Source organism: Spinacia oleracea, chromosome 4, assembly GCF_020520425.1.
Source record: "Spinacia oleracea cultivar Varoflay chromosome 4, BTI_SOV_V1, whole genome shotgun sequence".
In the NCBI taxonomy this organism is placed as follows: Eukaryota; Viridiplantae; Streptophyta; class Magnoliopsida; order Caryophyllales; family Amaranthaceae; genus Spinacia; species Spinacia oleracea.
In genome coordinates, this window is record NC_079490.1 from 156,650,534 (window position 1) to 156,722,622 (window position 72,089).

The 72,089-nt window shown below is 37.0% G+C and overlaps 1 protein-coding gene and 1 long non-coding RNA gene across 2 annotated transcripts; both read left to right on the plus strand.

The window, feature by feature from the left end:
- Positions 1–8,679: 8,679 nt before the first annotated feature.
- LOC110792119 (histone deacetylase 19) lies at positions 8,680–21,061 on the plus strand. Its single transcript, XM_021996928.2, has 8 exons — positions 8,680–8,884; positions 10,925–11,483; positions 13,080–13,520; positions 13,715–13,945; positions 14,272–14,342; positions 14,426–14,486; positions 20,531–20,608; positions 20,686–21,061. Exons 2-8 carry the CDS (start codon positions 10,956–10,958, stop codon positions 20,788–20,790), a joined length of 1,515 nt encoding a protein of 504 aa, XP_021852620.1. The 5' UTR covers positions 8,680–8,884; positions 10,925–10,955; the 3' UTR covers positions 20,791–21,061.
- Positions 21,062–32,862: 11,801 nt separating this feature from the next.
- On the plus strand, positions 32,863–36,712 carry LOC110792118 (uncharacterized). The gene is made up of 3 exons (XR_008918437.1): positions 32,863–33,041; positions 33,146–33,202; positions 36,408–36,712. It is a non-coding gene; the product is annotated as an uncharacterized lncRNA (long non-coding RNA).
- Positions 36,713–72,089: the final 35,377 nt, after the last annotated feature.

The following is a 72,089-nucleotide window of genomic DNA, read 5'->3' on the forward strand; positions in this document are numbered from 1 at the left end:
TATTTGAAGAAAATGGTGCCTCCCACGGAGATTTTCAAGACGGACTTTGAAGTTAAAGCTTCAAGATGAAGTCGGGCCATACTAGATCACATTTATCTTATGCATGTTTTAAGTTATTTATTGCTTTTAAATATGTCTTAAAATGCATGAGATCAAAGCTTGATTATGTTGCATGATTAAGGATTTTAGTTCACTTAAAATCTAACCAACATAGTAAGAGCTTTAAGTTCCAAACTTAAAAATTGAGTTAAAAGGTGCCATGCCAAAATATACACTTGCTTGGATATCCTTTACATCAATCTAGTAATAGTTTTCGCTCAGCGAGGTGTTACTTATTGGTCCTAAAGGGGCAAGGTACACAAATAATTGTGAGTACACGTTAGTTTTGGTGAAACTCAACGATATAAGTAAGGAGTCCTTTTATGTCGTGGCAAAATCGATAGGTTTACCTAATAAGTTCTTAGACATACCTATCAACCAAGAGTAGTTTCTAGACTATTAGCAAAAGGCTTTTGCTTACCTAAAATGTTTTAGAATTGAGTCGACAAACTGTGCTTAATTCTTCAATGGTTTTAGGGTCTTGGAATCGTTTTATTCACACCTGCCGGAACATTAAATTCGAATAAAATGCTAATAACTTGTTTGAATTGCATGATTGCTTTAATTTTCAAGTTATTATTCATGATAAATGTTTAGACTTTGCATGCTTCAATGTATATTTTAATTATTGTTTATAATTGAATATCTTGCACTGCAATAAATCCTTTTAGAAAGGTAACAGTAAATTTCCTCGATTGATAGTGAATCCAAGAACGATTCACGGAAATGAGAGAAAGTGAGCAATTTAAAATGTACGTTTCTTATATCGACTTTTATGGTTGTTTTCGAGTATCAAAGTCGAATGGCAAACCGATTGGTGCTTGTGAATTCAAAATACAATGTAGTTTTGAGATCATAAAGCATTGAGTTTAAACGCTCAGCTTTACCAATGGTTAACAACCTAAAATCCTTTTTCCATTCAATTCTCGAATGAGTCTAGTTCCTAGACATTCGAATAGATCGATGCTTAGAGAACTTTAGAAGCTTCTGGTAAGATCATCTAGTTGAAACAGAATATTCAACATAAATGGTAAGAACTTTGATAAAATGACATTGGACATGTCTAACAAAGTATAAAAGTCAACACTAGAGAATTCAATTCTTAAGACTATAAGAAAGGGTACAAGCAATAGGAAAACAAAGGAACAAATGAAAGGAATTTACGATTCCAGGTTCTACCTATAAGTTTATGTTTAAAGAGAAGTGACCTAGCAATCAAACTTCCTTGGTATCATATACCGCTTGAGGTTCTTACTTCGGTAATAACTCAAATAATGGAAGCTAGGCTACACTAATGGCCTACAAGTGAAAAATGAAGCATGGCAATGCTACATTAGTTGTAGGGTCATCTAGTTTGTTTTAAGTCCTTCAAGGCTGGAACTTAATGGCTATTTTGTTCCATAATCAGCATACCTAAATTTCTGTTTCAAACACAGAAAGACTCATATTCAAGAAAACAAAAACAATGTTTGTTTGTTTATTTGAATGAAACGGTCAATTACGGGTTGAGTCAATATGCTTCATTAAAACAAACAACTCTTTAACAATAAAACTTTACTAGGTTCAAATCAACCCCTTGATTTGAGTTCCACTAATCTTTGGCATTGTTGCTTAGACCATATCAACAAGTTAACATTCAAAAGCTCTATTTTGATGGACTTTTGAAAGTTGATTGATTTCTAGATAAATTTAAGACAACTAGTCTTACTTGTTGAAAGTAACAAAAGATATGAACTATTGTTAGAACGCCTAGACGATAGAGTTCAAAGCTAAAGAAAGATTTTATGACTTTATTATTTCACATGGATTTGAGTGAATATAGGTTTATTTACTCAAATGTGATATAAGTTGAATCTGTTTGGCTAGTTCAAAGATTCAGAAGTATAAAATCCACTTAGCAAGAAATCATAAAGATCTAGGTTAGATCATGTTGATGATTACTTGAGACCAAATATGATCATCAATGATTGTGTGTTGTAATTTCACAATCTAGCTCCATAAGATATGGCATATCTACGTTGGAATGATCGAATTCAATTAGTACTTGATTCGATCAATGATGAATCATAAAGACTTTTCCTATAATTTCTAAAACAAAATGCTCAACTACCACCAAACTAAACCAAATTCGTCAAAGCTATTGAAAAGTAATTTCAGAATATCTTTTCATAATATATCTAAAGAGTTCCTAAACTCAGTGGGAGCTTAGTGTTTGTTATTCAACAAACTAAGGCCCAAGTATAGATATATGTTTCATTGTGATTTATTCAAATGAGACACAAGGGTATTGTTTCTACCACGAATTTTTGAGAACATAATGTTTGTTTGCTCGAAATAATGTCCTTTTGGAGATTCGTTTCCAAAATGACAAGTGGGAGAAAATAGACCTCGAAAGTCTTCGATGCGAACAACAAACATAAACGGACAATCTGGAGGCTTTTCGAAGTTCTTTAGAAAATCCGAACACGTATTCTTTAAGGACTTTAGAAGTGGCTTTTAAAGAATAGACATCTCTTAGAAGACTTTACAAGTGCTTCAAGGAGAACAGAATATTCAAAGGACTTTCAAGTGGCTATTGATATTCTATTTGTTTGATGTTCTATACCCAAAGTAGGCATAGAGTTCAAGTCACTGGAACTATGATATTCTTCTATTGGATAGTGAAGAAACATGGAGTTCAGGTCACTAAAGCTATGCGATTCTTCTATTAGATAGTGAAGAAACCTACAACTTGCAGTCAAACTATTATCATATAGATTAATGAGTTTATAACCTGTGAGAAAGCTATGACGAAACCCAGATTCCCTAAAATGGTTAGAGGCCATATATAGACTCAAATGTTTTAAATGGTTAGAGGCCATAAAACATACTCAATGTTTAGATGACAAAATTGAAATTTTGTTGATTTGCAAGAATAATTTCACACCTATTGGTTGCAAGTTTGTTTTAAGGATAAAAACCATCAAACATGAAATTATGTTCACACACAAAGCTAGATTAGTTGCTAAAGGTTACAAGCAAATTCACGGCGTGGATTGTACTGAAACCTCATGCATAATCGTGATGCTCAAGTCTATAAATCAAGCAATGATCGCATATTGGTACATATGGCAATTGGATGACAAAACAATTCCTCAATAAAATGTTGGAATAAACTATGTACATGGTATGTCATAGGATTTGTGGATCCAAATAAATGCTTGAAAAAGAAAGCTAGCTTATGAAATCTAAGTACAGATTTAAGCAAGCAATTGGGAATTAGAAATGTATTTTATTGAAGCTAATAAGTATTTTAGTTTCATAAAATGTACATGATTCTTATAGATATATAAGAAGTTTAGTGGGAGTACATAAAAAACTTAACTAGTCCTGTGTGTATCACACACATATCTCTCTATTGTAAAATAACATTCAAATGCTAATGACTTAGATTTGAAATTATTCATCAATGATGGACCAAGGCGAAACTTAGTACATACTGGGTATTAAGATCTATTTACAAAGATCTTATATTAATGTTTTGGATTAAGTAATGGCATTTACTAAATCAAACACGAAAGGCTCCATTGGAGATATTCGACCCATGTGAATAAATCTAAGTAAAGAATGTTTGAACTATGTATAAGCATTTACTAAGTTAACATCAAAGAATCTAATGAGATTTTTCACCTATATTTTATGTCAAAGAATTTAGTTGGATTCAGTATCTACTGAAATTGAATAAGCTAAAGTTACATGAATAGAATTCAATTGGGAATTATTCTGCAAAAGAATTTATCATGTATGATATAATATGAGGATCGCCAAAAACGTATCGTATGGCTTTAGGCATGACGAACATATACCAGTCTCTATTGATCTAAGTGAAGATCAACTAGATTGAGATCAAGAATACTTATGGTACTTGAAAAGGTACATAGGAATAGTTCTTGATTCAAGGAAATAAAGATATGCTAAATATTGATGCTACACGCAGAAACACTGGCAAAGGATCAAGCAAGATCCCTTTGGAGTTAACCATTGACAAGGACGAGCTAAAGAGCATCGTGTTTTGAAATGGCAACATGGATTGAAGACCATGAGTTGTTGCGTGGGAAATTAAAATAATAATTTCTATGTTCTAAGATATAGTTGGAGAGTCTTCCACATATCTGTGAACTGCTTGGATAAGTAGATCCAAACAAAGCATCACTAGCAACCTATACAGTTGAAGTAAAAGTAATTATTGCCTAAGAAGCAATAAAATAGAGTTGTTTATATGAGTTCTTCATTGAATTTGGAAGATCACATGTCTGTTGACTTAATGGTTCTTCATTGCAAAATGCGTAGAACCACTAATGTAGCAAGAAAGACTAGATCACAAAATAAACATACTCAAAAGTTCTTATCATCATATCTCGAAGAACATTCGATGAAAAGGATGTTAAGATTGGCAAAGCGTGATAACTAAACCTATGCAACAAGTAAGAAGCAACACTCACGTTGTAGCACTGGAAATCAAGCATAGCTTTGAATTCCATGAACTGTTTTAAAGATGGGTTTGAGGCCCATGGTTGTAAAACATTGGGGTTGAACATTTATCATATATGAAATGTATTTTCATATTCCATTTAATCTTGGTTTAGTATTAAATGATGAGTCCCTTCAATTTGACGATATATTCAAGATAGACTGTCAGGACCAGTCCTATGACTAAGAAATGTCTATCAAGTGAACTTGAATGTCAAAGGTTGAAAATGGTCCCTAGTCGGAGTTTTCTATAAAATTGGACGCATAGAAAACGTTAGACGATTAGAATGCAAGATGACTAGTAGTTCTGTTTCTTGAACTATGTGGACATGGCAATGTCATAATCATTTGCATAGATACTTACTTTGGGAAGACTAGTATCGGACAAGACCTATGAAACTTTACTGTAAGAGATGAAAATCTCTCATAAGTAAATTTCATTAAAATTATTAGACACTAAATCCTCAATACCTGAGTGATTTGAGATTACTTGTTTGAGAACTGGTTGCTTTGACGTTGACCAACCGTCGCACCGTAAAAGGAGGCTATAAAGGCAACGCTCAGGTAATCACCTATCAAACGAAGTCTAATCTCAAGATCGCAAGATTGGGATTGTCCTCCCATAAATCGGGATGAGATGCTTAAAAGTTGTACAAGGCCACTCGGAGAGCTGGAAACTGTGAAATGCATGGCCGTGCTCGGATGAATCATAGGCTATGATTATCTGTTTATTTGATCAGTTAAACTCTGAAACCGAGGAACACCTCTGGACATAATAAGGTTGACAACTCTTACCTTATGTTCAAGAGCAAGCATCGAGCGACAAAGGAATTAGGAAATGCACACTTGTCCCTAAGGACAAGTGGGAGACTGAAGGAAATAATGCCCTTGGTCCAAGTATGCATTCTATGTTAAGTCTAATAAGTGCGGTTCAGTATTAATTAACAAGTTAATAATTCAGTGACATCAAGTGAGCTGAATGCCTAGCTAGAGGCCGCTTCAGTTCAAGTGGAATTAATGATATTAATCCACAGCTTACTCTTGACTGAACCCGTAGGGTCACACAAATAGTACGTAAACGGATCAAGTATTTAATGGCATTAAATACTCCATCAATGGATATTCGGAATCGACGGATCTTGGTTTCAGTGGGAGCTGAGATCGTCACAGGCAAGAAATGAATACTCCGGAAACGATGATATTGCCGGAACCGGAAATATGGATCGTATCGGAAATATAAATATTATCCAAGTCGTAGATGTTGCCGGAAACGGAAACATGGTACGTATCGGAAAATATTATCGGAAATGGAAATATTGCCGGAATCGGAAATATTGCCGGAAACGGAAATATTGTCAGAATCGGAAATATTATCGGAATCGGAAAATAATTCCGGAAACGAAAATATTAAATATTTGTTCGAAACGGAAATTAATTCCAGAATCGGAAATATTAAATATTGTTCGTATCGGAAATGAATTCCGGAACCGGGAATTTAATCGGAAGCGTATCGTACGAATAAGCATCGGACGAGGCCTGCCGGACGAGGGCCCAGCACGAAGCCAGGTCATCGCCCAGCAAGCCAAGCGCGCCACACGAACAGCCAAGGCCACGCCAGGCCCAGCGCCAGGCCAGGCCTAGCAGGCCATGGCAGCGCGCGCAGCGCGCGCAGCAATGGGCTGCGAGCATTGTTGCAGCTCGCGTGGGCTTGTAGCTCGCGTGGGCCGAGCGGCCGTGTGGGCTGTGCGCGGGCATGGCCTACACGCTTGCGGGTCATGCTCGTGTAGAGTTTGTGTTCACATACGAAACCTAAAGAGTATAGGATTTGTTTAATGATTAAAATTCCTAATCCTAAAAGATAAATTAATTAAATAAGAATTCTACTAGGATTTTAATTTAATTAATTCGTATCCTAGTAGGATTCGATTACTTATTCCATGGTCTATAAATATGAGTTAAGGGCTCATAATTTATATCGAGTATTCAAGTATTCAAAGTGATTTTTGAGAGCAAAAATTCAGTCATATAATTGCCTATAATAGCCGAAAATTCTAAGTACCTTAAGGGCGATCCTAGTTGGTCAAGCTTAAGGCGGATCCGGACGTGTTGTGGACTATTTACGGAGGGACGACACTTGGAGTCCTAAAGACTTGTTCTTGTTCGGTTCGGGCGCAGCTAGGGAGGGCACGCAACAAAGCGTATGCATCTAAACTATGCTAAATGATTATGTGGAAATAATATGCTTTCCTGGCTTTATGGTTTTTCCGCATGATTTATGTTTTGTCATATGAATCATAACCTAACACAATCCGCTAAGTCAGACTTCGAAAAAGCATTAGCATTAGCACCTCATGATAAAGCTATCAAATTTGAAATTACAAGCCTTCGTGAAAAAACTCAAGGACACCATGTTGAGCAAGTGGTCTCCATTAACGGCGTTCCGAATGAATTTGCCAAACCAACCAGCTCTTTGACTATCAAGAGTCATGCTAATGGGATTTTTGATCCCTTACATTTGCTGACAAAGAATTTCCCAAGGAAGGGGAAGAGGCCATCTGAAGTGGATGGTTGTGAGATAGCTAAGGACAGGAAAGGTAAGAAGGCCCTTTCAACTGCTCATTTTTTGTCTACCTATACCAAAAAGGGGAAGGAGGACAAGTTCGATTGCTTCATGAGCAATGGAGGAACTATTTCTAATGTTAATGAGTGTATGTCTGATAAAATCGGAAAATCTTATGAAAAGTCAAGTTCAAGCTTCCTATCAACTGGTCCCGGGAAAAAGAAGGTTGCATTCACCAACAAAATTAGGAAAAAATACTTCACTGCAGATTTCCCCCTCGACTTATGATCAACTTCTCCAAGGGAAGCAATTCAAGGTTTATAAGTCTAAGGATTATTCTTGGATGTCAATGTGTATTGCTCCGAAAACAGGAATTTTAGAAGGGGTAACCAAGATTATAGTTCTGGGAGTTGTGGGGAAAAGGATCAAGCAGCTGAAATCCCCATAACTTTTGCTGAATCGACCATTGCTAAGGACATTTGTGAGCGTGGGTTGCAGATGAGCATGGAGATCGATCCTGATGCATGTCATATTGTGAAACCTATGGAACTCCAAACTTGCTTAGTAAAGGTTTCATCATCTATCCCTTTCGTATTCTCAACAATGGCACCAAAGCACAGAACCCCAACAACACCAAGGTCAGCTCATGTTACTTCTTCTATGGTAAGGAAAAGGGTAAGTTACGAGAAGCGTCTCTCCTTTCTCAAGGTAGGTATTGGTGACAAAAGGAAAAAAAAAAGAGAACTAGCTTGTTTATGTTGGTGTCCCTGATCCAAAATCCTGGGTCGATCTGCTACTGATATCTTCAATAGTTATTATTATTATTTTTTTTTGGATTCGAATCTAAGACCTATTGTACATAACACCTCAGTCTTAACCACTAGGAAAAGACCTCATTGATATATTTTTTTTTTGTTACTCTGTGTATAATTATTGAGCTTATTAGTTTCCGTATACAACTGAGAAGTGATATAACAAGTTCTAACATTGAGAACCAACATAAGTTGGTGGAATTGGTGGGAAACTCACCTTGTGACTTAGAGGTCACAGGGTCGAGGTTAGACCTAATCAAATGGCGGGCCGGGCCGAGGCATAATACCAGGCCGCTATGTCGGGACGAGCTGGGCCAAATTTCGGGCCCAAAACCGCTATTTTGGGCCATTTTCCGCCGGGCCAAATTTATAACTAAAAAGTGTAGGTTTATGTTTCCCAAACCCGCCCAAAATTTTTAAAATTTCGGGCCGGGCTCGAAAACCGGGTCGGAAAATTCTGCCCAAACCCACAAAATTTCGGACCAGGTCGGACCAGGCTCATCTTGATCAGGTCTAGTCGAGCCCCATCAGCGATTTGAGGGTGACTCAGACGAAGACCTACATAACTGAATTGATTAACTTGTTATCTTGTTCTAAATGCCTAAATGCTGATTAAGTAGGATCTATTTTTCTTACCTATTTAAAAAAAAAACAATTCTTACTACTGACCAGGCACGATCCCTTCGTAAGTAGGTCGTGAAATCATCAAACAAGCCTAATTTTGTGAAATCCTAAAACATTTTGAAAAACAGAACAAGGGTTATTTAAAAGGGCCACAAAGTAACGTTGTCTCTCCTCCCTCAGTCTCTCTCCATTACTGGGGTTCTGCTTCGCCGGGGGAATCGCCGCCCACCCTCGATTTACCGGAATTTCATCGCCGCTGCCGCTTCACATTTCACTATCTGTAACTTTTCTTCCTAATTCGTCTATTTTTTGTTCTTAAAATTCTGATTTCTTTTTCCCAATCCCCAAGTCCAATTATTTTAGATTTATAATCAAACTTTAACTAATAATGTACATCCATAAGTTGACTGGTATACAGTTTTATCTATAATTATGATTTTACGAAGGACTAGTTATTTACCATTTTTTTAGGGTTTTGATTTTTGTCTAGTTAATCTAATTTAATTGTAATTTGTGTTAATGAATGTGTTATTGTCAACCTTTATTTTTAATTATATGTAAAATTATGATATGCCGTGAGATTTCTATGAATTAATACAAGTATGTGTTAAAGTTTGATTCTTTTTCTATTTACTTAGCTAATTTTATGAATAGATTCATATTTAGAAACTCTGTGCAAATTGAGAATGTAATGAATTTTTCTGATAATGAAAATAATGATTCTAATTAGCAGTTACATGATTTGTTGCTTCAGATGTAAGAATTTGTTGTTGGAGACTTGGAGTTAACGACCCGCTTTAATTTTAGCCTTGACCCGGACCTGACCAACTAATAATTTCTAATGACCCGCCTCTAATTGAGCAATAACCAGGCCTAGGTGTGAATAACTTAGTGAGCTGGGGGATGGCACCTCAAAGTGGGAGGGTGAGGCATGAACTTCAACGTTCCACTCCTCCACCTTAAGTGGAAAACGTTAATGGGATTACAATCGTCTACTGTTATTGTTTATATATATATATATATATATATATATATATATATATATATATATATATATATATATATAGTTACTGAGAGCATTTACTTTGTTTTAATCCGGTAAGCTGAATTAGACTGAAAGATTCTTGTAATACCGGTGTATTAGTTGCAGTGTTTGAAAAAACACGCTGAAGCCTAAAGCGCTAGGGCGAAACGCTTAATTAATCCTAGACGAAGTGTTTTGGAAGAAGCGCATGAAGCGTGCTTTTCTGCGTATCATTGATTTTTTTCTTCTTTTTTCTATTTTATGTTGGATTCTTCTCTTTTTATGTCGTTGTGTTTTGGAACACACACTATTAATCCTTAATAATAGAAAGTGGGGCAAGGGAGTCCAAAAGAAAAGGAAAAAGAAGAAAACCGTTGGCGATATTCACAGTATATTCGTTTCCTAGTGGATAGTGCATGATAGACACTATGTTATATGCTTTATTTTTGTTAAAACAAAGAGTAATAAGGAAGAAAATATGATGTTCATATATTTTTGTGGTTTAAATACTCTATGTTAGTCAAATATATATAAAGAAACCTTTAAGTTTTAAAAAGTACCCTACACTTTGATCTGGCGCACGCCTTGTGCTTGGGCTTTGCACTTTTCATCAATGAAAAATTGAAAAGTAAGTTCAATAAGTTCAACATCGCTAAACAGCATTCCCCTCTAGATTACATATCTTTGCTTGTTATAGGAAGAATTCGACCTTAGAGGCTCCTCTGACCTCAGATGCTAAGTCCGAGTTAAAGACTAAAAAACTTCCGAATTCCGTTTTTATACACTGCCTAGGACTCTTATCGCTTTAGAGTGCTTTGTGCTTTTTATTGCTGGTCATTACTTGGTGATATGTGGCCTTTATTGGTATTATTAGTTGTCGTTTTTGTTAGATGGTGTAGGTTTCTTAATCCTTCGTAGATGTAGTGCTCCATGTCATAATAATATCCCGTTTAGCAAAAGATTAATGATCCCGCATGACTTATGAAGTCTGTGATACTTTGTATAGGTACTGTAGGAGCTAAAGGAAAAAAAAACTTCTTGTTATTATTATTCGTAAAACTATGAATATTAATCTGACACGAGAAGTTCTCTTGTATGATTTAATTTACAAGTGTAGTATAAAAGATAGCGTGGACTCATTGTCTCATGTACGTTGCCTAGCTCTTTGCCTATCAAAATTCGTGGCGTGTCTTTCATCATGCTTGTGATTGTCCCTGGAAATAAACTGAGTTACATTTCTTTCTGGAGGTTTATGTAATGATTGCTGGTTCTCAGAGAAATTATTCATCTTTTCAGGACAAGTACCTGTTAGTTTATTTAGTAGGTGATGGACTCAGGAGGCAATTCGCTTCCATCTGGACCAGACGGAGTGAAACGTAAAGTTTCATATTTCTATGATCCAGAAGTTGGAAATTATTACTATGGTCAAGGTCACCCTATGAAGCCACATCGCATTCGTATGACACATGCTCTTTTGGCTCACTATGGCTTGCTTCAACATATGCAAGTGCTCAAGCCTGTCCCTGCAAGAGATAGAGATCTTTGTAGGTTCCACGCCGATGATTATGTATCCTTCCTGAGGAGCATTACCCCCGAAACGCAACAGGATCAGTTGAGGCAGTTGAAGAGGTTTAATGTTGGTGAAGATTGTCCTGTATTTGACGGCCTGTACTCATTTTGTCAGACTTATGCTGGAGGTTCAGTTGGTGGTGCTGTGAAATTGAACCATGGGCTTTGCGATATTGCAATTAATTGGGCTGGCGGCTTGCACCATGCGAAAAAGTGTGAGGCATCTGGTTTCTGCTATGTGAATGATATTGTTTTGGCAATTTTGGAGCTTCTGAAAGTGCATGAGGTGAGAGAAGAATCTCACAAACTTCTAATTGTTTATGGTGATGATTGTTCATTTTATATAGACCTTTCTGAAAAAAATGTATGTTTTCAATTTACAAATGCATCAAACCATATTTTTGTGCGTACAATTTTACTAGGCTCCCCCCCTCCCCCCCTCTTAATGATTAGATATCTAATTTAATATGGTTCATAACCTTCATATGCTGGTCTTTGTTGTTGAATGTTGCAATTGGCTACTTGGCCATTTTCGAACGGACTGAAACATACATCAGTCTTAGGGGAATGTGCTGCACATTAGCTTTATGGCGTTAATAAATATTTCATTACAAGTTTTTTGGATTGACGTGTTTTTTTTTTCCACGGGTGGTTACCGGTTAGATCTATGATTCAGTTTCAGGTATTGATTTTCTTTTGAAACTTTTTACAAGGATATTTTTCACAGATGTGGTCTTGATGTTTTTGAAACCACTCCTCTACGAAAGAGATTGTTGCATGTACAATTGTACATTATGTCCATGAACCATTAGTGAACGATTAGTACCTTAGTGTCATGGTCTGTGGTGGATCTTGAAACTAATGCACAATTGTGTTTACAAGGAAGCGATGATTTCTTCTGCTGTTCTTTTGTATTGGTATTCTCTAGGCCAGTGGCAAGGAAAGTGGGTTCCTTCCATTTTTACTCTTTCCGGCTGTATAAGTAAAAAAATTCTTTAGTGCACTTTTGGAGAAAGTAAAATCATAACTTAGACTTGCTTGACTGCACTATCTGGACCTTGCCACTATTTTGGTACAGATATTCTGCGTTTTTTCAATTAAAACCATGTTATACAACTATACAAGACATCATTATTAGCTAATACTAAAAGATGTTCAGAGTGTAAAACCTGACTTGCTAATCAAATATCATTTGCACCCATGACCATCCCTTGCTCTCTTCTTCCGTATTATCTCCTTCCTTCATGGTGGTTGGTCATGTATATGAGACTAGTTTTTGGTCAGTTGGTCACTATTCACTATTCAGTGTTAACCCCCACTGTATTCCTCCTAAAATATTCTCTCCCCTATCTCAATACCTTCGTTGGTGTTAATCACTAGCTCTTTATACACGCAATGAACGCATTAATTTCAAAAATATAACTTCATAATCTACCTTTGATACAAATATGAAAAAAACTTACTCCTATATATTGTTCATTAATTCTAAATTGAGCACACAATTAAAAAAATCCAATTCATGACTAATTTATATACTTCGTAATTTGAAGTAGCTTATACATACTTTTGATTAGTACCCTGTATTACGTATTTTTATACTCACTTGGGGTGTTCCATAATGTTCTACTTCTACTTTATTATATCTTTGACAAACCCTTTTACCATCTTATCCCCCTTTCCTCCACAATATTTACATCTTTCTACTACCTCTCTTTATATATTTATTGTTCTTTTACACCAATCTGGCAAAAGTTGTATTTTTTGTTTACCAATTTGGCTAATTGGCCATTGAACTTGAGTTTTGTTATTTTATTGTACTTGCAATACATTGTCTTTTTATGTACTTGTTTAATTTACACTGGTGACTTATGAAATCTTGCAGCGTGTATTGTATGTGGACATTGATATACACCACGGCGATGGTGTAGAAGAGGCTTTTTATACTACAGATAGGGTCATGACAGTGTCTTTTCACAAATTTGGGGATTATTTTCCTGGTACAGGAGATATTCGTGATATTGGGTATGGAAAGGGGAAGTATTATTCTCTCAATGTGCCTCTAGATGATGGCATTGATGATGAGAGCTACCAATCATTGTTTAGGCCCATTATGGGAAAAGTAATGGAGATTTTCAAACCTGGGGCTGTTGTCCTGCAATGTGGTGCTGATTCTTTGTCTGGTGATAGATTGGGTTGTTTTAACCTCTCCATTAGGGGTCATGCAGAGTGCGTCAAATACATGAGATCTTTCAACGTCCCGGTACTGTTGGTGGGTGGAGGGGGCTATACTATAAGAAATGTAGCTCGTTGCTGGTGTTATGAGGTATGTTATTTAACTTTGCACACATGTGGAGGATGGTGTATTTTTTGGAAGGATGCTCTTCCTTGTAAAACATCACCCTTCACCTTTAGCATATGTTTGGAGTATCACTAGGCATCATTTACATCAAGTACTTCCATTTAATCGTCCTTTCCAATGCCTTATATTAAATTGATAATTTATTGATGCAATTGCAGACTGGGGTTGCCCTTGGGATTGAACTTGATGATAAGATGCCACAACATGAGTACTATGAGTATTTTGGTCCAGACTATACTCTCCATGTTGCTCCAAGTAATATGGAAAACAAGAACACACGGCCCATATTAGATGATATTAGAGTAAAGCTCCTTGAATACCTCTCAACCCTCCAACATGCACCAAGTGTTCCATTCCAGGAGCGTCCTCCTGATACTGAGTTCCATGAGGTAACTAATGCTTCAATTCATATATGATCTTCACAAACCACACTAATAGCCTTACAGGAACTTCTGGGAAATAAAATATCATGTTTTAGAGAATGCTCTGTATCAGATGCAGCACAGCAATTAGACTTGCATTAACTAAAATGTTGTCCTGCAAACAAATATGGGTAATTGTCATGAATCGAGTGATTTGATAAATCACACCATATTCAAGATAACTTCCCTTTCCGAGAATGCAGTTTGACGTTTGGGTTCATTTAAAACCCTGATGACATGTCACTGATTGTTATTAAAACCTTATTGATCATGAAGTTCTTGCTACTGTTCAGGAAGATGAAGATCAGCAAGATCCAGATCAAAGATGGGATCCAGATTCTGATATGGAGGTTGATGATAATCGGTATGTAATGTGTTGCCATTTAAATCTTTCTCCACATGTCAATTCCAATTCCTAGTTACTTATATTTGGTTTACCTGGTGCAGTCCTATATCAATTCGAAGCAGAGTAAAGAGAGAGATCATGGAGCCCGACCTTAAAGATGCGGTATGTTTCTAGCTATTCAGAGGTTGATTTGCTGTAATGAGTCTATGCCTTAATTTTAAAAAGCGCGAAGCGCACCGAAGCGCACAAGGGCCCTGGAGCTAAAGCGCAAAGCGAAAGCGCGGGCTTTTCGTAGGTGAAGCGCACCTTAAGTGCCAAAAACCTTTAAAATCACTTCTAGAACATATTTTGTACTTAAAACAATATGATACTTATATTATAAATGCATAAATTAACAAAAGGAAGCATAATTCATTACTAAACACCAAACCGGAATACGTCTAAGAGGCTAAAGTACTAACCAAAGACTTAGAGTAAGTCACAAGCTCACAAAAGGCACAAGTTCACAACCAACATAAACAAGTAGGACATTTAGTCACATTTCTAAAACCTCCTACCAAATGTTGCTTCATTCGTAGAGCCCCTCCTTTTGTTACTTTACCACACAAAAGCCACAATGCCAATTGGTCTTATTAGTAGGTTCCGGTTTACCATACTTTCTTGCCGGATCGATGGTGTCTAAGGAAGGTGTGCTTGAACCCCCCTCGTTGGTGGCCATCTAATATTAAAAAACTGAACTTTAGAAAAAAACAGAGAAAAAAAAACAGATTGGTTTGAAATCAAATAGAAAAAACAGAGGGAAAAAAAGCCTACTGGTTGCCCTGTTTTGTTTAACTTAGGCCTTGGTCTCTTCAACTTATAGGACCTTATTTTCAGGTCCTATAAGTTCAGATAAGTTCCAATAAGTTCAGATAAGTTCAGATAAGTTCCAATAAGTCTAGATAAGTTTCAATAAGGTCCTATAAGTTTCAATATGGTCCTATAAGTTCCAATAAGGTCCAATAAGTTACAATAAGGTCCAATAAGGTCATATAAGTTCCAATAAGATCGTATAAGTTTCAATAAGGTCGTATGAGTTCCAATAAGGTCTTAAATAAAACATGTAATATTATGATTATTTGCGTTGTTATATTAAATACATCATATTATGTTATTATACTAAAATTCTTTGTGATCACTAATTGAAGTTCATAATTATCAATTATTTGTAAGTATTAATTAATATGTTATTATTAATTTATTATCAAATATAATTTTAAGGGAAAAACTTACTTTTAAATATTACGTGTACATCACAAATCAATTGCCTATCTTTTTGGTGAGACATACAACAAATAACATCTACGTAGTAGTAATCACAACGTTTTTAACACTACCTCTAAATATTTAGAGGTAACATTTTTTTTTTCTTAATAATAATGATACTTATATATGTTATCAATTGATTGCTTCAATCACCAGCGTATAAATTTTGGATAATTATTATTTTCAATATTCTAATGGTTAAAAGTGTAGTAATAATATAATAAACTTTAAATAAAGTCTAATAAGGTTTAATAAGATTTACCTTCAAAACAAAGGTTTAATAAGGTCTTATAAGGTCGTATAAATTCCTATAAGATCCTATAAGTTCCAATAAGGTCCTATAAGTTCAGATAAGTTCAGGTCTTATAAGTTGAAGAAACACACCCTGACACCCTTATTGGACTTATTCAGACAAAATAAGTTCAAGGAAAAAATGTTCTACCAGAGTGAAAATAAGTTTAGACATGATCACAAATAAGTTCTTTTGTAGGGAAAATAAGTTCAGATAATGTAATTGTCGATAAGTTTAGAGAAATTCTTATAATACAAGTTCACAAAATAATTAGAATAAAACAAAGCTTAACTTATTTCAAATAATAATACTTCACCTCCTTTTGCGAATTAGAGGCATGTATATAGTAAGGATGATGCATTCAAGTATGTGGGGAAACACTATTTTCTGTTGAATGGTTTTAACTCTTTTAAGCTGAAATTTGATATAGTTCTCATGTCATTTTGATCCATGAGGTTGATTTAGATACAAATCAGTGAGGGTGTACCCAGGTATGCTGAGGTTGCATTAACAGATAGCTTCACAACCTTCTAGTCCTATGATTATTTCAAGTAGAGTTTAGAAATATTATGTCTGTCCAGATTATAGAAGTTGTAATACTTCACCACAGTTAGCTTGTGACTATGTTGCATGAATTGGTGTATCTTAGGTACTTGAACACCCTCCTCCTTTATAGGAGAGTTTTTGGTGTGCCTTAAATGTGGGGCCATATCCTTTCTTATTTTCTGTTGCGTTTTCGGACCAATCCAATAGCACTCTCAACAATGAGTAATTAAAGTAATTAAAACGTCCACCACTCTGTGTCTACCCATTTTCTTACTCCTCTACATCATCTTCCTCGCAGGTAAATTATTTTTGCAAAATTCCATCCCAACAATGAAATAAAAAAAAAGTTCACAACTCTAACTTCCACAGTTCTACTATTTACTTTACCCGCCACATTTTATCTCTCCTGCATACTCCACCTATTTTGTATTTATTTTAATGTATTTTCATTTATATTAATAACTTAATGATTTATAACACTTAATTAATAAATTATTTTTTATTTGTGTTAGTTTAAGGAAAATTTAATACGGAGTACTATTGAAGTTTTATGCACGCTAATATACGTTTATTTAAGTTAATATATGATCACTGTTTCCTGATTCGTTAGTATGAGACTGGGTACGGGATCGCAATTCGTTACCTACGTTGCTAAGTTAGACACAAAATTCTACCATTTCATGTTATAATTCGCCTTTTCCGTTTGCGGTCCGTGGGGTGATTAGAGAATTAAATAATACTGATAATGATTCTTTTTACGTTAATATGCATTCAAAATTTTAATAATATTAGTAATATATCTATAATAATAATCGAAAATTTTATGTTTTAATTTTTTTTGATTTTTTTTAATGAATTTAGTTTTATAAAAGTTATTTTTAAAGTGTGCCAAAATATAGAAAAGGAGTCTCTATTTATTTATCTTTAATTTTATTGAGTGTTGGTATATTTGTTTTATTAATTTTTTTTTTGAAATAATAACTTTTTTCACTGAATACCATCTGAGACGACGCTTTTCGGTGAGCAAGTGTTAATCTTGCCCCAAAACGACGTGTTTTGGATGTTATTCAACGACTTTTAAAAAAAATAAATGCACGGGTAAGGGGTGCCCACTTTTCACACGGGCCGACAAAAGTTCCTCATGTTCATGCTTTTTTTTTTGTTTTCTTCTAGAACCTTTCGCTTTTGGTTCATTTTTGGGAGCCCATGAACCACATCTTTCTCACCAAATTAAGCCCGTGCAGGGGCGGAATCTGAAATTATACATAGGGGGGCCAAAATTTAACATATACTTCTTTCGTTTCTTATTACATGACACAATGTGGTTTTTGGCACTATTCACACAAGCTTCTTTGACTTCTTTTGTGATTTATACTTAAGAAAAAACATATTCATGTGGGGTCTTGTTAGATTCGTATTAATGAATATTTTTAATTATCAACTTTTTCTTATCCATAATTGAATATATTGAAGTTTGAAATCCAACATTGACAAACGTGCCTAAAAAATTGTGTAATATAAAAAATAACAGAGGAAGTAGTTTTTATAAATGTGATAAACAAAAATAAAGAAAAAAAACCAAGTATAAAAGAAAGGGAGGTAAGATTCGAACCTTGTACCTCCAACAACATCTAACTTTTAGTGTAAAATAACCACTTGAGCTATATTAGGCATGTGTATTTAAGTGCATATTTAATTTTTAAAGCTCTAATAGGAAAGGGGAAACGGTAGACAAACTAGAATTGTACGGAATATAGTAATCTAACAGGCTAAGAGAAAAGGGCTTTGGAACAGACAGAGGTAACCATGCTGTCTTTCAGATGTAATGGCTATTAATTGAAGATGAAATATTTGGAGTTATGAACCCAACTAAGGACCCCAAATGGATACCACTAGGTTGAATAGTTGTGAATTAAACTTTTAAGCTATGGACAAACTTCAAAGGATGAACCAACAAATTGTGAAAGGAAGACTACGTCCTCAGTGCAACTTTAAATTATGAACCAACTTTAAGTACAAACTACAAAGGAACATAGAATTTAATAGGAGTATAAGTGGGTGGAGGTCTTAAGCCAGAAATCAGAGACGAATCACATTTCTAATATAAAGGCACTACTTGCCATAGCACCAACTAATGCCTCCCGAGGATAAAGAAACTAGTTTAGGAGAGTCCATTCACCATATGTATATGTTCTCTGATTTTTTCAAGCATTCAAGTCATTTCATAGTTCACCACATTTCTTAACCTGGATAAACTGATGAACTCGAACAAACATTTCTTCAAAATAAACCAAATGTTCTATGGCTTCAATGACTTTGTTGCACCTTCTTAGACTGGAATTGTTTGAGAAAGAGTATTTACTTGAATATCCTTTGAAAACTCTTTGTGTTCAAAGTTATGTGTAAATTGACTCCTTAAAGTTGTCGATTAGAACATATAGTTGGAACAGAAAATTTGTACGTCGCTCTTTTTTAAAAAATCAAGTTGAGTGATACAGTGCATAGCTGGCCTTCTGATATTAGAGAGAGAAAATTGGTCTCTAACATGTTGAAAGTCATGATTTATGACGTGAGGTATAAAGTCATGATTCATGACTTTCTATCTCATGTCATAATTCATGACTTCAACATGTTAGAGACCAAATTGTTCTCTAATATGGCTCACGCCATGAATCATGACTTTCTACTTCACGTCATAATCATGAACTTCAACATGTTAGAGACCAAGTTGTTCTCTAATATGGTTCATGTCGTGAATCATAACTTTCTACTTTACGTCATAATCATGACTTTATGAACAAAACAAAAGCATCCAAACACTCGCATCAAGTAATGAATGACTTGTCTTCCATAAATGTATTTTAATTCCCATCGGCTTTTCTCAGTGAGCTGCAAGAATGGTAGAAAAGTCTACTGTTTGAAAGATGAGGAAGCACGTAACTTAGGGCAGCCAGTCTCACTTCATGCAGCAAAGAGCCTTGCTATTTGAGAATCCTTCTATTTTTATGTTATCAAGGAGCAGTAGGGTTCTTTCAGTCTTTCCATAGATAATGGCCATAAAAAATATTGACTTTATTCCTCATGTCATAAATCATGACTTTCAATATGTTAAGAGACAAAGCGCCTCTAATATGCCTCACATCATGAATCATGACTTTATACCTCATGTCAATTATTAGTTTCAACATGTTCAAAGAAATGAAACGTTAAATGTTGGATCTTTGGTTTAGCAAATAGAATTTCCCACTTGAATTGCTACTGTCAGTCTGTCACTAGAGATTTTGCTGCTGCATAGTCTTCAACTGTGTCGGCACCACACAACACTGCAAGGATATGGATATGGAATCCATACACGACACTTGACCTTGCCACCATATAATTCGTAGTTCTTATAGCTAGAAACCGTAAATAATCATTGTAGCCTCCTCTCAGCAACTGATATTTAGGGGACCCTGGTCTTTGGTTAGTGTAATATGGATCTAAAAAGTTTGAAAGAAATAAGTCAACATTGGACCAAGTATTGTGACTGAACCCCCTTTCCTCGATTAAGTTGTTTTTGTTGGATTTTCCTTCCTTTACCCTTCATCCATACGTGTGACCAACTTTGCTTGTGTGATTTGACTTCATGGTGCAATGTTGCGTGGCATTTTATTAATTGAGCTGTTATATTAGTTGGTTGTGTGTGAAGCCATCATGTTCTTTCTCCTATCTAGCCTCTTGTTTGATCTTTGAAACCTTCCCGAGTTCCTTTTGGCTGTATTTGCTCAGAATGGTGTTCCGATAAAGAGAAATTTTCTCCTATTGGTTTTGGTGCATTCTAAAAGCCCTTCGTCTAAAGATGCGAGCCTATCAAGCATAATTGATTCATGCATATACTCATTTGTCCAATGGAACTTGGCGACTTTCCTAACTCATGGTACTTTTGGATGGTGACTTGAAAAATCATAACTGTTGCGGAGTAGCTTTCTTGAGATTATAGAGTAGCTACTTATTGGTTTGCTGTCATATTAGATTCTGGAGAACTACAAGAATTAGAATCTTGACCACCTTGTGTGTGTTTCAGGAGGATGTCAAAGAAACAGCGGATCATGCAAGAGACAATACAGCTGTCTCTTTTAGTACAGGGAGCACATCTTTGAAGGTGAACTGAAGATTCCTCAAATCATGTACCGTTCTTGAGTATTTGAGATTTAACTGTTTCTTTATTCTCATATGCAGCCTCCAAATCCAAATTTGGGCTCAGATCAACAAGAAGCTTGTGTCAAAATGGAACAAGACAGCTCAAATAAGCCCCCTGATCAGCCAGCTGATATGAATTTATAAGAAATTCTGACTTATTTTTACTAACCGACGTGCCGTGGTGTAGGATTTTTGAGATTTATCACTTCCCTTCTTTTTTATCTTGTAAATCGTTGGGGCTTAGTTTTAGTGCATTAGTCAATGTAGAATTTTTGTAGTGAATGAACATTAATTGTTGAGGGAAACTTCTAAAGCAATTGTAACTAAATCCTTGAGCGGCACTCTTAAGACACAGATCACGTAGAAGTCAGCAGAACTTATATACGGAGTACTATGATGATGAGGCTTTGCTTTTTGTCTGTCTTTTTACAGTTTTTGAAATTACTCCATATGTGTTAAAAAAAACTTTGTTTTTATGCAGAAATAGGAAATATTGTAGGGAGAACATCATAAAGATGCTTGGTAGATATACAAAAGATGCCCATAGCATGGCCCAAAAACTTGTAAATGCTATGGCTGAGGAGAATAATTTGAAGCCTAAAGAGTTTAGCAATACAAAAAATAGGAGAAGTTAGAACAATTAGCATTATATGCATTGTACTTCATCCAAGCATCCTGTGATGTCCTTGAAGCTAGACATCCTGCTGAACATCATTCAGTGGAACTAACTCCTCATAGTCTTCTCTGACATTTGGTGGAGGTTGGAAGTGATAGGCTTTTGCAATGGACATCCTTCTTCCAATATCAGCAAGACTATGGGCAACCTTGTTTGCATCATGTTTCACATGAATAATAGTTACATATAAGTTCCTCTTGAGGAGAGAGACAATGTCAGTGATGATTGGAGCCAGCTGATGATCTTGATAACATTTAGGATTCTCAAGCATATACTTTAGAGCTGCTGCATCGATCTTCAACTCTAAATGAGTTATTTTCCTTTCCCAAGCAATAATCAAACCTTCCCTAGTCGCAGTGAGCTTAGCTGAAGCAGGTCCTAGAGTTTTAAAGTGGATAGAAAATCCAATGTGCTAGAGACCTTTGTCACAACGCAGGACTCCACCACTACCAACATTATCCATATCGATCCAGGTACCATCAGTATTCATCTTAAACAATTCCACTTGCATGGACTCGGCCCACCATATAATTAGCGTGGATCAGGGTAATTTTGTAATTTTATAGCGCTGATTAGGTTTGATTTCACGTGATCCCAAGAAACAGAAAAACGCACGTTTCAGCAGCTTCTCTCTCTCCTACAATTTCTCTCTCCTCCAACAGCTTCTCTCTCCTCAATTAGGTCAAGGTTCAACAATGGAGGATGATTTAATCGATTTGAATACCGACTTAAACCGCGCAATAGAAGAACAACTGTATAACTACGAAGGTAATCGTGTAATCCTAGTAACTACGAAGAATTATAGTAATTCATTATATTGATTGCGTAATTTTTTTTTTTTAGAGAATCATCGAAATTTATACGACATTGAAGATGAAAATAGATCTCAGCAAGCTATGGTTGCAGATCATTCTATTAATGAAGGTATGATATAGTATCTCTTACTAAGTATATAGTAATTCTTTTGATTGATATAGTTATCCTGTTATGTAATATAGCTACTATAATAGTGTACATACATTTTAATATTATAATTGCGAATATATGTTACATAGTTATTGTAAAAACCATATAGTAACTCTTTCTTTCATATAGTTATTTTTATAATGTTATAGGTACTCTAATAGTCGTACTGTAACTTTAAATTTATAATCATGAATATATGTGGTTAAGTTTCTACTTAAATCATATAGTAACTCTTTTATTAACATAGTTATTCTTACATGTAATATACGGGGTAGTAACTATATTACAGTACAATAACTATAACATATAAACTTGAACTATATTAACTGTAGAGTAACCATAACATATAAACAATAACTATATTAACTGTAGAATAACTATAACATATAAACAGTAACTATTCATATAGTTTCTGTAATCCTATATAGTATTCTTAAAATAGTGAAAACATCTATATCTATACAGGTTCAATAATACGTACAATTGATACAAACCACATAATCTTATAGTAACTATTTGTATTCTTTAGTTACTTTTTATTTACTTATAGTAACTCTTTGTATTCTAATAGTTACTCTTATTACATATAATATCTCTTTATATTCTATAGTTACTCTTCCTTACATATATTAACTCTTTATATTTATAGTTACTCTTCCTTACATATAGTAACTATACTAACAGTTGAGTAACTATAACATATAAATAGTAACTATATTAACTATAGAGTAACTGTAACATATAAATAGTAATTATTTATATAGTATTCTTAATATAGTGAAAACATTTGTCTCTGTACAGGCTCAATAATACATACAATTGATATAAAGAACATAATCTTAAAAAAAGATTGATAAAGAATTAGATGGTTGTTTAATTGGAGAAGCAACGAAAACAACTGATGAAATTTATGACCTATATTGCCAACATGGTGCCATTATCGGGTTTAGTGTTCGAAGGAAAGAATAGATATAAAGAAGGAATGACTGTTGTTAATGGAAAATACTTCTACTGCTCTGCTGCTGGAATAAGAGACCTTAAAAAAGAACTCAAAATTGAAGATGATAAATCAGATACAAAGAAAAAAGGAAGGAAAAGGAAAGTGTTGATATCAAGAACAAAATGTGAAGCTCAAGTATTTGCAAAGAAGAATGAAAATGGAGATTTTGAAATTGAAAAGCATGTAGTGCATCATAATCATCCATTAACAAGAGAAATTAGTAATTACCTCCACCGAGCTGAACGACAAATGACAGAGCCTAAACAAGAAGCTATTGCAGTAATGTCAGAATTTGGTCTAAGACCAATGGAGTCTTATAGATAAATGTCAACTGAAACTGGTGGAGAAGACGGTTTAGGTCATTCTATGACTGATCATCAAAACTACTGCTATAAGTTAAAAATGAAGCAAATTGACGGCAAGGATTCACAAACACTAGTGAACAAAATGTATGATTTTCAGTCAACAGATCCTAAATTCTTTTTTATAGTAAGAGCCAATGATGTAGGAAAAGTTTAATGCCTATTTTGGAGGGATTCCATGATTTTAGAAGATTACAAAATATACGGGGATGTAGTTGTGTTTGATACTACATTCAGAACAACCAACTACAATCTCATATGTGCTCCATTTGTTGGTATAAATAACCATTGGATAAACATAATGTTTGCTTGTGCTTTTATTGGGGATGAAACCACTGAATCTTTCGTTTGGGCCTTTGAAATTTTTCTGAAAGCTATGGGAGGAAAGCATCAAGTCTCAATCTTCACTGATCAAGATGTAACTATTGCTGCTGGAATAGAATATGTATCATATAGTAACCCTTCGTATTCTATAGTTACTCTCCTTTATATTTAGTAATTCTTTGTATTATAATAGTTATTCTTCTTTACAGATAATAACACTTTATATTCTATAATTATCCTTTTTAACATATAGTAACTCTTTATATTCTACAGTTACTCTCCTTTACATATAGTAACTCTTAGTATTCTTAAGTGACTTTCCTTTACATATAGTAACTCTTCATATTCTTAGTTACTATCCTTTACATATAGTAACTCTTTATATTCTATAGTTACTCTGCTTTACATATAGCAACTCTTTCTATTTATAAAGTTACCATCCTTTACATATAATAACTCTTAATATTCTATAGTTACTCTCCCTTACATATAGTAACTCTTCATATTATAAAGTTACTCTCCTTTACATATAGTAACTCTTTATGTTCTATAGTTACTCTGCTTTAAATATAGTAACTCTTTGTATTATAAAGTTAACCTCCTTTACATATAGTAACTCTTTGTATTCTAATAGTTAATCTTCTTTATATATAGTAACTTTTTATATTCTATTGTTCTGTTGATCATATAGTAACTTTTCATATTCTATAGTTACTCTACTTTACTTATAGTAACTCTTTGAATTTTAAAGTTACCCTTCTTTATATATAGTAACTCTATATATTCTATAGTTACTCTTTTTATCATAAACATTATTATATCTTGAGAGTAAATATATTTCTGTAAAGATAATTAAATTTTTAAGAGAGTAACTATATGTATTCATTCTTGTATTCAGGTTTTTCCTTCTTCAAGACACATGTTATGGTTGTGGTAGCTTGATTAAAAATGCAAACAATAGATTTGGTTTATTGAAGTCTGATAAAAACTTCAAAAACGCATTCTACAAGTGCTTAAGTGGCTGTATAACACCAAATGATTTTGAGCAAACTTGGAACTCTATGATAAACACTTTTAAGCTGAAAAATGATGACTGGTTCAACAGATTGTATACTCTGAGTATGAGTGATTTATTAAAGCAAGCAACACATGTATATAAAATCTTAAGATTATGAACTCAACATTTAATAAGAATAACTCTCTTATTAATCTTAAGGAAAATAACTTAAAACCTTAAATTCACAATCTCATATATTATACCACAACTTGGTATCTCCTTATATATAAGATCAAAGAGCATTATAGACCTTCTCTTAGATAACTCCTAAATAAAAGGTAAGCTCACATATATATTAGATAACTCCTAAATCTTAAATATGTATATTTAGATTCTCCTAAATATTATTGGCTTGGACCTCTAAGCTATTTCAAGCTTACAACAACATTCTCCCCCTTAAGCTTGAAATTATCTTCTCCCACATCTTGAACTCCAATGAGACTTCTCATCTCTTTAAACTTGATCCTTCCAAGTGCCTTTGTTAGTATATCCGCCTTTTGCTCATTGTCGGGAACATGCTCTACCTCCACTTGTTCATTCTCAACACACTCCCTTATGAAATGATATATAGTGTGTATGTGTTTGCTTCGTCCATGAAATACTGGATTCTTGGTAAGTGCAATCGCAGATTTATTGTCGACTCGTATGGTCACTTTCTCACAAGCTTTTCCAACGACCTCCCCTAGAAGCTCTTGAAGCCAGATTGCTTGTTTAGCTGCCTCTGTAGCTGCCATGAACTCAGCTTCGCAAGAGGACAACGCCACTGTTTCTTGCTTTTTGTGAACACCATGTAATTGGACAATCATCAAGATATAATATATGGCCCGTTGTGCTCTTACCATCATCAATATCAACATTATGTGAACTATCACTATATCCCACCAAGTTTATCTTGTCCGCGCGTTTAAACAAGAGACCATGAGAAAGTGTTCCACGTAAATACCTCAACACTTGCTTCAATGCTACTCTATGGGATTCCTTAGGCTCTTGCATGTATCTGCTTAAGACTCCAACACTATAAGACAGATCTGGACCTGTGTGGAGCAAATATCAAAGACATCCTATGCTTTTTCTATATTCCCTTTCATCGATACCTTTCTCCTTTTGAGATTTAGATAGTTTTAAGTTTAAGTCCATCGACACATGAGATAGATTACACCCTTCCATTCCAGTTTCTCCTAATATCTTTTGTGCATATCTCTCTTGCTTCAGAATAATGCCTCCTTCATGCTGATGCACTTCAATACCAAGATAATATGTTAATTTTCCAAGATCACTCATCTCAAATTTGGTTGCCATCTCTCTTTTAAACTCAATTATCGACTTCAAAGATGACCCTGTAACAAGTAAATCATCCACGTACACAGCCACAATAAGGAGTTTCTCTTTCTCTTCCTTTTGATATAATGATGGTTCCTTTGAACATCTATGAAACTTTAAATCCCTGAGAGTTTTGTTTAGCTTGGCATTCCATGCTCTAGGTGCTTGCTTTAAGCCATATAGAGCTTTATTCAACTTGTAAACCTTGTCTTCACTTCCTAGGGTTACAAATCCTTCTGGCTGAGTGACATAAACTTCCTCTTTCAATTCACCATGGAGAAACGCAGTTTTCACATCAAGATGATGTACTTCCCAACCGTTTGAAGATGCTAGGGCAATGATAAAACGAATTGATTCAATGCGCGCCACCGGAGCAAATACCTCATCATAATCAATGCAATGTCTTTGAACGTACCCTTTCGCCACTAGTCGTGCTTTGTACTTGTTGATACTTCCATCAGAATTGCGTTTTATTTTGAACACCCATTTCAACCCGATTGGTTTGACTCTGATGGGAGATCAACCAAATTCTATGTTTTATTCTTCTCTATCGATGAAAGCTCATCTTTACATGCATCTATCCAAACTTTCAGCTCTCTTGCTTCACTAAAATCCCAAGGTTCCTCGTTTATTACCATCAAGAGTTGTTCACACTCTACCTCACCAATATGAACGTAATCATTCAAATATGCAGGCTTTATAATAGGTCTTGTTGACCTCCTTAATTGTGGTTGTGACTGTTCTAGATTGTCATCACCATCGTCTTCATCTTCTTCATTCTCAACGTCATCATTCTCTTCTTCCACTCTGTCCATTTCCTCGTTCACCACGTCCTCACTCATAGCTCGATTGGCGTGTGTGCTTTCTTCAGTTTCTGATGAATGTTCAATTCCCCGTATGCCTTTATTTCCAAACTCTCCCAAACCGATAACAAACGTTCCGGAATCTCTACCGACTTCTCTTTCCACTTTGTTCCAGCTTCATCCTTTATTTTCATCAAATATCACATCCCGACTTACTATTATTTTCTTGGTTGTAGGGTCGAATAGACGATAGGCTTTTGAACCAGGCTCTGTGCCTAGGTGTACCAAGGCTCTCGATCTATCATCTAACTTCTTTCTTCCGGCAACTTCTGTTCTTGCATAGCCGATACACCCAAATACTCAAAGATGGTCCAGATTTGGTTTCTTCCCTTTAAGTACTTCGTATGGAGTTTTCTTAACTAACGATCTCGTTGCAACCCTATTGATTAGGTAGTTAGCGTGCCTCACAGCCTCTCCCCATGGATAATTTGGTATACTCATGTGCTTCAAGATGCTCCTAGTCATCTCCAAGAGCGTTCTATTACGTCTTTCAACTACTCCGTTTTGTTGAGGAGAATAGGGTGCAGTTAAGTGTCTATTGATGCCGTATTTCTCGCAGTAAGTTTGGAACTCATGAGATAAGAACTCTCGACCTCTATCGGTTCGGAACGTCTTGATCAAAGATTTTGTTTCTTGTTCAGCAAGTAACTTGAATTTCTTGAACTTATCAAAAGCTTCACTCTTCTCTTTCAACATAATTGTCCACATGTAACGTGAGTAATCATCAATGATTACAAATACATACCTTTTATCAGCTGGTGTGGGCGGTGTGATAGGCTCACAGAGATCTCCATGGATGAGCTCGAGGAGTTGAGTGGCTCGGTATGAGGTTTCTTGTGGGAAGGGCTTCCTTGTTTGTTTTCCAAGTAAGCATGATACACACGTTTCTTTCTCTACTGCAATGCTTGGTGTACCAGTAACTAGCTCCTTGTTGATCATCATCTTCGTTGTTTCCAAGTTAATGTGGCCTAATCGTGCATGCCACTTAGTTGACTCAGTTAATGATGTTAATTGTAGGCACTTGATACTTTCAACTTCCAAGACGACTTTGTATAGACGATTTTTGGACCTGGTTGTTCTTACCAACAGTTGACCTAATCGGTCATAGAGCATGAGTAGATCTTCTTTCATTCGTACTTCACATCCAGCCTCTGTGGCTTGACCAAGGCTCACAATGTTGCTCTTTAAATCCGGTATATAGTATATGTTGTTTAATACCTTCTTATTACCATCTTTAAACACAAATTGAATTGAACCTTTACCTTTTATATCAATACGGGAATCGTCTCCAAATCTCACCTTTCCCGCAACTGTTTCATCAAGATCTAAGAAGAAGAATCGATTTCCACTCATATGGTTACTCGCACCATTATCTAAATACCACACGTTCTTTGTGTCTAGGTTAGTTTCAAAACTATTTGGTTTCACCTTTTTCTCATTGAGATACACCACCTCGTGCATCATCAATTCATCTGCTTCTTGTGTTTCATCGTCCTTCTTCTCAATAGCTTCTTGAAGCTTAAGCAATCTATCAGGACAGTTAGATGCATAATGACCTAACTTGTCACATCGATAGCATGCTATCCTTGACTCATCAAAATCATATCGACCTCTGCCTCTTCCTCCATATCGTCATTTGCCTCTACCTCTCCATTGAAAGTGACCCCCTTGTCCTCTTCCTCTGTTACCTCCATAGTTGTCTTAAGAGGGTTGTCGTGATTCTGTGTTGGCATACATGATTTTACTGTGATCTTCCTGCTGCTCTTCTTGCTCTTCACTAATTCTTTCTTCATAGGCTTTTATGCGACCTATGATGTCTTCAAAGCTTGTTTGATTGAGATCTAGTACTTGTTCAAGGGATGCTACTATGTGTATAAACTTTTTTCGAGGAAGACTTGACATAAACTTCTTGACCATCTCAGGTTCTTCTATTTCTTCTCCTAGTGCAGCCGATTTTGATGAAATCTCCGACAGCTTACCAACAAAATCATCGATCTTTTCGGTGTCTTTCATCTTAAGTCGGTCGAACTCAGCCATTAGGGTTTGTAACCTTGCTTCTTTCACTCTTTCTGCTCCTAGGTGTCTTGCTTTTATGGCTTCCCACACTTCTTTGGCTGTGTCTAGGTCGCCGACTTGAAGAATGAGAGCTTCGGGGATTGATTGGAACAACAGGGCTATTGCCATATCATTCGTTGTCTCATCTATGTTTCCTTTTTCGACTACTTCCCACGATTTATGAACTTTGAGCAGAATTTTCATCCTCATGGACCACACCGTATAATTGCTCGAGTTTAGCATGGGACACTTGATGGAGGAGGATCCTCCTCCCTCATTTATCTTTGGCATCGTCGATGGCCCTTCTTGTTCTTCTCCTTTTGCCATCGTCTCTTCTCTCTTTTTCTTTTGTATTACTCTAAAAAAAACGTTTCACTCACGATTCTCGCACAGCTCTGGTACCAAATATAGAATCTTAAGATTATGAACTCAACATTTAATAAGAATAACTCTCTTATTAATCTTAAGGAAAATAACTTAAAACCTTAAATTCACAATCTCATATATTATACCACAACTTGGTATCTCCTTATATATAAGATCAAAGAGCATTATAGACCTTCTCTTAGATAACTCCTAAATAAAAGGTAAGCTCACATATATATTAGATAACTCCTAAATCTTAAATATGTATATTTAGATTCTCCTAAATATTATTGGCTTGGACCTCTAAGCTATTTCAAGCTTTCAACAACAATGTATACACTCTAACTCTTTTCCGTGATTTTGAAGAAGACTTCAAGCTTTCTGTGGCAAGCAGTGCCAAATTCGAAGTGAGGAAAGAACCGTTTTTTTTTGAGGTCTGGATAGAAGGAAAAACAGGTAAAAATATCTTAAACCTTGGTTTAAAGTTTTAAATAGTTGTTCTTTTTAATAAAATTAATTTTCGTGTAAATATTCTAATAGGATCAAGGCAAGAAGTTCAATTCAAAATTGTAGATTCAAAGTTAATTGCACATGCAAAAACTTTGAAGAATATGGATGGTTATGCTTCCATTGTCTGAGAATCTTGCATTTACATTCAATAAATACAATTTCCGATCGTTACATTACAACGAGATGGACTAGATATGCAAAGAAACAAATATGGGAAAGGGTGGATACAATAAAAAAGGAGAAAGATGAAATCAAGTGGCTGGAGATTACATATGATCAGAAGGTAATTCGTTCATATATTTTACTTTATTTTCAAATAATTACTAATACAATTTATATTTTATTTAACATTAAAACTTTATATGACATATACTATAACTTAATCTTGAAAGGACATAAGATACCAAAGGCCAGGAAATTTATTGAGGAGAGTTTTAAGTGATAATAAAGCAATTGACGAGATCATAAAAAAGGAAGAAGAAAAAATGCGAAAGAAGAAGCTGAAAAGATAGCAGAATAAGAAAAGGAAAAAGCTGAAACACAAGGAGAAACACAAGAAGGGGAATCACAAAATTATGAAATAACAACTATGGTTGATCCTGATTGCGCTAATACTAAAGGAAAAAGTAAGAAGAGAGTAAAGGGTCAATCTGACAATTATAGGCAGCCATCAAAAAAAGGAGAAAAGAAACATAAAGAATTTTGATCTAAGACACCAAATATTCAATTGTTCACACCAAAAGAACAACTATTTTAATTTTAATTTTAGTTTAAATATATATACACAAAGTTATTGATTGTTTATTATATAGTAACTCTTTGTGTACTATAGTTACTCTTATTTAAATATAGAAACTCTTTGTATTCTAATAATTACTCTTCTCTACATATATATCTCTTTATATTTTATAGTTACTCTTCTTTACATATACTCTTTATATTTTATAGTTACTCTTTTTTATGATATAAAATCTCTTTATATTCTACGGTTACTCTTTGGATATCATACAACTAACCTTTATATTCTATAGTTACTATTATATATCATATAATACATCTTTGTATTCTATAGTTACTCTTATTTAAATATACTAATTGTTTGTATTCTAATAATTACTCATCTTTACATTAGATCTCTTTATATTATATAGTTACTATTCACATATAATTAATAACTCTTTATATTTTATAGTTACTCTTTTTTATCGTGTAGTATCTCTTTGAATTCTATGGTTACTCTTTGGATATCATACAACAAAACTTTATATTCTATAGTTACTATTATATATGATATAGTAACTCTTTATAAACGATAATTACTCTTATTTAAATATAATAACTCTTTGTATTATAATAATACTCACTTTAAGAGAGTTACTGTGTGTTCTATAAAGTAACTATATCTCCAGAAAAGTAACTTCGATAAAAACTAATGTCATTTGGATAATTATAACTGTAAAATAACAACTATATTATAAAATTAACACAGAGATACTTTAGAGGTCATAGTAAATATTTATATTATATAGTCACTTACAAAATATTTACTGTTGTCAGATAAAGTAACTATCTCAAAAGTATCGAAATCCTAAAGTCAAAAATAGTCATTAAAAATACATTAACTACATCAAACCTCAAAATGTTTTTCCAACTAAAATATACTATTCACCACGTGTAGAACCACGTCCCTTCCTTCCGCATCCGCGTCCTCTCCCACGTCCACGTCCTTTATCACGTCCCTTTACCATGACCTTCGTTCTCAAAAACATCTTCTTCTTCTTCTACTACTTTTGATTTCTTTGCAGAACTTAATCTTTTCACAACTTCAGTTTTGGAAGGATCATCTTTATGTTTCTAAACCAAATCATCCCTTTCTTTAATTAGTGTCTCCAAAACCTCTACTTGCCTATTTTTCCTGAATTTAACCATGTTTTTCAGAAATTCATCCATGCAAAGGTTCAAATCTGACAACACCATGGTACCACAAAGACATGCCCTCATAAACTTCCTGAAATCTTCCTGTAAAAATTAAAAACAATATGAGTAGCTATTAGAATAAACAGAAACTATATCAACAGAACAGTAACTATGTATAATAAACAAAAACTATGAACAATATTCATAAGTATTAACACAAAAACTTACATTGGACAATGGATCAAAGTCAAAAATACCAACACCATCTTGTATAGCATCAACGCCATGAAAGATCATCATAAACATTATCAAATAAACACACCAATCACAATCATAAGCACCCCGCTTTCAATTACCACAACGGGGTAAATATGAAGCTTCTAATATCTTCATGATGAATGTTTTCAAAATCTTTCAGTAGACTTTCCAATGAAGAACACTGTACCAAAGTGAATCATTTCAACATAACAGTTACTATATAACTGAAAAAGTAACTATATTAATTAAAAATAAGCACTGGAAAAAATATATACACAAAGTTATCGACTGTGTATCATATGGTAACTCTTTGTATTTTATAGTTACTCTTATTTAAATATAGTAACTCTTTGTATTCTAATAATTACTCCTCTTTACATATATATATATATATATATATCTCTTTATATTATATAGTTACTCTTCTTTAAATATCACTACTACAAAAGCCTTGGTTTCTAGACGCTGGGAGCTCGACGCTAGGCTATGAGCGTTGGGGGAAATTTTATATTTCGCTATTTCACGACGCTTTTTGTCGTCCAGGGTTATCTCGTCCCTTTTCGGCGCCGAGAGTACACGTGCAACCCACGTGATGTTTGCTAAATAGCTACATGCCTACCTACTGCCCCAACTTCACTTTGTTTGGAAAAGAAGAACCTCCCACCGCCTCTCATCTCCTTCTCAAATATCTCAGATCTACTCTCCTCTGATTGGAATTAATGTAAGCAATTCACGTCTTTTCTCATTTGTCTTCTCTTGGTGTTGTATTTCTTTGTCTAACCTTTTCATTCTTTAAAAAAAAAAATTCATTCTCTGAACTTGTAGATCTTGTTCGTCATATCAATGGGTTTAACATCTTCTACCTTCAAGGTCTTGTGAAAGGTAACATATTTTGTTTGTTTAAGATTTCGTTTATTGTTTAGTTTTTCAATTTCAATTTGTTTTCCGAAATCTGAATTTATAGGGTTTTACGTATTTCTTTGCAGTTGAATCATATTGTTTGATTTTCGTTCACTTCATATAATTGGTTTAGATCTGAGTAATTCTGAGTTAACATTAAATTAGGTTTAGATTTGTCTATGTTGAGTAGAAATTTGCGATACTATCCCTAATTTGTGTTACTTTTTTTCATTTTTGAGTGTTGTTGAAATATTTTTTCTTTTCAGCTTAATATTATGTCCTAACTGGAAGCTAAAGTGTTTTAGATTTAAGGGACCTAATAAGCTTAAGGTGTTGACAAAATAGAACGCACTACACATACGCTTAGTGTTAGCTGCAATTGAGTTGATTGTCTCTTGATCCTTTGTATCTAATGCCTTTTGTCTACTGTTAAGAATAATTTTCTTTCTAGCCTTGTACAGGCCAAATTTAGCCCGTATCTACCGTAAGCCTGGTCACTTCGTGATGTAAGATCATGTAGAAATTTGATGTTTGATTCATGTTTTTTAAAGTATTAGTAACAATAGCTCTTTCTCATTGAATATCTTAGGAGAAATAAGTTTAATTGTATGGAATGTGAACTTATAAGCATTAATAAGACAACAAGCAACAAGTCTTGTTAATGTTGTCTCTACATTAGACAGCAAGGAACTAGCAATTGATAAGTTATGCTGCAACTGTTTCCATAGATATTTCCTTTAGTAAAATGTAAGAGCTACATAGTAGCTTGATTATTTTATTCCTAGTTTATGTAATTAAGAGGTCGAGTGAAAATAAACTCTTTAGACCTTGTGGTACTTGATTGGCCTTTTGATTTTAGTTAATGTTTTGATTCGTAAATGGTTATTTGACACTAGAATTGACTACAACAGCTTTATAATAACTGAAAGTGATTGTAAATGTGGTTAGAGATTTTGAAAGCTATATGCAAGTGGATCAAACCAAAAAATCTTATTGTGGGAGGATTTTGAAAGCTATATGCAAGCTATATGCAAGTGGATTGGTTGGTTGTTCGATCTACCTCCTGGCCTAAAGATGGAAGTTGCTGATACATTGAATGTGATCTTTTAAATGTGTATAGTCAGTTATCACCAGCAAAGGCCATAGGAAGTCTTAAGAAAACCAGCAAAATTTAAGATATGATGTCCTAATTTAATTTGTTCTCCAAGTTTCTTTGTTAGTACTATCTTTCTTTATGCTTTCTACAAAATAATACTTCGCATAGATGATCTGTGATTGCATTAGGTATCCAAGTCCTTTATTTTACTGATGTCTAAGAAACAATCTCGTTCTGCTGGTTTTTCATCATCGAAAAAGTTTCTACACAACAATCTATGATTGCAGTTTTCTTGTTTTTTCTTACTAAAAGACACCGCGTATGATTTTTACTAGTTTTTTAGGGGTTGAGCCGGTTGACGACATATACACACTAACACTAAAATGGACGTAATAAAGATCTTAAGAAAAAAATGAACCTAATAATGAAATAAACTCGAACCTGTAATACACCATACCACAAATTTAGACTAATAGTATCAGTTTTGTAGATGTAAGGTTGGGAAGAGTCAAGTATAGGCTAATAGTCTAAGTTATCTAGATGTAAGGTTAGGAAAACTCGGCATTTGAAGAATCAAAACTTGGACAATTCTGTAAGAGACCAAGCCAATTCAACACAAAATGTTAAGATTTATATAACTTTATAAATTTCAAAGCCTTAATCTCACATTGAATGTGTTAACTGACTATACAAATACATTTAAAAGATCTTTCGGGTTTGAATATGCAGATACATCAATGAAAATATCAGTAAGGCTTGACCATGCAGATATATTAACCACAAAGAAACTGCAAAATGTGAATGTTTAAAAAATCGCTGGAAGAAATCAGAATCACAAAAAGTTATAGCAAAAAGGTTACAAGTCTTAATTGTTGTTATTCTTGCAGTTTTTTTATTTAATTCTCTTTATTAGTTTCATGAAATTCAACTTTCCCTTTCATCTCTTTCATGAAATTCTTATTTTTCCATTTGTTTTCCTAGTTTTGATCTGGTTTTCACTCTTTCACTTTTTTAAAGTACACATCCTGTTACTGAGACTTACATTATGAATGGTCAGATTTGTCATTTCTTTACGCTCTTGTTCTGTCCGCATGTGATCTTGAACTTACATGTTTGGTGATATCATTTTTTGTATTCATATATTAATATCTGATGGTTATTTTTTGCTTTTTACTTGTTGTTTGTGGGTTAGAACATAATCTCACAGCGGTGTAGTATTTGGTTATCATATTTGTTATCATATTTTTCTGAATAGGTTACACTTTGCTGAAGTTTGTTGGGACAATTGAAAATAAACTCAAGAAATAATCTAGTGAACAAATTAGAAATGATGAAGATATGGATGCTTTGGAATATAAGGTCTGGTATGTTCAATAATAAGGATTTCGATATATAGGTCATATCATCTTGCATAGTTATTTATTAACTTTTGTAGTTTGTAATAACTTCTGTAATTTATTAACACTTGCTATTTCCCGCTGGATAAATGAGAATGGCGAAACCAAATTTAGTTAGTTAACCTTGCAGCTCCCTTGCTCTTATATTAATCTACATGTTCTACATGCAATTTGAGTATTATTTAGCCAAACCGGTAGAGTACCGTTGGTTGAATTTTTTCAGAATATCAGGGGTATGTAGTAGAAGAGTGTACCTTACTACCTTGTATGAAATGCTACTCTCAAGTCTTAGATGACAGAAATATCACCTTGCCTAATACAGAACACTTGTAGTGGTGTGAATAACACAAAGAAATGTAGTAGGCTCCACAATATGTCCTTATAAGTCGCAATTTTTAAGAGCTACTTCCAACAATTTATGAAAACGATATCTGATAGTTTCCTCGTGGTTTCGGGTTTCGTTAGTCCTTGATATGCCATGGAGTTATGCAGTTTGATTATGCTTATGTAAGCTACTACAATCAATTTGATTATGCTTCTGTAGTTATGCATACAGCTATCATGGAGTTTGTATCAACCCTCATCTTTTATTAGAGTTGGCATTTATTGTTTCATGGTCGTTTTGGTTGATTTCCTATGACAAGTGATTTGATTTCTGACTCCTCCTTATTTTATTTTGTTCTCTTCTTTGAAGACCGTCCAATGTGATACGGAGCAACATGAGAATGAAGGCCATGACACTTGAGCTTATAAGCTACTACCACTATTAGATCCTAGTTCTTCTAGGCTTTAGTTCTTCGGTTAAGTAGATACAATTGTATTTTTTTATTATGTTTTGGACTATTTAGTTATTAACATTTATGTATTATGGAATTTGGTTAGAAACATTATCATGTACTATGGATATATTATGGTTAATTAGTAGCATTACCATGTACTATGGATTTAAAGTACTACGTACTCCTAGAATTTTATAATTTATTGTTAATGTTACATTGATCTTGTTGCTTTAATTGTATGATGAATAAAGTTCATTTTAAATATTAATTTATATACATAAATGGTTTATTTTTAATTTTTGATTATGTTATGGACGCTTTTTGATGTCGTCATATCGAGTTTATTTAGATTTAAAATTTCTGCAAAAAAAAAGATGGATGCTTTTAGGCGTCGATAACATTAAATTGAACAAAGCGGGAAAATGCATATTCTCAACGCCAATCCAATAGCTAGACGCTTAAAAGCGTCGAAATTCTCGACGCCATACAAAAAATCTCGACCGTAAAAAGCGTCATAATTGTCGACGCCAAAAAGCGTCGAGGAAAAATCTCGACTCTCAATTTCTCGACGCTTTCCAAAAGCGTCGAGGACAAATTTCTCGACGCCTTTTGGCGTCGAAAAAAGGCTAAAAAAGAGTCGCTAAAACACGGGATTTGTAGTAGTGTATAGTAACTCTTTGTATTTTATAGTTACTCATATTTATCATATAAGATCTCTTTATATTCTATAGTTACTATTATATATCATATAATAACTCTTTGTATTCTATAGTTACTCTTATTCAAATATAGTAACTCTTTGTATTCTAATAATACTCACTTTAAGAGAGTCGTTATGTGTTCTTAAAAGTAACTATATCTCCAGAAAAGTAACTATGATAAAAACTAATGTCATTTGGATAATTATATATAACTGTAAAACAACCACTACATTAAAGGTAATTATAACATAAATAAAGTAACTATAAGAATATAAAAATACTTACCAAGACAGAAAAATACTTCTTCCTTCCTTCCAACCAATCTTGATCAAGAAGCATATTATCAAAATAGTACACTTTCTTTTTTCTTCCGTACTAGCCAAAAATAGGTAGTAATGCTTCGGCTCTTCAATCAGATCAGGAACGAAAATCTATATATATATAAAAAAACAAATTACAACTACAACAAATAAAGTAAATAAAAGACAATAAAAAATGTTATATAAAACAAAATAAAATATCGAACTCCATAAATGTTCTTAACACTATATTTAAGACAAACAAGCAAATTATTTTTGATGTTCTCATTCTCTGGCTTTTCAATCAATTGAGCAACATATTTCTGCAAGACAATATTAAAAGAAAAATTAAACGAAAAACAAAGATAACTATAACATAATTTACATTATATATTATTAAAAAATTAACTTACACAATATGTGCCACCTAAATAAAACTTCTTAGGACAACCATCAGACTTCCTTTCGTTTTCATTCAACAAAAAATCTCATGGTTCAATATGAATCAACACAATATCGAATGTTGAAGGAAGTGTTCACATATCTTCTCTTGCTACCGCAAGATAAGCATTGTATTCAGTAACTTTATCACTGAAAAAATAACAACAATATCATACAAAAGATAACTATAGTAAAAAAAACAATAACTATATCAGATTTAAAGTAAATATAGTATAAATATACAATAACTATATTATAAAAAATAACAACTATATCATATAAAGGGTAACTATAGTATAAATTACAATAACTATATCAGATAATAATAAATGGTATAAAAATAAAATAAATAATAAGTAATGAAATGTAAAATCGAGCTAAACACCATCTCCATCAGTCAAAGAAGCAAAATCAACAACTTCTTGAACAAATGGTGGAAGATGTCTCATTATATCTTCATACGCAATCATGAAAGGAGACATAAAAAAACACGTTCTCCTCAACACCATAAATACTGTAATCCATATTCGATACAACAAGGTTGTTCCTGATGCTTTTTTGGAAGTCAAACCAGAAAACGAGCATAATCTTCCATTTCCTCATCATCATTCTCCCCAGGTCTGTTCACAATCTTGTCCACATCATGAACAACTGAAGTAATAGCTTTATTAATCAGCAGTGGATTAATAAATGCTTGTGTAGAAGATGTAGGCACAACAGTAGTAGGAGATTGCGTAAAAGATGTAGCCACAACAATAGGAGCTTGTTTAGGAAAAACAGAAGGAGATCGAGGCACAACACCAAGAGATGCAACCTTAGATGTAGATACACCCTTAGGAGGAATACAAAATATATCATCCCATCCATTAGGTAGGTTCTTCACCATTTCATGAATCCCCACTATCTCACCAACCAGCTTTTGATAAGTAGAAGATTTCAAAATATCATCCATGTTGTTCTGCATCGCAAAATTTATTTTAAACAACTCTTCAGCGTGAATTGCAGAAATCAAATCAAAATTTCTCTTCATCAACAACAACTGATCATGAAAATCCTGAAAAAAAAGAACATAAAATTAATATCCTAATAATATAGAAACTATAAACCAAAAGTAAATTAAATATGCAACCTAGTAGGAAAACATAATAAAACAGTATAGTAACTATTATACAAATAAAGTTACTATATTATGAATATAGTAACCATTAAATAAATACTATCATAATAAGACAGAACATAATAAAAACATTTTGAAAAAAGTCAGTGACTATTATAATGATATAATTACTATCCTAGGAATATAGTAAACATTAAATTGAAACTATCATAAAAGGCAAAATAATAAAAAAAACATTATAAAAAAAATAGTTAGTATTTTAATAATATAGTTACTATCCTATAAATATAGTAACCATTCAGTAAAATAAAGAGTGACTATTATAATGATATAGTAACTATTCAAGAAACATAGTAACTGTCGCAAAAACAAAAAGAAATAAAATAATACATATTAAAAAATTATAGTTACTATCCTATGAATATAGTAACCATTGAATTGATACTATCATAAAAGGCAGAATAATAAAAAAATATTATAAAACAAATAGTTACTATTTTAATAATATAGGTCCTATCCTATAAATAGAGTAACCATCCAGTAAAACAAAGAGTGACTATTATAATGATATAGTAACTATTCAAGAAACATAGTAACTGTCGCAAAAACAAAAAGAAATAAAATAATACATATTAAAAGAATATAGCTACTATCCTATGAAAATAGTAACTATTAAATTGAAACTTTCATACAAGACAGAATAATAAAAAAATATTATAAAACAAATAGTTACTATTTTTTAGTAATATAGTTACTATCCTATAAATATAGTAACCATTCAGTACATACTATCATAAAAGACAAAACATAGAAAAAATATTAAATAAAAAATACTGAATATTTTAATAATATAGTACCTATTATCAATATATAGTTCATGTCCTACGAATATAGTGGAACTTACATCAGTGGCTTTGAGGAGAATTTCATCATCAATTGGATGACATTATGGAATCTCAAACTGAAGATTACAGGACCGACGATGTGGAACTCGACGACCAACAAATTTCTTTGCAGCTCCCCTCCTGCTGCAAGCTTCACCTTCCTTTCCAATCGATTTCCTTCGTGTAAAATCGATTTGACCATTCACAAACACATATTTGTTGGAAATCGGATACCTCTTCTTCTCCAAAATTCCAGAACCATATACATCACTCACATTCACATTTTCAGCACGAACCTGTTCACTTATCATCTTCGTGGTCCAATTTTGAAAAAGAGGTAATTCATCAGGAATACTACCAAAGTTCCTAAACTTCATTTTTTGAAAATATACAAGTTGCAAAAACACAACACAACCTCCAAAACTCATATGGTCTTTTCCTTTGAATAGACTATTCTTAAATTTAACAGTCTCCTCACACAATACATCAAGAATGTATTTACACCAATTAAATTTAGGAATCATTTCAACAACTTCCAAAGCCTTAGACAATCATAAATAAATGCTTCTATTTGATGCAGGACACAAAAATGTAGAAAAAGCAAAAAACACAAACAACTGTTTGAACAAATCACCACCCTCCGGCAACAACTTCATTTTCTCATCAAACAACCTCACAGGGATTTGAGCATTTTCATCCTCAAACCCAAACTCTCGTCGCCACTTGCGCTTCAACTCGAGGCCAGGATTAGTAGAATATTTACACCGCTTAACCCCTTCAACATCCAGGGTAGAAAAGGCAGCATGAACATATCATTAACATCATAATCAGTGATTTCAAACTCCTTGGTATCAATGATTGTGAAGAGAGAACTAACTCCATCAAAACACTTCAAGCACCAATACATCATCTGCGTATTTTTTTTTGGAAAATTGCAGATGTAACAAGCCCCCAAAACAAATTTCTTGCACAACTACCTTCTCATGTGGTGTAAAATCTTTAATTAACTTACACAATGAACTACCAGAACATTGTGTATCAAAATCATACATGAAAATAATCAATATTATATAACCTAAGTTAGAAATTTGATATTTATATGTCAAACAATAACATAGTAACTATTTTAAACATATAGTTCCTATTACAAAAGATATAGTAACTCTTAATATTAATGATGGTAAGATACAGAGTTGCATACAAAGTTATTCTTATAGTCATAGTTACTGTATTAATAATATAGTAACTCTTTAAAACATATAGTTACTGCAGGGGTTTTTTTTCGTACTCTTTGTATTTTCCCCTACGAGGGCGGTTGTTTAGAAACCTTCGTATTTTTGTATTTTGTAGGAGTCGCCACCAAACATTTTTAAGGGTCCCGTTTGGAAAGACCAAAAGTGACTCGATTAGGATAAGGCATTGAATCTTAGAAACGGATGGGTGAGATCCGGGCAAAGGAACGAGATGCTTATTCCGCGAGCTTTAGAAATAATTCAAATGCGTGGCACAACATTTTTGAAAATACCCTAGTTTAGACTATTTGGGTTCGAATTTAGAACAAATAGAATTTCTACTTTGTATTGTGGTCACTTTGCTTTAAAGTTAATTTAAGGGAACCTAAGATGATCGGTTTGTCCAAGAAATTATCTTCGTTAAGCGTGATGTAACCTTGCATTTTTTATTTAGCATGTGCGGTGATGAAAGCAATAAACAAGTAAAGCAACATCACAATATAAAATAGGTGCAAAATTAGTAAAGTACAAGACCACCTAGAAATGGACTAGGAGGTGAAACCACATTGCCTAGAAGGACTTGGCAAGTAAAGTTGCGTAATTGAAATTGCATAATTGAAAGTGCGGAATTAAAATTGCATAATTGAAAGTGCGGAATTAAAATTGCATCGTTGAAAGTGCGGAATTGAAATTGCATAATTGAAAGTGCGGTATTGAACTTGAATTTTAGCACATGACATCCGAACTCCGAGCGACTCCTTACGAATAAGTGCGCTCGACACGGATTCAAAGCAAAAATCTCTACTTTAGGTCAAGTTGCTCGACCTAAAGTGTCTTGGATTTTGAATATAGAAACATTGAACTTGAAATATAGAACTTGAGATATTGAACTTGAAATGTTTGAACTTGAAATGTTGAACTTGTATATTGAAAAATGGAGTCTTGAATCTCAAAGACTGAACCTTTTAATGTTGAAAAGGCTTCATCTTTAATTACTCCATATTTTGAAATGATCCTAGTTTAGGGAAGTGATTACAAACAATCCTAAACATCATTGAATCTTGAAATTTGGAAACTTGAACTTGTATATTGAAAAATGGAGTTTTGAATCTCAAAGCTTGAACCTTTAAACATTAGAAAGGCGTTACCTTGATTACTCCATATTTTGAAGATGATTCTAGTTTAAGGAAGTGATTACAAACAACCTTTAACATCATTGAATCTTGAAGTTTTGAAACTTGAATCACATAAAGTGAGGATTTTGCAAAAGTTTATGATTGTTGTAAGTGACACTTTTAATAATAAAAGTGTCAACTTTACTACTCATTTTTGAAATAAAATTATAAAAACATTGTAGATTAGGTTGGGATTCGGAAATACCTAGTTAGGTTTAGGCTAGATTTCCTTTTTAGAGCTCCCAATTGCTTAGAACTTGGAAATTGTATGAGATTTTTGGAGAGAAGTTTGTATTTTGATTTGAGTGGCAATTTTTGTATTACGACGTTGTGTTTTCGATTTGCCCTCCCTAAATGCTCAGAATTAGGGGGTATAAATAGGAGGATTTGTAGCTAAACGCCAGCTGACGCCAGCATCCAGCGCAGCTGCCAGCGCCAAGCGCTGCTGACATGGCGAGGAAGCTGCCAAACAAGGACGAATATGCCGTCCTTGTGTTTTGGCTCGTAATGATGTACCTTAGTACGAATTGTACGAAGTTGGAACGTAGTGTTTTCTTGATGGTTAAGGCTTGGTTTGAGTCTAAAAACAAGCCGTTTCGGGTTTTTGAATTCGGTTTTACGGGACGAGGCCCGGCTTGCTCGGTTTTGTGGGTCGGCGCCTGAATTGGGATTGCTTAGTGTCATTTCGACTGGAAAGGGTCCTGTAAAACCAATGGGGTAGTCCATTGGGTGAGATTGTACTTGGATTTTGAAATTGGTTTTTGGAAATTGTATTTCGTACCGAGTTCCGGAATGGGAACGGTCTCGGGGATTGGACTTTGTCTCTTGGAATTTGGAATGTGTTCTTAGAAATTGGTACTTCCGCACGGAGTTGTTCCAACCACCTAACAAGGATAATGGTATCGTCATCATCCCAATGGGGAGACACGATTTAGGTGTCTACAGAAGCCCCCACTTTGACTGAGCGTCCGATTAGGAAAGCGCAAGTCAAAGTTTTCGAATCGGGACGGAGAATGGTCAAGATGTTCTACAATCGAGACCATTCTTTGTACGCCGGTACCTGCACAAAACAGGCGTTAGAAAAAGGACAGAGTCTACCTCGGTTCGGTTATGACGACTCTGATTTGTACTTGTTCTGCATTTCCGCCTTTGGTTTAGGACGGAGCTTGGCATCGAAAATTTTGAATCTCGGATTTTTGAATCTTGAATTTTGAATACTCGGAATTGATCTGCTGGGGATGTGCTTCACTGGGGATAAGATCTTTTTATTGGCCCTTTAGATTTTGAAATTTCGGCTGACTTTCTTGGAGCTTGGGTCCGTTTGGAGTCGAGCGCCTGAATTGTTGTATTTTTTGGACTTCGTATTCTTGAAATATTTATCTGTTTGTGCTTGGAGATACAGGTGTATACCCGTAATTTCGGAAAGTAGTATGACTTGATGTTTGATATCTTGTGCAGAAAACTGTAGCAGCAAAGGACGTGCAATCAGCACGGAGGACCGTGCGCTGAAGATTCCGCGTATACAGCAGGGCTGCGCCCAGCGCAGAGCTCGGCGTTCAGCGCGGGGCCGGGCTATAAAAGCCCCCCTTGCCGTGCCATTTGAAGAGCTCAAGCTTGTAATCTTTTGCTTTTTTCTGCCAAAGTTTGAATACTCTCCCTTAATCTTGTTGTTCTTTGTCCATGTAAGTATTTCATGTTTTGCTTATGAAGTAAACTCTAGGATTGCATGTAGATTTGATTTTTGTACCTTAAAATGTTTGCTGATATGAGGCTTGTATGATAGTAGGCTTCTTGAATCTTGTAGAAAATTGTTTGATAGCCACTTGAACTTGAACTGTTGGAACTTTGTAGATTTTGAATTTCTGTAGAATCTCGAATTTTGTAATTTTTTCGAACTTTGTACTCGGCACTTGTAGATAGTGGCCTCACTGGTGCCCTTGTTGGGTCTTGTGGGGGAGTAGGTTAGGATGCCTAGATGTTGTTTGTAGAATTTTCATTCCTGCTTCAGCATGGATAGCCTAGGTGTTAATGTAGGACTGGTATTCTTGCTTCGGCATGGATAGCCTAGGCGTTGGTGTAGAACTTGTATTCCTGCTTCGGCATGGATAGTTGTAGGGTTTTTTTTTTTGTTCATCCCGTTTCCTACAAGGGGGGGGGGGGGGGGGTGTTGGCCGGCTCGTTTAGAGAACCGTTTGAATTTTTGCACCTCGAAGGAGTCGCCACCAAACTTTATTTTAGGTCTTGTTTGGAAAGACCGCAAATGACTCTGTTTTTGGATAAGGCCTTGAATCCTTGAAACAGATGTGTGAGATCCGGGCTCAGGAACGAAAATGGTTATTCGGTGAGCTTTAGAAATATTCAAGTACGTTGGCACAACATTAGTTCGAAAATAAACCCTAAGATTAGACTATGTGGGTTTGAGATTTAGAGCAAAATAGAATTTCTAATTGTACGGTGGTCACTTTGCTTTAAAGATTGATTTAAGGAACCTAAGGCCGGTTTGTCCAAAAATATATTCGTTAAGCGTGATGTAACCTTTGTATTTTGTTGTATTTAGCATGTTGGTGATGAAAGCGATAAAGCACATAAAGCAACATCACAATACTACTACTTTGAGTAATATTTTTCTCTCTCTTTCCATGGTGTAGCGCACGATAAGGTTGCTGCTATCGTTCACCCACCATTGAAATGGCGAGGAAGAAGAAGACTCAGAAACAAGAAGTTCGTGAGATCAATGAGGAGGCTTCGACGCTTCTTCACATTGCCTCTTTGCGCCCGATGAACCAGCACCAGTTGAGAAACACCATACCCAGCAATGGTGATGGAGTTCGAGTGACGCCAGTAATTCGAACCCCATTTCCGTCGCACCCATCTGCTGGACCACCGTCGCCGCACACTCAGGAAGCTATTGCAACATATCATGCTGCTATTAACTACTCCCCTTTCCAATCGGAAAACAGGGGCAGTATCTCCGAGATTGTGGGAGGTATGGAGGGAGTTCAGGAGAGTGGGAGGATGGGTGGTTCTGTTCTGGAAGAAGGGAGAGGGATGATAGAGAATGTGAATCCTGTGCTGGGTTTGACAAATGGTACGGAAACCCTTGCAGAAAAAGGGGAGTTTGTGATCCAAAATGAGGGCTTGTTGAGCTCTAAAACGACTGAAATTATGCAGAGTGTCAATAGGGTATTGGAGATGATGAGATCTGGGCGGGGTGGGAAGGAGAATGCCAACCCTGGAAATACGATTGAAACAGAGCAAGTAAACTTGCAAGGAGAGAAACAGGTGGGGGAGAATGCTGCGGCTCGAAATATGAACCCGAAAACTCCATGGCTGAACCTTTTTCAAGGTAACCAAATGACGGGGAAAGGTACATCTCTCTCATTCATTGCTCCTATAGTTTCAGATGGTTGTCCTGTTGCTATGTTAGACATTGTTGATGTGAATAAAATGGCTGCAATATGGGAAGCTGCTTTAATCATGTATCTTGTAGGGGATAAACCAACAATTGGGGCTGTAATTCGATTTATTGCTAATGAGTGGAAACATGTTGCTAAACCCAGTGTCTTCTTACATGATGAAGGCTATTTTGTAATAAAATTTAGTTCAAAAAAAGGCAGAGATGATGTTCTGAAAGCTGGACCTTATACCTTTTATGGCAGACCTATGATAACAAAACCATGGTCCTCTGGATTTAATTTTCAAGATGAAATCCTTCGTGTAGTTCCTGTGTGGGTGAGATTGCCCAATCTCCCTTTATGTTGTTGGGGGAGTGACTCTCTCAGTAGAATTGGTAGCTTGATTGGGGTACCACTGTTTGTTGATGATTGCACTTCGAAACAATTAAGGATATCATTTGCTAGACTTTTGATTGAGGTTGATGTAACTAAGGAGCTCCCTAAGGAAGTCCTGATTCAAGATCACTTAGGTGTAACCATCAAACAGAAGGTGGAGTATGATTGGCTCCCACCTTTTTGTAAAGCTTGTAATGCTGTTGACCATGACTGTAGTATAAAGAAGAGTGTTGGTGCTAGATTACATCTTGCTACAACTGGGCCAGCACAACAGAAAATTCAGAAAGTATGGAGATCTAAGAAAGTAGTTGAGAAAGAAGTTGCAGTTTCTACAACTGAGGTGATGCAGGAATTGGTTATGCCATCTTTAATTGAAAAAGTTGTTCCTGCTGGAGATGTTTATACTCCAAAAACAGATCACACAATTGCTCTGGATGATGGTTGGAGAGTGGTTTCAAGGAGGAGAAGGGAAGCTAAAACCCCAAACACCTTTCTTGGCTTAGCCCAGGTCCATGCAGCTGTTGCAGGAATTTCAGAAGAGGAGGGTGGAAGTGAGGGGGAGGGTGAGGAGTTTCCTCCATGAATATTTGTTCTTGGAACATTAGGGGTCTCAATGACCCCTCAAAGGTGGGGGAGGTGAAAAAGTTTGTTGCTGCCAACAACATTGTTGTTTTTGCTTTACTGGAAACAAGGGTGAAAAGCAATAATCATCTAAAGATTCAGAGGAAGTTTGGGCCAACTTGGAGATGGGAAATGAACTATGCTGATTCTCCAAGGGGAAGGATATGGGTGGGGTGGAAACACCAGGTGGTGACAGTTCATGTCACAAAATGCACTGAGAAACTGTTACATGGTGATGTGTTAGCCAAATCTGGAAATTTTCAAACTGCATTTACTGCATTGTATGGTTTGCACTCAGTAGAAACTAGAAGACCTTTGTGGACTGATTTGATTCAGTTGAGTACAAGTACTGTTGGTCCTTGGCTAATAATGGGTGACTTCAATGCAGTGCTTTATTCAGGGGATATAATCAATGGCAACTCTGTCAATGATGCTGAAACCAGAGATTTTCAGGGGTGTATTGATATGGCTAATCTAGCTGAAATTAAGAGCTGTGGGCATTTCTATTCTTGGAGCAATAAGGGTCAAGGGAATGCTAGAATTTCTTCTAGAATTGACAGAGCTCTAGGTAGTATTGACTGGCATACTAAATATGTTGATGCAGTGGTTGATTTTATGAACCCTGGGTTGTCAGATCATTCACCTTTATTGTTGAATTGTAAAGTGGAGGGGACAACTGGAGGAAGACCTTTCAAATTTTTCAACTATATGGCCACTCATGTGGACTTTCTGAAAATTGTGCATGATGGTTGGGCTCAGAGTTGTGTTGGATCTCCTATTTATTATGTGTGGCAGAAATTAAAAGTGCTCAAAGGTGGGCTGAAAACTCTTCACCATAAGGAGTTTGCCAGACTAGATGAGAAAATTGATCTGATAAGACAGGATCTTGATGAGGTGTAAAGCAAATTGGCTATTGACTGTACATACTGTAGACACCTACTTTTGTCCCCATTCCCGCAAGGGAAAGGTTCGATGATGAAAACGTGAATCTCCACTTGACAACGCATCTCCTATAAAATAAACGAATCTCGATTCCCCATTTCATTTCACCCGAAACCTGCCATTTATGGAAACCTGCTAAAAATAGTAACTACCGTAAAAGGTAGCTTCTAAAAGTGGAAAATCATAAAAGATAGAAACCTGTCAGAATTAGGTGTTGCATTCCAACATAAATCCTAAATGAGATAGAAAACTGCGAGAATCCTATTCCTAATATGATTCGAAAATAAGAGTTACGTATTAATTAAAATCCTAACGAGCCTAGAGTTCGTAACGGGCCCAGACGCATTCCATCATAAAATTGATACGCGCTAAAAGACTCGATTAAGTCTCAAACTCTACGGATTTCAGGAATCCGAATCTGACCAAAGAATTCTGCCATACCCTATTTTCAACGCCCAGCCCTGGGCGCCGAAAATTCCAGCGCCCAGAGCTGGGCGCCGAAAGTACCTGGGACGGATTCTTTTCCTAATCCGTTTCGTATTCAAATTCCTGAAAAACTATCTTTCTACGCCACTTTTTCCTATAAATAGACCCCTAAGTTCGACGTGAAAAGACACAACAACACATAATTATATTCTGGGTATTGACTCTAAACCCCTTAGCCTGAGCCTCTCGCTGCGAAACTGTTCACGCGTTCTGTCGCAATCGATCCATAAATCGAATAGAACGTATCCTGTCCCATAATTGAGATTCGTTAAATAAAAAGGAGAAATAGCAAAGTCAAAGTGGTTAGTTTTCTGAGAACCGTGACGCACCTCTCAAGGATGCGTCGTAATGTGTCCCTTTTCGATGATTTAACTGCTTTCCTCTCCCTTTTTATGAACTGTTAAACTAACCTAATATGATTGTTCTATCACGCCTAACAAATATAATATTTTTGGGAAATCGGATTATCATGCTAGGTCCCTTAATGCTATTTAAAACAGATAATCACGATCGAATTAGTATTATATGTTGCATATTGCTAAAATCAACTCAGATTAGTTTAATAGTCAACGCATGTCCTTTCAATTATTTATGCTGAGCTAGTAAGGATATCCTGCCTCTGGAGTTATCGACGAGCGAAGTACTCCTCTCGGTAGTTACAGTCCCCCGAACCCTCAATCTCTACCTTGCGGGTGTATATTACGGGTGTACTTGCGGGTTGGCCTCTTGAGCGAAATTCGTCTGTTGAAGACACTACCTCGACCGGGGCATGTGTTGGATCTACGATAGAAGCGGTACCAAGCTAGACGCAAATACTACCCATAGAAGCCTATCATAAACTACGTGACATATTTAATTTTCAAATCCATGTTTGTAATGTAGTTATGTGTAGCGAACTATGTGACTATGTTATGATTGTGTGTACGAATAATGCTAGACAAATAATGCTAGAAAACCAACGACCTTAAAAATTGCCCAAACATTCATAGACTAATTTGCCAAAGAGTTATACTAAAATACGTGTTCCGCAAGCCCGAACGATCACCACGAAAATAAGTGACGCTCGGGATGGCCTGTAACGAATCCCACAAAAGATGCACAACGCGTAAAGGACGTTATTAGGCAAGCACGCAAAATTAAGTCGCATAAAACAAAAGAATATACGCGAACAGAAAACGAGTACCAGTCAGGGACGCATTTTCAGCGCCCCTGGCTGGGCGCTAATATTTCTCACGCCCACTGCTGGGCGCTGAAGTTGCTGCCTGGCCTTTTGGTCAGGCACAACAGCCTCGCAGGAAGAAAATACGTAGCAAAAAAAAAAACTTTTCGTGATTTTTTTTGCTACGAGGGCGTATGAAAAGCACTCGATTCTAAAAGCGACTTATAAAAAAACAAATAACTCTTTGTGTCGTTGTTAGGCCTCCTACGAAGACGATGTTCGGCACCAAAACCGAGCATGCTAAATGACCTTGAATGTCACATGGGCAAAGTATTCAAACAAATAAATGTTCAAATAGAGTCTTCAAGGAAAAATAATGTTCGAATAAAAAATAAATCCGAGTCTAGACTAGGCTATGCCAAAGTACAATCTAAATCCTAAGTCTTAGTTGTCTTATCCATAGAATCGGTCCTAATGCTTGGTGTCATTCTGCAAATAAAAAGGTTAAAACATATTGAGTCTCCCTTCTAACATTTAAATCGATAAGCACCCATATGCAATTGTCATCCCTTGCTAAGAGTCTACGGCCTCGATACTCTCTCTCACCAATAAAAAGAATATATTATAGTATTTGCAAAATGGAAACGGTCACATTCTGAAAATCATTCCCCCATAGTCGCACAAACCCCAAAGTGAACCTAAGGTGTCGATACCGTTAGCAAAAAATTAATGGCCTCAAGGCTTAGGATCACATTGGGTCACGGCTATCATAGTCCTCTCGAGTCACTCACTCCTTGAAATACTACTAAGTACGGACTAAAAGATTTTCCATGAATGCAACATGACCAACCATGAAAATACCCAAATCGGCATGCCGTAAGGCTACCATTGGGGTAAAAGCAATACACACTAAGAGAGAAGCCGCACTAATGATTCTAGCCTTGCAAAAATAAAAATCCGATCTCCCCAATTAACTACCTTGCCAACATTAAGCAAAATGGCGCATGACAAATGAACACCCAAGGGTTAAAATCTAAAGTGTCAACCAACGAAAGTTATGGTCCAATTAGCCTAAGTCTGAGAGTCGCTTGGTCAAGTATTATAGGCTTACGCCATGTCATTATTTTGAGTCTAGGCCACCTCCTTGTATTCATACACGGGTTATAATAAGAAAAATTAGTGAAAGTTTGAGTCTAAATCACAACTTCCAGTTAAAATCCGGGAAACTGGAATCTGAAAAAGAAGCAAAAAATTATTTTCGATGTAATTCTTTCGTTAAATTTCAATAAGTTAAAAACAACATTTTGAATCTACGCTATTTGCACATCTTAAGAAACGACTAAATACGCTTACAAAGTAAGACAAAATTAAGGGTCCACCCTAGGCCAACTAAAATTAAAGGTCCACCCTAGGCCTACTAAAATTAAAGGTCCACTATAGGCCTACCAAACGAGGCTCACTCAGCCTCGCCTCGTGACTCAAAGACCGCAACCATCTACCTTTTAGCCCAAACAAAAAATTGATTGAAGGATTTATGTTAGGGAGAAATCCCAAGCAAAAGGAAAAAAAGAGAAAGAGAAAAAGGAGAGCGAAAAGAAGAGCCATGAAATACTTAGCCCGTACCTCCCAAAGTGCGAAATCTACCCAAGTAAACGAAGGAAAAGAATTGAGTCGACCAATCCAAATCATAAAATTCTACGATGTCTACCCTTTCCAATCCTTATGTTCTTAGACGCTTTCGCTCTAGGGCCCCTGTTCAGCTCATTTAACCCATCCATGTTCTCATTGCCATAACCCAAGAAACCATTACCTCAACTCTTGTTTTTGAACTTGTTATCAAACCGCAAACCACGCACGACCATTGACACGTGCGTCATGCCCATCATTTCCAAAGTCCAAACCTACTCTTACACCACCATTAGCATACTGACCATATAACTGGTTTGGATACGTCCTGTTGATATACCCTTGAGCCGTCCCTATGCTACTCGTTGGCCTTGATTGATGTAAACTCGTGACACTAGCCTGAGGCCGTAAAATGTGAATCCTAGCAGATGTAATCCTCATGCTTGACCAATACCTATACAAAGTAGCCCATCTCATTCAACCCATCTTTCAAACCGTCTTGAGTCACGAGTAAAAAAGAAGACAAATGAAAAGTACAAAAAATAATAAATAATAAAAAAAAGCAAACTTTGCAAAGCGCCTCTAAAGTTAGTCTAAAAAGGAAAAGAAGCATTTAGCGCACCAAAAAAAAAGATCCGCCCAGAAAACATTTTCAGCGCCCACCGCTGGGCGCCAAAATCTTTAGCGTCCCAGCCTGGGCGCTGAATCTCCCTGCTTGCTAAAATTTGTCCAGAAGTGCTCGTCATTTTATCCGCACATACACGGAAAAATAACGAACACTTGGAGGGGTACTACACGTATTCAGATATACGTACCACCAAAAATACATGTACTCAATCAAAAAAAATATAAAACAAATTTTTGGCTTACGGCAAGGCAGTAGATTGAAACAATAATAAACTTTACTTATTCTACCGTTTCAAATAATATGTTTCCACCTCAGAACGTACTTGTTTAAAATCGGCATTCTAAAAAACCATTTTCTAGGCTAAGAACTACGCAAGACCTGATTCCAAATTAAATCTATTTAAGGCGGATACGTAGGCAATCCATGATTCGGTCCAACCAATTTGCAAAAATATTAAAGGCTATAGAAAAACAAAAATAAAAAATAGAAGTCCGTTATTGAAATTTAATTACTTGCAACCCAAGTCGAAAGAAAAATTTGAGTCAAAAGAAGAATCCGAGTCATCAAGATGCCAAAATTAATGAGCACACATCGAAAAATAATAAGGGCACGTACCCTTGCCAGAAGGAGCACTCACACTCCTAGGCACTTAGCCAAGACTCAAAAGATCACTCTGCCTCAATTGAATGGGGGCTAACGCAAGCGTCCATGACCTCTAAAGTACTCGACTTGACCCTCTCTAAAACGAACTAACTCACTTAAAGACTTTCTTTCACCACTAGACATAGTCGTTCGCTTAAAGACCTTTTTTCACCACTAGACACAGTCATGATCGCCAACAAGTAGCAAAGGCAGTAAGCTTGCAATAAAGAGGATTGTTCTACGGCATCGCCCCATCGCTCATTCGAACTCAGGGCACCCGTTCATGGTAATTCGAATGCTTGCGAAACCCCTTTGAAAAAAAAACAAAACAGAAATTGTCAATAGGACTTGGCACTTAACCAAGGCTCACCCTACTCAGACATATGACACGGGCATCTAAAATCGAAATCTAAAAACATCCTTAATGGGAAGACATAATAGCAATTGGGGGCTAAAAATTGAAATGAAAGAGCTAGGGAAAGAACTAAATATACCTTGACCTTTTGTACAGACATACACCAAGTAAATCTAAGTCAATTTGACAACGGTTTATATTCCCGCAATTCTGGAAAAGATGGCCCTAAAAGCCTAAAGCATATGCCAAACGGGCACAAGTATATCTTGACGCCTGCACCCTGGCTTCCAGCAAATCCTTAGACAGCATTCCAAAAATCGTAACAGTATTTTGATTCATGTAATCCTGTACGAACCCTTCTATGAGTCAACTTACTTAGGACACCTCAGACTGTACACAGTAGGACTCGGATTTTAAATAATTTTCAAATGATTTTTAAAGACTTCTTCGAACATAATAAAGTGTCATTGTTTTAAGCTAAGTATGTGTTTATCTCGATGTTACAAAGTGAGTCAAAAAGATTTCTAAATATGATTATGGGTAAAGAAAGGCACCTAACTTTTGGTCAAGGCACACTTCCACATGTTACTACCTTGACCATGGCGATGTCGCATAATACGACATTTACAAGAGAAGTAGCAGGTCACTACTCGAACGTACCTCGCACTAAACGAGTCTGGTTCAAACTATTCATGATCCCTGTCACCATGAATGCATAAAGACGTATGCAAAGCATTATAGCACCAAGCCAATCCCGTAGCTACAATTGGGGGCTTGAGAAAAACACTCTAAAAATGCTCGAAATGACGATTTTATCGCAAATTCTCGACGCTAATGCTATACATACATCATAGGGGCACAATCCTAAGCTTTAAATTGTGAAAAACAAACCTTAGAATGGCTACAACCCCTCCCAAATTCTAAGCACTACTTAGAATATATAAAGTCACCCCACTAACAAGGGTAACTGAAAATCGCGAGTCACCAAAACTCCGATCAAACCACTGCACATAACGCTCGCCCTATAAAGCGCCCGTTACACAGTCTACATCGTTCCAAAAAAAAGCGAAAGAAAAAAATACTGTCAAAGTTCTGCCCAGAAATCATTTTCAACGCCCAGAGCTGGGCGCCGATATCTTTAACGCCCCAGCCTGGGCGCTGAATCTTTCTACTAGCCATGTTTTGCCCAGATATAAAAATAAGAAAGAAACACCTATGGATCCTCGCATCGAACAAAGTAATAAGCCGTGCAAACCCACGCAGAAGATGCTACACTTGTTCGAACACCTGAACGAGGCATGATAAAGTACTCCAATGCAAAAAATAATAATGATATCCCAACACCTGGAGGAATGTTCTAAGACACGCTGTTAGGCCACACAAGCCTACGTCGCACCATAAGTTCAACCATCCCACGGTACAAGTCTAAGAAAAAAGAGTAAGGCATGTTGCACTAAAGAGCATGTGTAAAAGAGGCAAAGACTACTTATCGCCCAAATTCAAAATGCAAGCCACACGACTTCTACATTAAGGATTAAAGGTAGCAAAATATTACCTACCACGGAAAGGATAGCTCGCACCTACACGAGCGGAACCCCAAGGCATCTTTCTCGAAAGAACCTACAAAAATCATACGCCAAAAGGAAGCATCCCAACATGCATACTTGGGAGCTCCAAGCTACGAAACAACCATAGCAAAATAAAAAAAATCTCGAAGCAAATGTTTGAACAATCGAAAGGGCACGATGTTTGAGCCCACTTCATGAATGGGCCTGAACCCTATCAAGCTTCTAAGCAAACTATTCAAAATCAGTCGTTGCTCAAAAAAAAAAATGAAACAATTCAAGCGATCTGATTAATGGACCGCACACAACGGCCATTCTATGAACGCTCGTTCGCACATACATATCACCATTCACGAACACGTTCAAAGAAATATAAGAACGATCAAAGTCTTACACCTCAAGGTATGTTCCTCGGGCCATATAGACTCGCCCGACTATTGCAATAACTGAACACCTTAAGAGCAACGGTTCCTTAAAATAATCGCCCCAAAGAGACAAGCACCGTAGTCCACCAATCGGCTACGGCTTCTCAAGAAAATCATCACGTTCTAAAAACAAAGAAAAAACAAAAGAAAAGAGAATACATAGAACTTCCAAGTGAAATAAACGAATGAACAAGAGGCCAACTGTGTCATCAAAGGACCAGCCCAAACAACACTTTCAACGCCCCACCTGGGCGTGAATTATTTCAACGCCCAGGCCTGGGCGCCGAAAATGAACCCAGGCTCAAAAGGCCCTAACTTCTATTGGGCCCTGCCATATTCATTCGGCTTGAAAATTGCCGATTTCTTCACTGAAAGTCGCACCTCACGGCTTTGTTAAGAGTAGCACACCACTATAAAGATCACCCGCACTTACGAGCACGATCCCAAACGCGATCAAGGACATTACAAATGCTTATCCCCAAGGAACCTTTTTGACAAGAAATGACCATCAAGCGCGAATGCTTGGGGGCTCGAAAGAAAATATATATTATGCAAAGTTAAAACAATATTCCCAGACTACGCTGTACGAAGTCCCGTGTTTGGATGTCTCAAAACATAAAACTGGTTTACGACCTCAAGACAAAGGTCGCCATTGACACTTATACATAGTCCCCTAATCAAGGACCCAGGTAGTAGCAAAATTGAGCCGAAAAGACTAGCTCAAAACCATGAAAAGATGATGACCACGAGACAATGGTCCGTCTAAGCACGTTGTCAACCCACATTCAGGTTGCAACTAAATCCGAGCATCCCTCGGAAGAATTCGCTCCTACAAGAATGAATAAAAGAAATTCTCAAAAGAAATCACAAAGAACCAAAGAAATAGGAACTTGCCCAGCTTCAGTCGGCAAGATCGCGTCGCAAACCGCGCGAGTTCCCAAATCGAAAAGAAAACGAATTCAGGGACGTCCACCCTCAGCGGACAGGGCTCGCCCACCTTCAGCGGGCGGGGTCTGCGTCACTAGCCCCGCAGATCCTCTGTTTTCGAAAATGAAAAGAAAATAAAATCTTCAAAATAAAACAGGCTCGCCCACCTTCAGCGGGCGGGGTCTGCGTCACTAACCGCGCAGGTCCTCAGTTTTCAAAAAAAGGTCTTCAAATTTAAAATAGGCTCGCCATCTTCAGCCGGCGGGGTCTACGGCACAAACCACGTAGGTCCTTATTTTCAAAAAAAAAAAAATAACAAAATAAAATTTCAAAACAGATTCGTCCACTTCTATCGGACGGGGCGTCCACCCTCAGCGGACAGGTTCGCCATCTTCAGCCGGCGGGATCTACGTCACAAACCGCGTAGGTCCTTATTTTCAAAACATCAAAACAGATTCGTCCACTTCTATCGGACGGGGCGTCCACCCTCAGCGGACAGGCTCGCCCACCATCAGCGGGCGGGGTCTGCGTCACTAACCGCGCAGGTCCTTAGTCGCTGCAGCGATAACTTTTTTTGGTTTTCGCTTTTTCCAAAAATTAAAGGATTGGTTTTCCGTTTTTCCAAAAAAGAACGATGTGCTGGATTTTCCTTCGTTTTACGTCCTATAAAAACAAGGGGGTTTTCTCGTTTAACTAGCCCTGAAAATGAGAATCTTTTTAAAAAAAAAAACGTTTTACCTCGTGATTGGGCTTGGCCAGGCCCAATTACACTTTATAGCTTTGATTTCGAAAAACTCTGTAGCTACTCCCAATGACAAAGTGAGGGAGTTTTTACGCACCTTTAGATTCTTCCAATGACAAAGTGAGAGAGTTTCTATACTATCAGTTGACAAATCCCAATGACACGTGAGGGATATGTCGACACTTCAAGTGATGACCCTTAAGTCAAATGTTATCACTCGGGGGCTCGTGAGACCCTCGCAAAACAGGTCACATACACCATGGCTTGTGTGACGCACTCCGTCTAATACTTTGACCATCATCTTACTCCAAGACTCAGTCAAAGTGGGGGCTAACTGTAGACACCTACTTTTGTCCCCATTCCCGCAAGGGAAAGGTTCGATGATGAAAACGTGAATCTCCACTTGACAACGCATCTCCTATAAAATAAACGAATCTCGATTTCCCATTTTATTTCACCCGAAACCTGCTATTTATGGAAACCTGCTAAAAATAGTAACTGCCGTAAAAGGTAGCTTCTAAAAGTGGCAAATCATAAAAGATAGAAACCTGTCAGAATTAGGTGTTGCATTCCAACATAAATCCTAAATGAGATAGAAAACTGCGAGAATCCTATTCCTAATATGATTCGGAAATAAGAGTTACGTATTAATTAAAATCCTAACGAGCATAGAGTTCGTAACGGGCCCAGACGCATTCCGTCATAAAATTGATACGCGCTAAAAGACTCGATTAAGTCTCAAACTCTACGGATTTCAGGAATCCGAATCTGACCAAAGAATTCTGCCATACCCTATTTTCAACGCCCAGCCCTGGGCGCCGAAAATTCCAGCGCCCAGAGCTGGGCGCCGAAAGTACCTGGGACGGATTCTTTTCCTAATCCGTTTCGTATTCAAATTCCTGAAAAACTATCTTTCTACGCCACTTTTTCCTATAAATAGACCCCTAAGTTCGACGTGAAAAGACACAATAACACATAATTATATTCTGGGTATTGACTCAAAACCCCTTAGCCTAAGCCTCTCGCTGCGAAACTGTTTACGCGTTCTGTCGCAATCGATCCATAAATCGAATAGAACGTATCCTGTCCCATAATTGAGATTCGTTAAATAAAAAGGAGAAATAGCAAAGTCAAAGTGGTTAGTTTTCTGAGAACCGTGACGCACCTCTCAAGGGTGCGTCGTAATGTGTCCCTTTTCGATGATTTAACTGCTTTCCTCGCCCTTTTTATGAACTGTTAAACTAACCAAATATGATTGTTGTATCACGCCTAAAAAATATAATATTTTTGGGAAATCGGATTATCATGCTAGGTCCCTTAATGCTATTTAAAACAGATAATCACGATCGAATTAGTATTATATGTTGCATATTGCTAAAATCAACTCAGATTAGTTTAATAGTCAACGCATGTCCTTTCAATTATTTATGCTGAGCTAGTAAGGATATCCTGCCTCTGGAGTTATCGACGAGCGAAGTACTCCTCTCGGTAGTTACAGTCCCCCGAACCCTCAATCTCTACCTTGCGGGTGTATATTGAGAGATCCCCACACCAGGGATCACAAGGGAACCTACGGCCGTCGTGGTCAAACATAATTTCACTCCCTTTATGTCACGATAACCGGGTTTTGTCAGTTTTTCTCATTGTCGTTAAAAACTGAATGACGACTCCTGTATTACTAGTCAATTGGGTGTATACTCACAGGAAATCCAATTACACTTGATTGAATAAAAAGAATCGTCACACCCACGAGGGACGAGGTCACGCATTAGCCTCGCGCTTTTTTGACCCCCTCACACATACACTGAATTACAGCAAAAAGAATCATCCTGTAATGGATTACTGAAGAAATTTTTGAAAATTCAGGAGAGTGCATACTGGCAAAAATCTAGGATTCAGTGGATCAAAGAGGGGGATGCAAACACTAAATTCTTCTTTAGTGCCATGAAAGAGAGAATTTCAAGGAACATCATTGATGTGCTATACAATGATGCTGGTGACAAACTAGTTACAACAGATGACATCAAGGCACAAATTAAAGAATTCTATGTGAAACTCATTGGTACCGCAGCCCCTAATCTCACTGGTATTGATATTGAGCTTGTTAGACAGGGCAAACAACTATCTCCTCTTGCTGCAGAAAGTCTGATTCGACCTGTTACTACCACAGAGATAGATGAAGCTCTTAAAGGCATTGATGTGAACAAAGATCCAGGTATTGATGGCCTAAATGGTCTCTTCTTCAGGAAAGCTTGGAATATAGTAAAGGAGGAAGTGTATGCTGCTGTTATTCATTTCTTTCAGACAGGGAATATGCTAAGACAAGTGAATAATACTGTGGTTACTTTGGTTCCAAAGATTCATAATGCAACTCAAGTTAAAGATTACAGACCTATTGCCTGCTGTACTATGATTTACAAGCTGATTTCAAAAGTTATGACAAATAGAATGCAGCCAGTCATTGGGGAAATTGTGAGTTCAGCACAATCTGGTTTTATACCAGGGAGAGTCATTTCTGATAATATCATCATGGCTACTGAGTTGGTAAAATGCTATTCCAGGAAACATGTGTCCCCTAGATGCATGATAAAAGTTGACCTTAAAAAGGCCTATGATTCCCTAGAATGGCCTTTCTTGAGAAGTATGTTGCAAGAACTGGGATTCCCTGATAAATTTGTCAAATGGATTATGGCTTGCCTGTGCTCAGTGTCTTATTATATTCTGGTAAATGGTTTTCCTTCCAAGCCAATTCCTGCTCAGACAGGGTTGAGACAGGGTGATCCAATGTCACCATTCCCGTTTGCAATAGGAATGGAATACCTGTCTAGATGCTTGTCCTTACTTGGCAAATCAAAAGAGTTCAAATTTCATCCGAGATGTAAAAGAATAGATCTGACTCACTTGATGTTTGCAGATGATTTACTAATGTTTGCTAGGGGAGATGATGCTTCTGTTTCTCTCCTTTTTGAAGCTTTCTCTAAGTTTTCTGCTGCTTCTGGGTTGGAAGCTAACATGATGACGAGGGATCTGTATTTGGCTGGTGTGCCTGAATCTGTAGCCCTCAGTATTCTAGCTAAGATTGGTATACCTAGGGGTTCTTTTCCTTTTAGATACCTTGGTGTCCCCCTCTCAACTAAGAAACTGAGCTTTACAGACTGCAAGCCCCTGATTATGAAGACTGTAGCAAGGGTAAAAAGTTGGTCTGCTAAGCTGCTTAGTTATGCTGGAAGGTTGCAACTAATTAGATCAGTTTTATTTGGCATCCAGTTGTACTGGTGTCAGATATTCATTACGCCTAAGAAGGTGTTGAAAGAAATACAAAGAATCTGTAGATGTTTCTTATGGACTGGAGCTGAAGGGAATTCCAGGAAAGCACTAATTGCTTGGGATCAGCTGTGCTTACCTAAAATCTATGGGGGTTGGAATCTTAAAGATTTACCTTTGTGGAACAAGTCAACTGTTGCTAAACATTGTTGGGCTTTGTCTTTGAAAGCTGATAAGTTGTGGGTGAAATGGATTCACACATACTATGTGAAGCATAATGATTTTTGGACCATGCCAATCCCTAATGGACTGTCTTGGTCTTTGAAGAAGATTTGGCAGCAAAGGGAGACACTGAGTAGCTCTGGTGATTTGCAGAAGTTTGTAACTGCAGGGAAATTTAAGATTCAGAGAATGTATAATCATTTGAGACATCAAGGGGAATCTGTGGGGTGGAAGAGAATTGTTTGCAACAGTCATGCTAGCCCTAAAAGTGTGTTTATTGTGTGGCTGGCCCTGCAGGATAGACTTGCAACTAAAGAAAGACTGAGAAGATGGAATGTTATAGCAGATAGTGTGTGTTGCCTTTGTCACAGCACAGATGAAAGTAGGGATCACCTTTTCTTTGATTGCAGTTATTCTGCTGACATATGGAATCAGGTTCTGCAGAGAAGTGGCATACATAGAACTGCTGGAACTTGGAACGAAGAAGTGCAGTGGGTACAGAAAGCAAGCAGGAGTACTAGAAGTAAATCTAGAATGTGTAATAGTTTGTTCTGTGAAACTGTGTACTGTATCTGGCTAGCTAGGAACTCTAAAGTTTTTTCTAACCAGTTAGACAGTAGCTTAAGTATTGTAAACAGAATTCTGTTTAGGGTAGCTTGTAATAGCTAGTTGTTGCTTGGCCTGTTGTGGCTGTGGATTGGTTGTACTGGAGTTAGGGTATTTTGCCCTCTTGGTAATTAATAAAATCTTATTACTTGCCAAAAAAAAACAAAAAAAAAATCACAATACTAAATAAAGTGCGGAATTAGTAAATACAAGACCCCCTAGAAAAGGACTAGGGAGTAGGTCCACATTGCCTAGAAATGGACTAGGCAAGTAAAGGTGCGGAATTGAAAGTACGAAATTGAAATTGCGGTATGGAAATTACGGTATTGAAAGTGCGATATTGAAAGTGCGATATTGAAAGGTGCGATATTAAAATCGCAATATTGAAAGGTGCATAATTGAAATTTGTACTTGGGCACATGAGATTCGAATGCCAAGCGGCTCCTTAAAAATAAGTGCGCCCGACGCGAATTCAAAGCCAAAAATCTCAACTTGGGAGAGGTTGCTCAACCCAAATATCCTAGATTTTGCATATTGAACTTGAAATTGAAAGCTTGAATATTGAAATGTTTGAACTTGAAATGATTGAAATTTGAACTTGAAATGATTGAAATTTGAACTTGAAATGATTGAAATTTGAACTTGAAATGATTGAAATTTGAACTTGAAATGATCCTAGTTTAGGGAAATAACTATGAATAACCCTAAACATGGCAAGATCTTTGAAAATTGAAGACTTGAACTTGTATATTGAAAATGGAGTTTTGAATCTCAAAGACTAAACCTTTAAATGTTAAAAGGTGTTTATCTTTGATTACCCCATGTTTGATGGTGATTCTAGCCGAAGAGATGATTGTAAACAACTTGGACATCCTTGAATCTTGAAAATCGTATTTTGTATTTAGAAAAAGTTTGTATTTTTGGGAAACATGTGTGATTGTTGCAAGTGGTGTTTTTTATTGATTAAAAAAAACCAACTTGCTAATCATTTGGAAATCAAAGCAACATAGTAGATTAGAATGGGATTCGGATTTACCTAGTTAGATTTAGGCAAGAGCTCCCAATTGCTTTTTTTTTGATTTTAGGAATTTTGTATGTGTTTTTTGAGGAGTTTTGAGTTGAATTTTGAGACGTAATGTCGAAATTACGACGTTGTATTGTCGTGCCCCCCCTTTTTTCGATGAAAATGAGGGGTATTTATAGGAGGGAATGGTGTAAAACGCCAGCACACGCCAGCGCCTGGCGCCAGGCCAGCGTTGTGCGCTGCTGACGTGGCTTGAATGCCGCCAAAGCAAGGACGGGGAATCGTCCTTTTTTCTTCTTGTAGCGTTGTACCCGTTGTACGAATAGTACTAGGTTTGGCTTTTTGTATTTGCTTGGAGGTTAAGGCATTGTTTAGCGTCTAAAAACAAGCCTTTCTCGGGTTTTTGAATTCCGGTTTTACGGAACGGGGCCCGGCATGCTCGGTTTTGTGGGTCGGCGCCCGAATTTGACTTGCCTTATATGATTTTGAGTGGAAAAGGCCTAGTAAAACCAATGGGATGGTCTACTAGTTGATATTGTACTTGGATTTTAAAATTGGATTTGGAAAGTTGTATTTTGTACCGAGTTTCGGGAGGGGAACGGTCTCGGGGGTTGGATTTTAGACCTTGGATTTTGGAAGTGTTCTTAGCAATTGGGATTTCCGCCTGGAGTTACTCCAATCACCTAACAAGGATAATGGTATCGTCATCATCCCAAAGGGGAGACACGAATTAGGTGTCTACAGAAGCCCCCACTTTGACTGAGCGTTCGGTTAGGAAAGCGCAAGTCAAAGTATTTTGAAAGGGACGGAGAATGGTCAAGATGTTCTGCAATCGAGACCACTCTTTGTACGCCGGTACCTGCATAAAATAGGCGTTAGAAAAAAGGATAGAGTCTACCTCAGTGCGGTTGGTGATGACTCCTGTTTGTACTTGTACCTTTCCGCCTTCAGTTCAGGACGGAGCTTGGCATCGAAAATTTTGAATCTTTGTATCTTGAATTTTTGAATTGGAATACCCGGAGTTAATCCGTTGGGGATGTGCTTTGCTGGGGATAAGAGCTTTTTACTGGCCCTTAAAATTTTAAAATTCGACTGACTTTCCCGGAGCTTGGGTTCGTTGGGAGTTGAACGCCTGAGTCGTTGTATTTTTTGTATTCTTGAAATATTCATCAATTTGTACTTGGAGATACAGGTGTATACCCGTATTTTCGATGGATGATTCGATGCGACGTTTGATGCTTGGTGCGGAAGACCGTAGCAGCAAAGGAAGTGCAATCAGCACGGGAGACCGCGCGCGCGCAGATTCGCGCATGCAGCAGGGCAGCGCCGGGCGCTGGGGCGGTGCCTGGCGCGGGGCTGCATTATATAATTGCCCCTAGCCGTGCCATTTTGAGGCACATTCACTTGAAATTCTTTTGCTCTTTCTCTCAAAGGTCGATTAAGCTCTTCCCTTGGTCTTGTTCTTGCCTTGTCCATGTAAGTTTTTCATGTTTTGCTTATGAAATAACTCTAGGATTGCATGTAGTTTTGATTTTCTCGTATTTTGAAATGATGCTTGTATGCTTAAGCTTCTTGAATCTTGTAGAAAACTATTTGATAGCCACTTGAACTTGAACTGTTGGAACTTGTACTTTTGAATTTTTTGAACTTATATCTGCTTCGGCATGGATAGCCTAGGCGTTGATGTAGAACTTGTATACCTGCTTCGGCGTGAGTAGCCTAGGCATTGGTGTAGGAACTTGAATACCTGCTTCGGCGTGGGTAGCCTAGGCGTTGGTGTAGGAATTTGTATCTTGAACTAGAGATCCACTGGGGATTATTGTTTCAAATACTTTGCATAGGCCAGCGTAGGATAGCCCCCAATTTAGAATTTTGACACTTTGTATGCTACTTGATTTAGTATGCCTCGTCACACCCGGAGGAAACTCGCTGAATCATCTGTGGTTCAAGCTGCCGAGGAAGATGCTTCGGATGATGAAGCGGCTGCAATAAATGCGCCAGGTGGGGGTATGGTTCCCCGAGATGCGCCCTCTTTCCCTAGTACTGGTTGGATCCCTTCCGACCTGGTGTTTCGGCCGGATTGGCACTTGTCTCAGCGGCCTCGCGCTGGCATGGTGAGTCTTGTACTGTGTTTTGGGTTTGTACTTTGTAATTGTATAGGTCTTGAGCTAACTCGTTCACCTGTAGGCCGATGGAAAGCTGTTCCGTACTTACTGGTCCTTGGTGGAGGTTCAGAGGGCCTTTAAAGCTCTTCGTGGTGATGTCGCCACTGTGAGGGGGTCGAAAAAGCACGAGGCTAATGCGTGACCTTGTCCCTCGTGGGTGTGACGATTCTTTTTATTCAATCAAGTGTAATTGGATTTCCTGTGAGTTTACACCCAATTGACTAGTAATATAGGAGTCGCAATTCAGTTTTTTAACGACAATGAGAAAAACTGACAAAACCCGGTTATCGTGACATAAAGGGAGTGCAATTATGTTTGACCACGACGGCCGTAGGTTCCCTTGTGATCCCTGGTGTGGGGATCTCTCAACATACACCCGCAAGGTAGGGATTGAGGGTTCGGGGGACTGTAACTACCGAGAGGAGTACTTTGCTCGTCGATAACTCCAGAGGCAGGATATCCTTACTAGCTCAGCATAAATAATTGAAGGGACATGCGTTAACTATTAAACTAATCTGAATTGATTTTAGCAATATGCAACATATAATACTGATTCGATCGTGATTATCTGATTTAAATAGCATTAAGGGACCTAGCATGATAATCCGATTTCCGAAAAATATTATATTTGTTAGGCGTGATAGAACAATCAGATTTAGTTAGTTTAATAGTTCATAAAAAGGGCGAAGAAAGCAGTTAAATCATCAAAAAGGGACACATTACTACGCACCCTTGAGAGGTGCGTCACGGTTCTCAGAAAACTAACCACTTTGACTTTGCTATTTCTCCTTTTTATTTAACGAATCTCAATTATGGGACAGGATACTTTCTGTTCGATTTATGGATCGATTGCGACAGAACGCGTGAACAATTTCGCAGCGAGAGGCTTAGGCTAAGGGTTGGAGTCAATACTCAGAATATAATTATGTGTTGTGTGTGTGTTTTTCACGTCGAATTTAGGGGTCTATTTATAGGGAAGAGTTCGTGGAAAGATAGAATTGCAGAGTTCTAATCCACAAAGAATTAGGAAAAAACACGTACCCAGGTATTTTCAGCGCCCAGGGCTGGGCGTCAAAGATTTCGGCGCCCAGCTCTGGGCGTTGAAAATAGGATCCAGGAAATTTCAGCGCCCAGAGATGGGCGTTGAAATTGCTGTTTGGGCCGTTTCTTTGTCAGATTCGGATTCCTAGAATCCGGAGTGTTTGAGACTTTAATCGAGTCTTTTAGCGCGTATCAATTTCATGACGGAATGCGTCTGGGCCCGTTACGAACTCTAGGCTCGTTAGGATTTTAATTAATACGTAACTATTATTTCCGAATCATATTAGGAATAGGATTCTTGCAGTTTTCTATCTCATTTAGGATTTATGTTGGAGTGCAACACCTAATTCTGACAGGTTTCTATCTTTTATGACTTGCCACTTTTAGAAGCTACCCTTTACGGCAGTTACTATTTTTAGCAGGTTTCCATAAATAGCAGGTTTCGGGTGAAATGAAAAGTGGAATTGAGATTCGTTTATTTTATAGGAGATGCGTTGTCAAGTGGAGATTTATGCTTTCATCATCGAACCTTTCCCTTTCGGGAATGGGGACAAAAGTAGGTGTCTACAGTTAGCCCCCACTTTGACTGAGTCTTGGAGTAAGACGATGGTCAAAGTATTAGGCGGAGTGCGCCACACAAGTCATGGTGACCTCTTTTTTTGCGAGGGTCTCATGAGCCCCCGAGTGATAACATTTGACATAAGGGTCATCACTTGAAGTGTCGACATATCCCTCACGTGTCATTGGGATTTGTCAACGGATAGTATAGAAACTTCCTCACTTTGTCATTGGAAGGATCTAAAGGTGCGTAGAAACTCCCTCACTTTGTCATTGGGAGTAGCTACAGGTGTTTTCGAAATCAAAGCTATAAATTGTAATTGGACCTGGCCAAGCCCAATCACGAGGTAAAAATGTTTTTAAAGATTCTCATTTTCAGGGCTAGCTAAACGAGAAAACCCCCTTTGTTTTTATAGGACGTAAAACGAAGGAAAATCCAGCACCCTGGTTTTTATAGGACGTAAAACGAAGGAAAATCCACCACCCTTGTTTTTATAGGACGTAAAACGAAGGAAAATCCAGCACCCTTGTTTTTATAGGACGTAAAACGAAGGAAAATCCAGCAAAAGTTATCGCTGCAGCGACTAAGGACCTGCGCGGTTTAATGGCGCAGACCCCGCCGGCTAAAGATGGCGAGCCTGTCCGCTAAGGGTGGACACCCCGTCCGATAGAAGTGGACGAATCTGTTTTTGAAATAAGGACCTACGCGGTTTGTGGCGTAGACCCCGGCCGGCTAAAGATGGCGAACCTTGTCCGCTAAGGGTGGACGCTAGTGACGCAGACCCCGCCCGCTGAGGGTGGGCGAGCCCTGTCCGCTAAGGGTGGACGTCCCTGAATTCGTTTTTTCGATTTGGGAACTCGCGCGGTTGGTGACCCGATCTTGCCGACTGAAGATGGGCAAGTTCCTATTTCTTTGGTTCTTTGTGATTTCTTTTGAGAATTTCTTTTTATTCATTCTTGCAAGAGCAAATTCTTTCGAGGGATGCTCGGATTTAGTTGTAACCTGAATGTGGGTTGACAACGTGCTTAGACGGACCATTGTCTTGTGGTCATCACCTTTCATGGTTTTGAGCTAGTCTTTACGGCTCAATCTTGCCACTACCTGGGTCCTTGATTAGGGGACTATGTATAAGCATCAACGACGACCTTTGTCTTGAGGTCGTAAACTGGTTTTATTTTTTTTGAGACATCCAAACACGGGACTTCGTACAGCGTAGTCTAGGAATATTATTTTAACTTTGCATACTCTCTTTTGAAATATATATTTTCTTTTGAGCCCCCAAGCATTCGTGCTTGACGGTCATTTCTTGTCAAAGAGGTTCCTACACATTCTGTAATGTCCTTGATCGTGTTTGGGATTGTGCTCGTAAGTGCGAGTGATCTTTGTAGTGGTGTGCTATTGTTAACAAAGCCGTGAGGTGCGACTTTCAGTAAAGAAATCGGCAACTTTCAAGTCAAATGAATATGGCAGGACCCTATAGAAGTTAGAGAGGGTCTGGGATCATTTTCGGCGCCCAAGCTTGGGCGTTAAGGATTTCGGCGCCCAACGCTGGGTGCTGAAAATAATTTCTGGCGAGGTTTCTTGATGACATAGTTGGCCTCTTGTTCATTCGCTTATTTCACTTGGAAGTTCTATGTATTCTCTCTTCTTTTGTTTTTTTCTTTGTTTTTAGAACGTGATGATTTTCTTGAGAAGCCGTAGCCGATTGGTGGACTACGGTGCTTGTTGCTTTGGGGCGATTATTTTAAGGAACTGTTGCTCTTAAGGCGTACAGTTATTGCGATAGTTGGGCGAGTCTATATGGCCCGAGGAACATACCTTGAGGTGTAAGACTTTGATCGCTCTTATATTTTTTTGAACGTGTTCGTGAATGATGATATGTATGTGCGAACCAGCGTTCATAGAATGGCCGTTGTGTGCGGTCCATTAATCAGATTGCTTGAATTGTTTCATTTTTTTTGAGCAACGACTGATTTTGAATAGTTTGCTTAGAAGCTTGATAGGGTTCAGGCCCATTCATGAAGTGGGCTCAAACATCGTGCCCTTTCGATTGTTCAAACATTTGCTTCGAGATTTTTTTTATTTTGCTATGGTTGTTTCGTAGCTTGGAGCTCCCAAGTATGCATGTTGGGATGCTTCCTTTTGGCGTACGATTTTTGTAGGTTCTTTCGAGAAAGATGCCTTGGGGTTCCGCTCGTGTAGGTGCGAGCTATCCCTTCCGTGGTAGGTAATATTTTGCTACCTTTAATCCTTAATGTAGAAGTCGTGTGGCTTGCATTTTGAATTTGGGCGATAAGTAGTCTTTGCCTCTTTTACACGTGCTCTTGGTCGTGCCTACATTAGTGCAACATGCCTTACTCTTCTTTTAGACTTGTACCGTGGGACGGTTGAACTTATGGTGCGACGTAGGCTTGTGTGGCCTAACGGCGTGTCTTAGAACATTCTTCCAGGTATTGGGATATCATTTGCATTGGAGTATTTCATCATGCCTTGTTCAGGTGCTCGAATAAGTGTAGCACCTTCTGCGTGGGTTTGCACGGCTTATTACTTCATTCGATGCGAGGATTCATAGGTGTTTCTTTGTTGTTTTTATATCAGGGCAAGATTTAGCAAGCAGAGATATTCAGCGCCCAAGCTGGGGCGTTAAAGACATCGGCGCCCAGCTCTGGGCGTTGAAAATGATTTCTGGGCAGAACTTTGACAGTTTTTTTTTTTGATTTTTTTTTTCTTTCGCTTTTGCTTTGGAACGATGTAGACTGTGTAACAGGCGCTTTATAGGGCGAGCGTTATGTGCAGTGGTTTGATCGGAGTTTTGGTGACTCGCGATTTTCAGTTACCCTTGTTAGTGGGGTGACTTTATATATTCTAAGTAGTGCTTTAGAATTTGGGAGGGGTTGTAGCCATTCTAAGGTTCGTTTTTCACGATTAAAGCTTAGGATTGAGCCCCTATGACATATGTATAGCATTAGCGTCGAGAATTTGCGATAAAATCGTCATTTCGAGCATTTTTAGAGTGTTTTTCTCAAGCCCCCAATTGTAGCTACGGGATTGGCTTGGTGCTATAATGCTTTGCATACGTTTTTATGCATTCATGGTGACACGGATCATGAATAGTTTGAACCAGACTCGTTTAGTGCGGGGTATGTTCGAGTAGTGATTTGCTACTTCTCTTGTAAATTTCGTATTGTGTGACATTGCCATGGTCAAGGTAGTCACATGTTGAAGTGTGCCTTGATTAAAAGCTAGGTGCCTTTCTTTACCCATAATCATATTTAAAAATCTTTTTGACTCACTTGCAACGTTGAGATGGATGCACACTAAGCTTAAACCAACGACACTTTATTTTTCCGAAGAAGTCTTTAAAAATCATTTGAAAATTATTTAAAATCCGAGTCCTACTGTGTACAATCCGAGGTGTCCTAAGTAGGTTGACTTATAGAAGGGTTCGTACAGGATTACATGAGTGAATCAAAATACTGTTACGATTTTTGGAATGCTGTCTAAGGATTTGCTGGAAGCCAGGGTGCAGGCGTCAAGATATACTTGTGCCCGTTTGGCATGTGCTTTAGGCTTTTAGGGCCATCTTTTCCAGAATTGCGGGAATATAAACCGTTTTCAAATTGACTTAGATTTACTTGGTGTATGTCTGCACAAAAGGTCAAGGTATACTTAGTTCTTTCCCTAGCTCTTTCATTTCACTTTTTTAGCCCCCAGTTGCTGTTATGTCTTTCCAATAATGATGCTTTCAGATTTCGATTTTAGATGCCCGTGTCACATGTCTGAGTAGGGTGAGCCTTGGTTAAGTGCCAAGTCCTATTGACAATGTACCATTTTTTTTTATTTTTTTTCAAAGGGGATTAGTAAGCATTTGAATTACCATGAACGGGTGCCCTGAGTTCGAAGGAACGATGGGGCGATGCCGTAGAACAATCCTCTTTATTGCAAGCTTACTGCCCTTACTACTTGTTGGCGATCATGACTGTGTCTAGTGGTGAAAGAAGGTCTTTAAGCGAACGACTATGTCTAGTGGTGAAAGAAAGTCTTTAAGTGAGTTAGTTCGCTTTAGGGAGGGTCAAGTCGAGTACTTTAGAGGTCATGGACGCTTGCGTTAGCCCCCATTCAATTGAGGCAGAGTGATCTTTTGAGTCTTGGCTAAGTGCCTAGGAGTGTGAGTGCTCCTTCTGGCAAGGGTACGTGCCCTTATTATTTTTCGATGTGTGCTCATTAATTTGGCATCTTGGTGACTTGGATTCTTCCTTTGACTTAAGTTTTTCTTTCGACTTGGGTTGCAAGTAATTAAATTTCAATAAGGGACTTCTATTTTTATTCTTGTTATTCTATAGGCTTTAATATTTTTGCAAATTGGTTGGACCGAATCATGGATTGCCTACGTATCCGCCTTAAATAGATTTAATTTGGAATCAGTTCTTGCGTAGTTCTTAGCCTAGAAAACGGTTTCATAGAATGCCGATTTTAAACAAGTATGTTCTGAGGTGGAAACATATTATTTGAAACGTATTTAAATCTGCTGCCTTGCCGTAAGCCAAAAAATTTGTTTTATATTTTTGAGTACATGTATTTTCTTTTCATGTGTTTTTTTTTGGTACGTATACCTGAATACGTGTTGTACCCCTCCAAGTGTTCGTTATTTTCCCGTGCATGTGCGGATAAAATGACGAGCACTTCTGGACAAATTTTTCAGCAAGCAGAGAGATTCGGCGCCCAGGCTTGGGCGCTAAAGATTTCGGCGCCCAGCTCTGGGCGCTGAAAATGGTTTCTGGGCGGATTTTTATGGTGCGCTAAATGCTTCTTTATTTTTCTTTTTAGACTAACTTTAGAGGCGCTTTTGCAAAGTTTCTTTTTTATTATTCACATTTTTTTTTTTGCACTTTTCATTTGTTTCCCTTTTTTTGTTTGTGACTCAAGACGGCTTGCAAGATGGATTGAATGAGATAGGAGAATTTGTATAGGTGTTGGTCAAGCATAAGGATTATATCTGCTAGGGCTCACAATTTGCAGCTTCGTGCTAGTGTCACGAGTTTACATCAACCAAGGCCAATGAGCAGCATGGGGACAGCTCAAGGGTATATCAACAGGATGTATCCACACAAGTTATATGGTCATTATGCTAATGGTGGTGAAAGAGAAGGTTTGGACTTTGGAAATGATGGGTATGACGCATGTGTCAATGGCCGTGCGTGGTTTGCGGTTGATAACAAGTTCAAAAACAAGAGTTGAGGTAATGGTTTCTTGGGTTATGGCAATGAGAACATGGATGGGTTAAATGAGCTGAACAGGGACCCCAGAGCGAAGGCGTCTAAGAGCATAAGGATTGGAAAGGGTAGACATCGTAGAATCTTATGATTTGGATTGGTTGACTCAATTCTTTTCCTTCGTTTACTTGGGAAAATTTCGTACTTTGGGAGGTACGGGCTAAGTATTTCATGGCTCGCTCTTTTCGCTCCCCCTTTTCTCTTTCTTTTTAAGCATTTCATGACTCGCTCTTTTCACTCTCCCTTTTATTTAGGCTAAAAGGTAGATGGTTGTGGTCTTTGAGTTACGAGGCGAGACTGAGTGAGCCTCGTTTGGTAGGCCTATAGTAAACCTTTTAACTTTAGTAGGCCTAGGGTGGACCTTTAGCTTTAGTGGGCCTAGGTGGACCTTTAAATTGTCTTACTTTGCAAGCGTATTTAGTCGTTTCTTAAAATGTGCAAATAGCGTAGATTCAAAATGTTATTTTTACCTTATTGAAATTTAACGAAAGAATTACATCGAAAATAATTTTTTTTGCTTCTTTTCAGATTCCAGTTTCTGGAATTTAATTGGAAGTTGTGATTTAGACTCAAACTTTCATTAATCTTTCTGATTATAACCCGTGTATGAATACAAGGAGGTGGCCTAGACTCAAAATAGTGACATGGCGTAAGCCTATAATACTTGACCAAGCGACTCTCAGACTTAGGCTAATTGGACCATAACTTTCATTGGTTGACACTTTAGAATTTAACCCTTGGGTATTCATTTGTCATGCGCCATTTTGCTTAATATTGGCAAGGTAGTTAATCGGGGAGATCGAATTTTTATTTTTGCAAGACTAGAATCATTAGTGCGGCTTCTCTCTTAGTGTGTATTGCTTTACCCCAATGGTAGCCTTATTGTATGCCGATTTGGGTATTTTTATGGTTGGTCATGTTGCATTCATGGAAAATCTTTTAGTCCGTACTTAGTAGTATTTCAAGGAGCGAGTGACTCGAGAGGACCAAGCATTAGGACCGATTCTATGGATAAGACAACTAAGACTTAGGATTTGGATTGTATTTTGGCATAGCCTAGTCTAGACTCGAATTTATTTGAACATTTATTTTTTTCTTGAAGACTTTATTCGAACATTATTTTTTGAATATTTTGCCCATGTGACATTCAAGGTCGTTTAATTAGCATGCTCGGTTTTGGTGCCGAGCATTGTCGTCGTAGGAGGCCTAACAACGACACAAAGAGTTATTTATTTTTTATTTTTTAGTCGCTTTTAGAGTCGAGTGCCTTTTCATACGCCCCTGCAACAATTTTTACGAAAAGTTTTTTTTGCTACGTATATTTTTTCATGCGCGGGCACCGAGGCTGCTGTGCCTGACCAAAAGGCCAGGCAGCAACTTCAGCGCCCAGCAGTGGGCGTGAGAAATTTTAGCGCCCAGCCAGGGGCGTTCAGCGCCCAGCAGTGGGCGTGAGAAATTTTAGCGCCCAGCCAGGGGCGTTGAAAATGCGTCTCTGGCTGGTTCTCGTTTTCAGTTTTCGTCTACTTTTGTTTTTGCGACTTTAATTTTGCGTGCTTGCCTTATAACGTCCTTTACGCGTTGTGCAGTGTTTGTGGGATTCGTTACGGCCACCCCGAGAGTCGCTTATTTTTGTGGCGATCGTTCGGGCTTGCGGAACACGTATTTTGGTATAACTCTTTGGCCAA

What these genes read in the sequence shown, in the direction of transcription:
- LOC110792119 (XM_021996928.2), top strand. Translation starts at nt 10,956, where the DNA reads ATGGACTCAGGAGGCAATTCGCTTCCATCTGGACCAGACGGAGTGAAA. An exon ending in CTCGTTGCTGGTGTTATGAG is followed by an intron (nt 13,521 to 13,714) that starts GTATGTTATTTA and finishes ATGCAATTGCAG; the next exon opens with ACTGGGGTTGCCCTTGGGAT. An exon ending in CTGATACTGAGTTCCATGAG is followed by an intron (nt 13,946 to 14,271) that starts GTAACTAATGCT and finishes GCTACTGTTCAG; the next exon opens with GAAGATGAAGATCAGCAAGA.